The sequence below is a fragment of the Lepidochelys kempii genome, chromosome 2, assembly GCF_965140285.1.
Source record: "Lepidochelys kempii isolate rLepKem1 chromosome 2, rLepKem1.hap1, whole genome shotgun sequence".
Taxonomy (NCBI): Eukaryota; Metazoa; Chordata; order Testudines; family Cheloniidae; genus Lepidochelys; species Lepidochelys kempii.
In genome coordinates this window covers 169,354,347-169,415,294 of record NC_136381.1, presented here as the reverse complement: position 1 = coordinate 169,415,294, position 60,948 = coordinate 169,354,347, and the positions used below count along the sequence as shown (strand labels likewise).

The 60,948-nt window shown below is 41.4% G+C and overlaps 1 non-coding gene across 1 annotated transcript; it reads right to left on the bottom strand.

Annotated features, from left to right (window-relative positions):
• Positions 1-22,886: 22,886 nt before the first annotated feature.
• LOC140905993 (uncharacterized) lies at positions 22,887-24,723 on the bottom strand. Its single transcript, XR_013635269.1, has 3 exons — positions 24,468-24,723; positions 23,766-23,995; positions 22,887-22,989 (listed from the first exon to the last, which is right to left on the bottom strand). It is a non-coding gene; the product is annotated as an uncharacterized LOC140905993 (transcript).
• Positions 24,724-60,948: the final 36,225 nt, after the last annotated feature.

Genomic DNA, 60,948 nt, shown 5'->3' with positions numbered 1-60,948 from the left:
CAGTTGTATTAACCTGAATTAAGCTGTGGGTCATTCTTCTAGGGACAAAAGCACAGGCAGAAAATTATTCACTAACCTATTTGGTGAATGTCTACTAACAACTGATACATTAAGAGAAATCAGGACCAATTCACAAAACAAAAGAAAAGGCGGCTGAGGGCCTGATCCAGAGTCCACTAAAGTCAGTGGGTGTCCGTTGATTTACATGAGTTTTAGATCAGACTCTTAATTCACAACAAATATTTGAAACAAACAGTTTGCTCTCCCATAAGCCCATCTTGTGTATGTGTCAAGCATGTAAGAAGTGGCATGCAGAAAAGTTTTTGACCACTCAGCTACAACTCTCATATTGCCCTATGGAAATGACATATGCATCATGCTATTTTGACATTGTGCTGCTGAAAGCAAAAGGAGGCGACATTAAAAAAAAAAAAGTTATTTCTCTGAAAATTTTCTGAGTAAGTGGTGTTTGTCAGCTTGGCAGTAACAGAAACCAGATGCAAAAGGACAGTACGGTCCTATAACTTTCCATCCAATTTATGCTGTTGAAATTACATTAAAAGAAATTGCTGGAATTGTTTGGAAATGATGTAATGGCCATTCAAAACCAGATTGTAACTCTTATTTTCATTCCTGCTAAGACAATCATTCTTGGGTGGTTGTGTGAATGTCTCAGACACCATAGTTGAAATCGCTATTTTCCTGAAATCTTTGAACAGCCGTGACAAATATTGTGCCTTTTAAATCAAAGGATTACTATGTGGCAAGAAATGAAGCTTACTTCCAGGCTTTAAAATATTTCATCTACATAAGCAATACATTTAAGATATTTGGAGAAACAGGATAATCTGAAGCTGGTTTGGTACTGTAAATACAGATATGTGCATATTGGGTTTGAATGGTAACCACATAGTAGTACTAAACATTACATCTTTATTGCTTAAAATATGTGAGAAGCCTACTCTAAAGTCTGTATCTTAATATAAGCATATATAATCATAATATAAAAGGCAGCAGCTATCAACCTTTCCAGACTACTGTACCCTTTTCAGGAGTCTGATTTCACCTCACGTAAGCAAGTCGTTTTTTGTATTTTTATGTCTGGTATTTTAAAAAGTGTCACAGCGCACTTACTGAAAAAGTGTTCACTTTCTCATTTTTATCATATTGTTATCAAATCAATTGGAATATAAATATTATACTTACATTTCAGTGTATAGTATATAAAGCAGCATAAAACCACTGTCTGTATGAAATGTTAGTTTGTACTGACTTCTCTAATGCTTTTTATGTAGCCTGTTGTAAAACGAGGCAAGTACATGTACCCTGGTTGGGAACCACTGCCCTAAAAGAAAGCAATGCAAACAACAGCCATAGCTTAGGAAGTGTTTCTCAGTGCAGTATCATCACCAATCTCCATGATTGTCTGAGCTGCCAAGGAAAAGGCAGAGATTTTATTGGTTCCTACTCTGCTGCCCCAAAGTCTGGCACTTTGAATGGGCAGCAGGTCTAAAGCCATCATGTGGTGGTCCAAGCAGGCTCCCAAAGATCTATTTTATCCCCTCCCCCTTTGGCAACCACCTATTTTCAAAAAGCTTGGTTCAGGATAACGTAGGACCGGTGGGTCCTTCAGATCAGAAGAGATGTCCCATGCAGTTTCCGTCTCTTTCTAGGGACCCCCTCTCACAAGAGATTTTTGAGGCAGGAGGTAGACTTCCTCTTATAACTGGAAGCTAGGGTCAGGGAGAAACTGCCCTTAGAGTTCTGAGGCAAGTGATTTTATTCCCATTATTTCTAAATCCTAAAGAAGAAAGGAGGCTGTAGACCCACCCTTTTTTAAATATTTTATTTTGTTACCAATTATATTTTAAAAAGTAACTGATTACCAAACCAATTATGTTATGGACACCTTGTTTGCTCACAGGCAATTGGTATTGTAATGGTATAGTAAATGTAATTTCATAAAGAAATATCAACATTCTGATAAGGTCGAAATGAAGCATTTCGTTTTTTCCCCTCAATGAATTTTAATCAAAACCAACATGTTCCCCCAGAATGTTTTGCTGTGAACAAATCCACATTTTCCTACAGAAAAATGTTCCATTGAAAAATTCAGTCCTCTCTACTTTCCATGCTACTGCAGTGAAAACAGTACCAAAAGAACAGAACAGATTGTTTTGCAAAATAGACTCATGGGCAGGATGGTATTCTGAAAGGGTTTGCTACCCTCATCTGTGAGTTGTAAAGTTTACAATAATTTGCCTATGCCTAATGAAGAACAGAGTCTTCTACTGCAAGGAGAGAGTTAAACATATCACGGATGACAGAAATGTTGATGACAGAAGACAATAGCTGAGTGCAAGATAAAGTGATGAAGACACATAAGAGGTTATGATCGCATCTCATGGTGGCTTAAAATGTGCAAAGTCACCAACAGATACTGATTCCTTCTAGCTGAAGAGCTCCCTATGAAGCAAACAATAGCTGTAGTGCAATACACTTGGGTCACATCCTCTAACTCACCCCCTATACCATGGGTTTGGAGCAGGGTCAGTGCAGAATCATTATATCAGGTTTGCTCTGACCAGCAAAGCCCTCTGCACAAGGGGGCCAGTTACATTGACTTTAAAGGTACCATCACACTGCCAGATCTACCTAAAAAGCCTTTAGTGTAACCAACAACCAGCTGCAGCCAGTCTGTAGCAGTCTACAAACGCAGGGACAAAACCATCTTAGTAAAAAACCAACATCAATGTGCTGAGTTTTCAGGGAAATGGTCACTATTCTTTCTTTGCTTGGAGAGAATACAGGACTATTACTGCTGAACATTATGGATTGCATATTTGTTATAATTGCCCTTAATAGACCAAGTATCTCTTGATTAGCCCTGTACAATGTTTGTTAAAATGTGTAAGTGTGTGAGTGATCAGTAGATAGAGGTTTCTGACTACTTGTTCCTGGTATAGGGCACTGGAAAACTATATAGGCAAGGAAAACAGACTAGCAATAAAGAAGATCCTAAACAAAGACACAACCAGGAAAGCATTGTGCATATGTTAACATTCCCATTGGAATTGCCACTTGCTTCAGAAACCGCATACTTTTCAAGAAAAGACACACCCATCTGGATGAACAAAACAGCAGCATAAACTAGTGCCCAAACCTTGAACTGGACATACAAGCCATTTCTGCTTCACTAGGTAATTTGCTAACACTGTTCAAAACAAAACAACCCACCCCCCAGTAATTAATTTTTATATAATGAAAATTAATGAATTAGGATATTTAATTTCTCTATGGAAGCAGGAAATATTTAAATGGAAGAAAAAGGACAAGTAACTTAATTTCAGAAGCAGAAATGTTCCAATCTGGTTAGGTTCATAGGTAGAGCAGCTAATGAAAGAATAAGAACAGCACATTATACTGAAACCCAATTATCAACATACCATGGATTATGAGCCAGCTTCTGACCTCCATTACCCTGAATTCACATGGATGTAACTTCAATGGCTTCAATGGCATTACCTTTGATTTACATCAGTGTAAGTTTCAGAGTAGCAGCCATGTTAGTCTGTATTCGCAAAAAGAAAACATGTTAGTCTGTATTCGCAAAAAGAAAAGGAGTACTTGTGGCACCTTAGAGACTCACAAAGTTATTTGAGCATAAGCTTTCGTGAGCTGCAGCTCACTTCATCGGATGCATTCAGTGAAAAATACAGTGGGGAGATTTATATACACAGAGAACATGAAACAATGGGTGTTACCATTCACACTGTAACCAGAGTGATCACTTAAGGTGAGCTATTACCAGCAGGAGAGCCGGGGGGTGGGGGTGGGGGAGGGGGAACCTTTTGTAGTGATAATCAAGGTGGGCCATTTCCAGCAGTTGACAAGAATGTCTGAGGAACAGTGTGGGGTGGGGGTCTCAGGAACAGTGGGAGGGTGGGATAAACATGGGGAAATAGTTTTACTTTGTGTAATAACCCATCCACTCCCAGTCTCTATTCAAGCCTAAGTTAATTGTATCCAGTTTGCAAATTAATTCCAATTCAGCAGCCTCTCATTGGAGTCTCGTTGGGAGACAGGCCAGTCCTTGCTTACAGACAGCCCCCCAACCTGAAGCAAATACTCACCAGCAACCACACACCACACAACAGAACCACTAACCCAGGAACCTATCCTTGCAACAAAGCCTGTTGCCAACTGTGTCCACATATCTATTCAGGGGACATCATCATAGGGCCTAATCACATCAGCCACACTATCAGAGGCTCGTTCACCTGCACATCTACCAATCTGATATATGCCATCATGTGCCAGCAATGCCCCTCTGCCATGTACATTGGCCAAACCGGACAGTTTCTACATAAAAGAATAAATGGACACAAATCAGACGTCAAGAATTATAACATTCAAAAACCAGTCGGAGAAAACTTCAACCTCTCTGGTCACTCAATTACAGACCTAAAAGTCGCAATACTTCAACAAAAAACTTCAAAAACAGACTCCAACGAGACACTGCTGAATTGGAATTAATTTGCAAACTGGATACAATTAACTTACGCTTGAATAGAGACTGGGAGTGGATCGGTCATTACACAAAGTGAAACTATTTCCCCATGTTTATCTCCCCCCCTCTCCCCCCACCGCTCCTCAGACGTTCTTGTCAACTGCTGGAAATGGCCCACCTTGATTATCATTACAAAAGGTTCCCCTCCCCCTCAGCTCTCCTGCTGGTAATAGCTCACCTTAAATGATCACTCTGGTTACAGTGTGTATGGTAACACCCATTGTTTCATGTTCTCTATGTATATAAATCTCCCCACTGTATTTTCCACTGTATGCATCCGTTGAAGTGAGCTGTAGCTCACGAAAGCTTATGCTCAAATAACTTTGTTAGTCTCTAAGGTGCCACAAGTACTCCTTTTCTTTTTATCAGTGTAAGTTAGACAGCAAATTTCCCCCATACAGAATATATTTACTTCAATTGTGACACAAACTAACTTTTCCATATTTTCTCTGTTTGCCATGTCATAGGTTGTTCGGTAAATATGGAGTCTTATTTCTGCTTTAGCCTACTCATGTGTTGGGGGGACAGGGGGTAGGTAGTTTTCAAGGAATGCAGTTCAAGACTGGATCTTTCTCAAACAGATGCTATAACTTGAGCAGAAATTATGGGCTAGATGCTGGAATCCCTCAGTGTGTTTCAATGGTCTACGTTAAGCAGCAGGCCAAACTAGGTGGTCTTGCCTTAAAAAGTATATATATGAATTTATACTACCGAGAATGGGATTTGTTGTGACCTCTGTTTTGTTTTAGCGATCTCTGAAAGAAGATCCATTCCCTTTTCCTTTCCAAGATCTTGCAGGTTTTCCATTGACATTGAAGTTTTTTGTGTTACTACTTCTGCTGTAAGGAGCCCTTTCTAGTACATGCATGTTTGAGTGATACAAACAAGGAACGAATGGTGCTTATCTCTTCTCTCCTCACAAGGACTATAGCACTTTGTGGTCCTAAAACTCCTCCAAAATCAGAGAAGAAACCACCCCCCTTCATTTTTTATTATTACCATAGCATGTACGAGCTCTAGCCATGATCCAGGACACCATTTTATTTGTACAGCACTTACTACCTTTCTAAACTAAATAGTTAGTTGACTGATGCTGGGAGGTTGCAGCTCAACTCAAGTTGTTCCTAGAAGCTAGAGTCCCCACTTAAAGAGAACAGCCTTAGTGTAGTTCATTCGCCCTAGATGTACACGTTGCTTTACCCAATGGAGAATCAGAAGTATATTCCGGTGCCCAGCCTGAACCAGAGACAAGCTACTTAAAGCCGATGCCAGCAGATACCATCCAGCCCAGCAGGGTGCTGTTGTAAGCAGTCAATAGACACTAAGGTAGAGAGAGTAATTCTATTGTATACAAAAACTGAAGCTGCAGCCGCTGTTCACTTTGACTTGGTGCTCCAGGGTAGGGAGACTGTCCAACTTAATTATAGACCCAGGAGCTGAAATCATAGGGCCAAATACAAGGAGATATGTAAGTGAGATATTGATAAATGGGACTAAGGGATCTAAATCTCTGTGACATTACTGAGAGGAGCATAGCAGGAAAATCAACTTCCAGGAGGTCATAAGATAAGTACTCTCTAACCCCACTTATTTTTACTTTCACTTTTTCTAAGTTCTGGGCACAACTAGCGTTGATGGCTCAGAGTCAGAGGTGATGTATAAAGGGCTGTACATTAGCGATGTATAACGGAGTCTGAGTCTAACGTGGTATAACTGACATGATCAGGAGCCAGAAGAAAGTAACATATTACACCTTCCCGATCTTATTTTATGCACATTCATGAAACAATTGATTCACCTTCCAGAAAACCTACCCCAACCCAGGCATTTGGCCAGTGACCCACCTCTACAAACAGAACAATTGCTCATCTAACTTATTGTATCTATCTAGAAGCCACTCCCTTCCGTAGCAAATAGACAGGAAGGCTGGTCCAATTTTGAGGTTTGTAGCCTAGGGCTGGGGAGACCTGGATTCAATTCCTTGCTTCTTTATAGATGTCCTGAGGAGTTTGGGCAAGTAACTTAGGGTGCGATCCACTTAGGTACTTAGTCCCATTTTTAGGCACCACTAGGGTGACCAGATGTCCCAATTTTATAGGGACAGTCCCAATTTTTGGGTCTTTCTTATATAGGCTCCTATTACCCCCTCGCCCAGTCCCGATTTTTCATATTTGCTGTCTGGTCACTCTAAGCACCACTATGATCCATAAACTCTTGCTCAGCTGCTGTCCAACTCTGTAGGCACCTAAACTCACTCAGTGAGAGTGTTTGCAGTAAAAGTTCCCGAGGCACCTATGTTCCTGCCTCTGGGCATGTGCACTGTTGCCTCCCTCTACTCTCTCTCATGCGCATGTGTGCTGTGCTCCTAAGCCCCAGAGCACTTCACAACCTGGGGAAGACAGGCATTCAGCTGCCTACCTGACATGCAGAGCCCAATCTAGTAGGCATGCTCAGAACTGGGCCCCTCAGGCAAGTTGACATGAAATAGGCAGGGAGGGTGGGGAGGACATCCCTTATAGCCTTTAGCCTATTGGATAAGGAAGTCACCCAGGGCATGGGAGACCTCTGGTTCAAGTCTCTCTTCCTTGAGAGAAAGGATTTCAACAGCTGAGTGTCCTAATTCTGGACCTATAGATTGCTTAATATTAAGCAGAGCAGAAGGACAGTATTGAAGTGGAACAATTTCAACAGGAGAGATTAAGGGAGACCTACCTCAGACTCTCTCATGGCCTAGTGGTTAGAACACTTACCTGAGAGGTGGCATATCACTGTTCAAATCCCCTCTCATCAGGTGGAGGGGAGACTTGAACGGGGGGGGCAGGGTCTCCCACATCCACAGCTCTAAAGGTTAAAGGGAGTTCCCCCTCCAACCCAGCTGTATTGTTTTGGGCCCCACCCACTTAGGTAGAGTACCACCTATCTTCCACCAATTTGTGGATAATCAGCATACCTCCCTGCAGCCTGAACTTAGGCACCTCGCTCCAAGAGAGAGGTCAGGCTTTAGACATATGCGTCATCCACATCTCCTCACACTGTTTAACGTAGGCAGTTCCCAACCCAGCATGCTGACTTTGTGGATCACATGCTAAGGCTCCATCTCTCCCAATTCATGGCATCGGAACCTCGGCACCTAATTCAGGCTTTGTGGATCCTGTGATTTTCCAGGGGTCTAGAAGTAGGCACTGTAATGCTCAAGTCCCTTTATGGATCCCATCATTAGTCCCTTTGTGCCTCAATCCTCATCTGTTAAATGGGGATAATTATACTGTCTTACCTGATGGGTACCATGAGAATATATTAAAGATTGTGTGGTGCTCACATAATATGGTAATGCAGTATCAGATAGTACCATAGATAGCAGCTGATGATAAAATGCAAAGCAAGTCAACTTCCTGAAATATTCACATTCTGAAAGCATCTGTGCTTGGGACCTGCCTGAGGATGGATGTTTCACGTTTTAGAGTTGTCCCAAAGCAGGAGGTAATTGTATTTTTTGGAAATGCCAAACAAATTTTCAGCAACAAGTTAAATCAAAAAGAAATTCAAACTTTAAATTAGAGATGGATCTTAATGTATTCCCATGCTTTAAGGTAGTTTGGACCCTTCTCCGATAGCCCAGTGAAATGTAAGTCAAAAGCCTTGGTTCTAACACCTGTTCTGCCACTCACTCACCTTGTAAACTTAGGCAAAACGCTTCGTGTTTTTTCTGTGATTTATTCCCCGTACCACCCATCTTAAAATGGTGACCATGCTCACGCCCCTAAACAAAGCATTATAAATCTATTGCTGGAACTATGAAAATGCTAAATGTAATACCTGATTTTTTTTTTATGGAAAATTGAGATTAAAAATATAGGAATTTATTTTCACCACAAAGAAAGAAAAGGCAACTCAAGGAAGGTCTATGCTGAAGTACAGAGAGCAGGGTAGGGAATTTAAATATTTTACATGATAGCCAAATTGAAAGACAGACACAAAGCTTCAGGGAGTAATACCTCCCATGAATTGGAGAACACACAGAGAATTTGGTTCTACTTTTCTCCCTGGATTTCTGAGTGCTGATGTTATTCAGTCATGAGACTGCTATGCTTTCAGGTTTCCCATAATTACACAGAGGACATGTTACGTATCTGGGAGAAGCTAACAATTCTTCATTCTTGGGAATCAGTGACAAGACTAACCACTGTGAAAAGTCACTATAAAGTGTACATTAAGTGAAGCCGCTGCAGGGGAGGGCGGTGTGGGAGGGGGGGAGGGGGCACACAAAAGCACCACTGACACAGGCAATTCTGGAAAAATAGGAGAATTGTTTGGTTCTTTAAATCTGTTTACAAACACAATCAAGCCTCCTTTTAACTTCTTTAATGCTGAAGAACACAACATGTACCACAGATAAATGTGCTCAGCATCCAACACCATTCACAGGAGTGGGGGCACTATTTAGCTCCAAAGATTTGCTTGCGGGGGAAAAGAGCTGACGTGAAGCTCTTTTCTGATTTTAACTGAAAAAGTTTACCTCTCTTGATTACTGTTGAAATAAAACCAAGGAGCTGGCAGGGCCGATGAGCCAGCCATCACTCTGGTTTTGTTATTGCTAGTGTCTGCAAATTCATCATTTTCCTCTGAGGTAGTCAAGAAATCTATCATTTTTCTGGTTACTCCCCCTTTCCCTCAAAACTCCCAGCATCTCACCATGGGAACCCCTGTCCTGCTCCTCTACAAGCTGAACATGCTCCTTCTACTGCACTTGCTGACCTAGGAGACTGAAAACCAAACTCTGATTCCTGCACTGTAGAAGACGACCTTTTTACCATTACAGCAGTGATAAGCTCCTTAGGGAGTAGCCAGCCTCACGGTGGGTCACTATGATGCCCAGTCTGTGAAGATAAGTAGAGAAAGAAGAAGGAGGGATGCTCAGGATTCTACGAAGAGCTGAGAAAGTCTTGCAAGTGTCTTAGGTTGCTTTACTTACCACTTGGTCATGCCCCCTTCTGGAAACTAACTCCAGACAGTTCAGCACCCCCTTTCTTCTTCTCTACCATTGCAGCTCTCCCCCCATCCCACAGTACAGCTGTTTCGTGACTCAGCCCTCTGGACAGCTCACTTTGATTTCCCTTTTGGAGGAGTTCTTCCAAGGCCCTTTGAACAAGCAACATCAGGCAGTCCTGCCCTGGCTATATCACTCCCGCAATGACTTAGGCAGTCTTCCAATTCACTGCCTCTAGCAATACCACTCTGCAATGGATAGCAGGGGAACCCAGGCCTGCTCTCTACTTGGGGCTCCAGTCCGGGGCCTAACAGTGAACAGTTAAGTTCTGGGACTTCATCACCCTTTCTGCTCTCTTCCCTGAACTATTTCCTACCATGCTTTCTTAAGCTTCTTTTTCTCCAGTCTTCCTAGTCAGACCCTTCTCTCTTTGGCCTACTAGGAAAATCCTCTTGAGGTATTTCTATCACCCCTTTCTTCTCTCTTACCTCAGGGAGAGAGGCTACAGATGACCTCTCACCCTCTTGCCAGCCTTCTAGCTTTATAGAAGCTCTGCCTGTTCCCTCACAGGTGAGCTTCCTCCTAATTAGCACCTCCACTCAGCCTACATCTTCCCATTTGCAGCTTAATTGGCTGATTGGGCCCATCTGGACTAATTCAGGGCCAGTGTGGGGAGCACCCTCACAGCAAGATTAATAAACAAACAAAAGCCAATGCCTAAAAGTGACCTTCAGATATCTGGACCTTAAATATTGACCATCAGCCTTTCAGGAACCTGTAATTACTGTACAACAATCTGAATATAAATAAAGCCTTAAAATATACCTAATTTCACCAAAACTCTGAGTAAGCTGACATACATTTATGTCCCACTGCTCATCATAAAGAGTGCATGCTGTTATTTTGCTACTGTGGTTTAGCATATGATCACACTGTCACATAGTATACAGTATATAATTTGATACCAATGTACAGCATTTTGGTGAATGCTTGAAAAGTGCCCAAACTACTCTTTGTACATATATACAAATTAAGGCCACATTTAGAATATTTGGCTCTGTCTGATTACATACTAACTTTCTCCATAAAAAAGGCTTTATGTGCTGGAAAGAGTTTGAAATGGATTGGGCCCATGGCAAAGCAAATCCACTTGCCATCTATATAGTGGAGGTGTTTCTATGCCAGTGATACCCAAACTGTGGGGCATGCCCCCCTACGGGGTACAGAAGAATGTAGGGGGGTGGCAGGGCCTGGGGAGGGGGCGGCAGGGCCTGGGGAGGGGGCACCACCCAGACCTGCTTTGTCCCTATCTCCAGCTCGGCACCTATCCCTGGCTCCACTCCTGGCCCCAGCCCCAACTCCAGCCCCAGTCACAGCTCCGTTCCCTGGTCCGCCCCCAGGCCAGCTCTGCCTTCATTCCCTCTCAGCCTGGCAGCTCCAGTTCTGTCCCCAGCTCCCCTGCTGAGCCAACTGTCCAGTAATGGAGAAGGGGTGCAGACGTTACTGGTAAGGGGGAGCATGACCAGAAAAATTTGGGCAACACTGTTCTATGCAGAGTGCCTGCTGTAGTGTGACACATAATAATAAGGAGCACTTATACAGTGCTTTTTGCACCTGCAGACAAAGTGCTTTACAATAATGGGTAAGTACAATTATGCCCATTATACAGATAGAGAACCAGCAAATGAGGAGTATAAGTTACTTACCCAAGGTCACCAAGCAGACTGAGGGACAGAACCCTGGTGTCTTCTGGCACCCAGTCTTGTGCTCAGTCTTCTTGACTACAATATCATGTTCCCAATTAAACTTATTTTTATTAGATTTTCATAAATACAGAGAAGTCACTGATTATTTTAAACAGAATATCTTTCAATTCATTTTTAAAAAATTCACAATACTTAGAAACTCCATAAAAACCTCACATCAAAGCAGAGCAACCCAGAATCTTATAGAATGTCTCATCCTATAAGTCTTGAGAGAAAAAGACCAACTATGCTAGACTTACGAACTGTAAGTATAACTTGCAATAAAACACTCTATCTGTAGGAGTATCTTTCAAGACTCCAATATCATATAGCAACTCAGTATTTTGTGACCTTTTGCTTTTTAAGCAAACACACACTCAAAGTAAACTCCTTTTGATTTGTTATTTTAAACTAAGGATACTGGTATTCTCCAGACTGAATGAGAATTTAGGAAGCAGTCTCCAAAGGGTTAACAAATCCCTGTTCAGGAAGCATAATAGAAGTGAATGCTAATGAAAACAACTGAAGGTTATTCACTGAACAAAACAGAATCACTGTGGTTGGGAGTCTTTCTTTAAAAACACAAATTCAATAAAATACAGGTCTCCTAAGGCCCAGATTATTGCATTTAGTTGATTTCTATCATACTAACCAAGAGTAATTATTTAAAAAGGAGAGTTAATTTAATTTGCTTATTTTAGATTATTTAATTTTGCTAGACAAGAAGCACAATGAGATTGTAACAATGAAGTCAAGAAAGATAAATAACGATTTAAAGAAATGGACTAAACCTTAGCCCCCATGCAACATCAAACTTTTTACATCAGCGTGAGCTGTCCTAATTGAAATAAGGTTGGTAGAAAATGACAGTTATAATCTAGTGGTTATTCAGTTGCCATTGTGAATGGGGCTCATGATCTCAGTCGAGTTCCCAGTGAAAAGGCATCCAGAACATAGAAACTTTTAGCACAACAGACACTAATTGGCACCCTTGCCAGAAAAAAAAAAATTCAGTAGGTAAAAAGACTGGAGTAGGTGATAACTGAGATACACTGATGGGGGAGTGCTGGGAGGACTGTCTGTTCCATGAATCGATAGAGAATTATTGTCTGTCAAGGCTATTAAATTCAGCATCATTCACCAGCTATGAATATGTGTTTATTTTTATTTATCATGACTATATGGTAGGGGGTCAAAAAAAAAATCAGAGCACCCAGCTACTCCCATTGTTTTCAATTACTTTGACTGACATGGCACACTTTCCTCATTGGGCAGCATGAAAATTTCTGATCCATTTTTTTTTCTTTTCTGTCCCTCCATTTTCACTGGTTTCTCCTCCAACATACTTGTCTTCCCTTTGCTTTCTCTTGACCTTATTTGAATGTGTAGAATTTGATACTTGATTTACACTTTTGACTCGCTGAGATGCTGGTCCCTTAACTGTTTTCAGGCTCTCAAGCACAGAGTTACAGAAGTCGTCTTTAGTGCACTGCATTAGTGGTCTCCAAAGGCTCAATGACTGTGGTTTAGGAATGTCTGAGCAGCTTGCAACTTTTAGCAGATGCACTAGTTGGTGCACAAGAGGGCTGGCTGTTCATTCCGCTCTTCTTGTGCCACACCCATGAAGATTGCTTTTTTGGATATCGAGTCCCAGATAACACAAGAGGCAAAGCATCTCCCATTTTTGTTAGGTGATAGCAATCTGGATTCATGTCTCCTTGATTCCATGAGTTCTGTTGTGACACACTAATGGCATCTGACATGGAGGTCACTGACACTTTTGCTTGAGTTGCTCTACAGAAAAGCTCCACTCGAAATCCTCTCTCTCTGAAGTTGGATGCTTCATGGTTATGGTCTGATGGGCAGACATTGCTGGTTGACTGTTACCAATTTGAACTGTATTCCTCGGAAACCCTGAATGAATCCGCTTGTGAGCTACCTTTACGTTGTAGCTGACGTTGTTGGACTGTTTCAAGTCCAAGGCAAGATCTAGATAAAGTCCTATTAAATTAGAAATGACCAAGCAATTGTCATGCTACTAATAATGAAAATGGCTGGGCAGCTAATAAACTGATTCACATGCCATTCCGGAAACAAAGAATTTTTTCCCCTTTTTGCTAAATTTCTATGTTGCAAGTTTACTCTGCACTCTCATACCTAATTGTTTTCATTCAAGCTTAACCTGATATTGCGGCTATCAAAATAGTACGTGCTAGACATACTATTAAATTAACTAGCAAAAACTCAAAAGTTCTTGGACTGTTTGAAAGGGAACTGCAAAAAACAGATATATTTACACAAACAGATGGATTTACACTGGAGTACCTGAGACCACTATCAGGACCAGAGGATGCAACAGATTTACTGGTTCACCTAAATCTATGAAATGGTATTTAGTGCAATAGCCTGTACCTAACATTGGCCAATGCTGGATTCTTCAGTAGAAGGAGTACACACTGCATAATGAAAAAAATGTGCAATAATATGTGGTACCAGGGTGGAAAATTCCCTCAGACCCTAGCTGCTTGTCATTTTATGTCCTGAAGCATGACAGTTATTGATTAGGACAGCTGTGTTATGTAATAAGGCTACTCCCTGTCTACAGCCATTGTATGTTTTTTGCATGAATTCCAGGAAACACAACCCTGGAAGTTGGTATTCCTGTGAGTGAACCTACAGACAGTGCTGGAAATGGTGACTGACTCATGCTCTGGAGTCATTTAATCTTGTTATTGGTCAATATTAATGACCTGGAGGATGGCATGAATTACACTCTCAGCAAGTTTGCAGATGACACTAAACTGGGAGGAAAGGTAGATACGCTGGAGGGTAGGGACAGGATATGGAGGGACCTAGACAAATTAGAGGATTGGGCCAAAAGAAATCTGATGAGGTTCAACAAGGACAAGTGCAGAGTTCTGCACTTAGGAAGGAAGAATCCCATGCACTGCTACAGACTAGGGACCGAATGGCTAGGCCGCAGTTCTGCAGAAAAGGACCTAGGGGTTATGGTGGATGAGAAGCTGAATATGAGTCAACAGTGTGCTCTTGTTGCCAAGAAGGCTAACGGCATTTTGGGCTGTATAAGTATGAGCATTGCCAGCAGATAGAGGGACATGATTGTTCCCCTCTATTCGGCATTGGTGAGGCCTCATCTGGTGTACTGTGTCCAGTTTTGGGCCCCACACTACAAGAAGGATGTGGAAAAATTGGAAAGAGTCCAGCGGAGGGCAACAAAAATGCTTATGGGGCTGGAACACATGACTTATGAGGACAGGCTGAGGGAACTGGGATTATTTAGTCTGCAGAAGAAAAGAATGAATGAGGAATTGATAGCTTCTTTCAACTACCTGAAAGGGGGTTCCAAAGAGGATGGATCTAGACCAGTGGTTCCCAAACTTGTTCAGCCGCTTGTGCAGCGAACCGCGGCCACTGGGAGCCATGATCGCCCGAACCTGTGGACGCAGCAGGTAAACAAACTGGCCCGGCCCACCAGGTGCTTTCCCTGCACAAGAGGCAGAACGAGTTTGGGAACCATTGGTCTAGATCCATCCTCTTTGGAACCCCCTTGATTATCACTACAAAAGGTTTTTGTTTTTTTTTCTCTCCTGCTGGTAATAGCTCGCTTTACCTGATCACTCTCATTGCAGTGTGTATGGTAACACCCATTGTTTCATGTTCTCTGTGTATATAAAATCTCCCCACTGTATTTTCCACTGCATGCGTCCAATGAAGTGAGCTGTAGCTCACGAAAGCTTATGCTCAAATAAATTGGTTAGTCTCTAAGGTGCCACAAGTACTCCTGTTCTTTTTGCGGATACAGACTAACACAGCTGCTACTCTGAAACCTGAACAGTTCCTGTCAACCTTAGCAGCTTTCTGTAATCTTCATCAAGTGGCAAATTCTTTAAAATGTAGACATAAGGAAAAAATTGCTAATTAGCAGTTCAGTTATGGGCCAGGAACCTCACTCTTCTGAATAAACCTCTACCCCTGGCCTGTAAGCTCATGCACTAATTGGAGCCTAGAGACCAAACCCTTCACGCACTTTTATGGTGGAGGTCGTCAGCTGCAACATTACACATACTAACCCCTGGACAAGGGGAGATGCGTGGCTGCACTGCAGCCACTTGGCATCAGTTTTCTGTGGCAAAGCAGCTGTAAGCCTGATGAATCTGGACAATGGAGGATTCCTCTTGTGTAGTTGCTCCTGGCCCTGGCAGAGAGGACGTAGCTAGGGGAGAGGAAACACACTCAGGATGATGCTGCATCTTGTTGATTTGCAGTTGCTGAAATATCTGCTACGGGCCATAACCAGCCAGGCCTAAATTTAGTGCAGCTTTGAGTTGCTCCAAATTGATTCCAGGGGCGAAGCCATCCCTAGCAGCTCCAGGTCTGGGGGAATGCAAAGCTGGTTTAAATCACCTTTGCCAACTCAGGGGTCCTGCATCAGAGAATCTGGCCCACTGTTTTCACAATAACTAGCCTTTCTAATCATCCTACTAGGAACCTGATATCCTGCTCTACCTCATTCACCCTCTTAGTACAGGGCCAGACCCTCAGCTGATGGTAAATCCAGGTAGTTCCATTGATGTCTATGGAACTATGCCAATTTATAACAGCTGAGAATGGGCCCATTATGTGTGAGGCATGTGAATTAAAGTAGTTCTGAAAACCAAATTTTGAATTGTTGACTTCTATGTGATTAAATTTTACGTGATTAATTTTTAGCCACAGTATTACATTAAAAATAGCTCTTTGCAAATAAGGGTGCACACACTTGACAGCTGGACTGTGAACATTAAGGATTTCACTTCCCAGAGTACTTTCCTTGGGGAGAATTATCTAATACGTTAAGTGATTTCAATGTGTTCAGCTGAGTAACCTAAATTCAGACTGCCTTTGGCCTTTCCGATGCCTGACTGTCGGAATAATCAGAGTGAGCCATTAAAGGGTTTTCATCCTCTTCATCCCCACTCCTCTTTGTAAGTGTGTATGTGGGGATGGGGGATGGTGGGGGGCTTGGCAGGGAAGGAGCAGTGAAGCCTGTTGGAGAAATGCATTGATTCTGAACAGCAGCTCATCGGTCAGATTTTCAAACTCATCCAGATAGAAATTCTGAAGGGAAAAACAAAGAAACAGTGGTCACCATTTAGAATTCCATATCTACCAACATTTGCTGCACTGTGGCAACTGAGACATCTAGCCGAGTGACACTGCACCCCATATTCTTCACAGTAATATTATGATATGATTTTGACATAGTTATGATGTATTTTATGCAAGAAGAGTCATGTGAGATGTCATTGGAAAGGTTATGATTTGCTGAATATGATTATCCTATTTGTACACGTGTATCATTTTTGTATCCAAAGGGATGAATATTGACTATGCATCTATTTCACATGTAGCTATTCGTAGGCAATGCCCATGAGGCAAAACGCTCTCGGTCTAGATGGCCGGCTGGGATGGGCCCATTCAGGTTAATGAGCCATTAGGAAGAAACAATAGGCCTTAGGAGAAGCTTATCTCCCACCTAGGGAGCCTTCCTGAGGATGCTACAGACATCCTCAGAAAAATGGCTGCTGTGACATTACAGGGACATGTGACTAGATCACCTGGTGCTGGACTCCATCTTGGGATGTCTATTTTTCCACTGAGAGGCTTGAGAACAAAGCTTTGAAACAAAGGGTTCACGCCATATGCAAAGGCTATATAAGGCAGGGGAGTTACATCATCCGGGATTCTTCACGGACTCCCCACCCAAGAAGACTCCTGGGAAACACCTGAGGAACAAAGACTGAACTGGGGGAAGTGTTGGACTCAGGCTTTGAATAGAACACCTGGGGATTCCAAGCTGTAAGCAAGGCAGCTTTTGCACCCTAAAAATATGCAGCCTGCTTGTATCTTCACTTAGGGTCAGAATTTGCTATTCATATCCATATCTATGTAGCATATTAAGCTTAGTTTGCGCTTTTTGTTTATTTGCTACGTAATCTGCTTTGATCTGTTTGCTATCCCTTAAAGGCACTTAAAATCTATCTTTTGTAGTTAATAAACTTGGTTTTGGTTTTATCTAAAACCAGTGTGGGGGAGTCATAACTCAGGGCAGAAAGCTGTGGTATATTCCTCTCCACACTGAGGGAGGTGGTGAATTTCATGACCTTACACTGTGTAGTTCCCTGTGCAGCACAAGATAGTATAATTTGGGGGTTACACACCAGAGGGGGTGTGTGCCTGAGTAGCTGGGAAATACCCATGCAGTAGCTGGTCAGAGCATCTGCATGTAACTGCAGCTGGGTGTGTCCCTACCTGTATGTGTGCTGGTGAAAGTGTAGGCTGGAGCCTGGAGAGAGCTTCGCAGCTTGTCACAGCAGTACAGTAAAAGAGAGAGCTCAGACTAGTGAGTCAGGGGGTCTCAGTTGTACCCCAGTTCCAGGTGGCATCCAAGGGGGAAACTGTCACACTGAGCTTCACTTTTTATTACAGTCAAGCATCAAATTTTACATACATGCTATATGGTATGTACTGGAAAATGCAGCTGATATGCCATAACTGAGTTTTTACCTAATAAATTCAGTAGCATCCTATTAAACTCGATCCATTAACACTGGTGTTGATGTCTATCACAGCATACTGCTATCACGTAGTATTTTTGTGTTTCTGCTGCATAAACACAGATGGAGGATGAAGAAATGGTAAGGAGAAAGATCTTGGGCCAAATTCTCTGCTAGTGTAACTCTCCTAACTTATATTTGCAAAGAATTTGGCCTCTTTATAATTAATATGGAGCTTTGGAGATACCTGGAGTTTTGGAATGAGAAATTCACAGCATTAGATTTACTTACACTGCCAGGCTGCACAGAGTTGCCATCAGCTGATTTTTGCTTCTGTTGACCAATGAAGGACATCTTCCCACAAGTGCAGAGAGTGACTTCCCTCAATGTCACCAAGAGCTAATTTTGAAAGGATTTCTTTGCATCTTGTGCAAAAGTGATGAGTACCCCCTTCAGCTGGTAAAGAGAAACAAAGGATCAATAAATGCTCAATGTACTAATGGGTTGAGATTCTTCTTAGGCCTTTGTACCAACCCAGCCAAACTGGAAGCTAGAACTTCTTAATCAAAATATGAATAGATTTTAAAAGAGTATTTCCACAACAAAATATCAATTTTAAATCTTCTACTTCAAACATGTTTTCTTGCAACCACATTCTAAATTCTAATATTCAAAAAATGACAATGTAAAGATATATTTCCTCTTCCTAACCTTTCAATAGTTATCTTAACACTGAAAGGTTGATATATTTCTAACTGGAAGATTCAAAAAAAGCAGCACTCAACTGAAGAGAAGGGATTTATGAAACTGCTTTCCAGAGGAAGATAGATTTGACTAAATAATTAAGAGATCATTTTTATTTATTAAGCTACAGAAATGTAATACTTATACAAATTTGTCCATCATATATATACCATAACATTTCAGGGTTTTAAGAAAGTGGACAGTGGCTTTTCTTGGTTTGGTTGTTTGGTCTGATAGAGTCTGGACCCCAATCCTGCCTCTTCAGCCCACCTCTAGTGAATTATTTTTGGATAGTTTAAATGATACTGTAAAAAAAAATAGCATACTGCAACTACTACTGAGTACAAAACTAGAGTGAAAATCAGAGAAAAGTTTGACCCTAAATTGCTGTCTAGTACGTTTCACAAAAGTTCACTTTTAAAACATAAAATACTTACCATTCCAGTCCACAATTTTGCCATGATTATGAAAAAAGTTCCATAACAACAAACTGCAAAGAACTGGTTGGACTTGCACAGAGAGGACATGGTTTTCATCTCAACAGTTCCCAGGAAATGCTAGAGCAATGTCTGAAAGGAACATGTTATGCTGCTAAATGGGCAGCAGCAACCTTACAAGATATGAGCGGGCCACCATAAACACAGTATCTGCCAGCTGCCAGAAACCAATGGGGAATTTCTCATTAAGAAAAACACAAAAAAGGGCCACATTCTTCTTTTCAGACTGAAAATTAAAGACAGATGAAGAGTACAGTAACTGATTTAGTTATGCTGGTTTGAATGAGGTTGGCTGGATTGAAAAATAGGCACCGCAAAACACAGGGTTATATTTCAGAGGCTGGAGCATAGGTTGTAATTTTTTCTGTGGCCTACCCATTTCACACATTTCCAAAAGTATCACTTCCATCAGTATTTCGTCCAGGAAGACACGGTTGCTGGTTTAAAGGGCCTACAGCAGCGATACTCAGACTGCGACTCCCAAGTGGCTCTTTAATGTGTCTCCTGCAGCTCTTTGCAGCACATGATATTAAACCAGTGTGTGATTTCATTATTAAGCACTCGAAGTTATTAACCAATCAGGATGCTTTTACTATGTTATTACCCAATGAAGTTATCAATGTGCACTAAGTTGTTAACTTATTTGCTGTGGGAATAGTACACACATGTACAAAGACACACAAAATATTTCCCGTCATACTGTTTAAATATGAATAGTACTGTAGTAAATGAAACAATGAATTCACACTACTGTGGCTCTTTTGGGTAATGTTGATCACTAGTTTGGCTCCTGAACCACTGACGTCCGAGTATCACTGATCTATAGGTAACTATGGTATATTAAGGTGGACCCTGCTGGGTTTTGGGAAATTCGCATTTCTGTTTCCAACCCTCTCATTCCTGATTCACATAAAGCATTTTAATCCTTAATTAAAAAAAAAACAAAATCAAAATGAAGATATCAAGGAAAAGTAAGCAAGGGCCCAATGCAGACAACATTCATTGTGTTTCCCACCGCTGTAGGGCTCTATTATACCTAAGAGACACAGTGAGCAAAGGAAAAGATGGACACCACCTAAGCGGCAGACAGTACTCCTGGTAGCGAGAAACAGATAGAGACTTGTGTGGGGATGTGTTCATGGGCAGTTGCAGCTACATCCACTGTAGCCTTTCAGCTCAGATGTGCCTCCTCTCAGTGGGGGGTGAGCACAGGCAAGCACTCCCTGCCCTGTATTTGTGGAGTGCAGGTAGTCACTTCACAGCTGCTTTCTATATGGGGGGTGCTGCCTGCTAGCTCATTAGCTGAAGAGAAAACCCTAAGCTGACCCATACTAATAGAACAGAACATAGATATCAAATTGGAACCGCTCTGCTGAACAGAAATTCTACCAGAGAAAACATATTTATGATGAGAGCTCCTCACCCATGTTCTGTTTACACTGGAGCAGCAAAGTCGTAACATCATCACGCAAGGGACCAGTGCTTTTTGAACCCGGAGAAGACATATGCACTTTATCAACAAGAGGAATAAAATTATCCCACTCAGAACAGTGATCCCTCTCTGACATAAAAATGATGAGTTTGCTTTAGTCTGCTGTATTTCACATTGATTAACACAAACCATTGTTCCATTCACATGGTACACAGTCTTTGTATTGCACTGAAAATAGTTTTCACTAAAACTGTTCAGAAAATGTTTTTTTCTCCCTGTCATGTTTTCAGGGGGAAAAAAAAAGAAAACTGAAATATTTCTATTCCAAATTATGGCGGCAGTGCCTCACACACCCATTCTCCTTTGCAGATCAGGCTGCCTAGCTGGATTACATTTCCAAATGAGGAAGTTTTTGTGAAAAATTTAATTTAGTCAAAAATCCAATTTTCTGTCAAAAAGCAGTTTCAACAGAAAAATTTGACCACTCCTACTTTTAACTACAAAAACCACTGGCTATTTTTTAGGTTTTTATATTTCCTGATATCTACTTCAAAACAATAAAACACATTATTTGAACTGAAATCAAAGGAGAGACTTGCCCTCCAAACAAGGAAAAAAGGCAACCCAACCGTTTAAGATGTTACAGGGAGTTTTTAAGAGGGAGCTCATTCAGACTGAATTTCAAGCAGAAGGATATTTTATTTATTTAAGAGAGACTCTGAGTTTAGTTTATCTGAGAATCATCTCTTACATTTTAGGGGTCTTATTCTCAGGATGCACAGGGGATTTACATAGTTACCATAACACAAGTACCTCAGATATTACAGTGATGAGCACATCACAAAGAGATGCATCAGTGCAGACCATACCATATTACACAGCTACTTGTCTTGTAGTTTTGCACTGCATTTTTTATCAGATCCTTATGGGAGATAAAACTGGGTCTACAAATACAATTACAAGAAAAAATCCTTATGAAACTGAGCAATCATACTCATAACAAGAACAAAATGATAAACGTAGAATATGTAGTAGGAAAAAAAACGAAGTCCAACGAGAGAACTGTAAAATTTAAAAAAAAACAAACGTTTATTTATTTATTTATTTATTTTTAAATAAAGGACTCTGCTAGGTGCAATTTTAAAACATATTTGAAACAAAAGGTTGATTGATTAAAGGGAGCTTCTCCTGGGAGCTGGATAGAACACTGAAATTTTCATTCTGTAAAAAATTCTGAAACTTGTATTTTTTCATTCAGAATTGGAATGAAAAAATCTGAAATTTTGTTTAGGGAAAAGTGAACATGAAATTTCACTTCAACCTTTCCAAAGTATTTCATATTATTATATTACATGGTTGCAGAAAAATTTTCACTTTTAGAATATTTTCATATGTTTAATTTTATTTTTATGTTGATATTATGTTTTTAAATTTAATTTTTTATTGTAATGGAACATTTCAATAATTTTTCATTGGAAATAGTCCACAAAATCAATACTTTTCAGCAGAACATTTCCATTTTGCCAAATCAGCATTTTCTGATGAAAAAAAGTTCTGTCAGAAAAATTTCGACCAGCTCTACTAAGCCCAGTCACTCCCCATTGCCTTCAAAAGGATTTAAAATTGTTCAGCAGCTACCAGGAGAACCTCAGCACTGTTAACGATCCCATGGAACTTTTATAAGAAGGGGTAGCATGGTGTCCTTAGACAAATTTCCTACCTCTTGACTGTTGTTGAGTATGGTATACCAGAAGTGGTTGCATTTCAGTGGTATTATCAATGCATAGTTCCTGGAACACTTTGTATCCATCTTAGCTACTTCTGTGGCCCCATCACCATAGTAACTAAGCACCTCCATCTTGAATGTATTTATCCTCACCCCACACCCATGAGGCAGGGAAGTATTTTACAGGTGGAGAACTGAGGCACAAAGAGGCTAAGTGAATTGCCCATGGTCCTACAGGAACCCTCTGGTGGAGCAGGCAGTTGAACTAGAGTCCTAGGCTATTGTCCCAACCACTGCACCATACTTCGCTTTCACTTTGTGATTCTGAAGAATGAAAACAACAAAAGGAAGAAACAAGTATTCTCCTGTTTTCAGGTTACCCCACTACAGAACTTTCTAAAGAGAAATCCACACTGAGCTGGTGATTGCAGAGAGAGTATTTATTTATTTTTACAAGAGAGAGTATTGTCCACCTTGTTAACTACATTGCTTCTCTGAATGTGGGTGCTTATCTGACATTGAAGTCAATGGGCATTTGAGGCAGAATGTGGCAATATGATTTGAAATGCAGTTGGAAGGTCGTTCTTACCTGTATTTTACAGCTTTACAATGAAACAAGAACTCACCTCTAGCCAGTTCCATGGTTCCTGCCAGTACTCTAGGAAACTCTTTTGAATCATTCTGAACAGTTGAAAATAAAGATTAATGAGGATGAGCCCCAGGAAAACAAGCTGGTAAAAAAAAAAAAAAAAAGCAATATATAACTTCCCAGGTGGACTGAAAAGCCGACAAATCATGCAAGAGCCACATCAGTCGTAACATTCTTCTGTTTGCACATACCAGAGAGAATTGCTAGTTGTTTCCTCAGAGAGCTGCTCTACCAAAATTGAATCAGATACTCAACATGCCAACTGAGAATAGCCATCTCTTCATCACCCTCCTATCACCTGTCTGCACCATGTCATATCCTCTTTCTCTCAGAACCAGTTTGTGATCCTGCCTTCTGCAGCAGTGAATGGACGGAAGGGGAATAAGACACACACCCACACTTGTGTGGCTTCCTCAAACCACTACTCTGGGTGAGGGGAGAGAGCAGGTTTTGCTAGGCCACTACTTTCCCCATGCAGATGTGTGTTGACTCCACTCACCCATCCAAACACGGTCAGTGCAGCTGAATAAGCATGGGGGAAGGAGAGATGAGGTAATCTGCATCTGGTATGGGGAAGCAGATTGCTTATCCCTTACTCCGGGGGAAACAATCAGAAGAATGGGGAGGGAGGCATGGCTGATGACCTGGTCACATCATCAAGTGAAAATGAGATTTTAAAGAAATTCTAAATCCAGCATGTACTCATCAAAAGATGCACTACACATAGTATGTTAAAAGATATTATTTTTACTCAATTTTAGAAATCTTTGAAGCAGATTAGCCTCTATAAATCAAAAGACAACAAACAAAAGCTTTTAAGGGAGTAAGAAGGTCTAAATCAAGAACAAAAATACTAACCCCTGAAGCCATGATGCAATAATCCAGAAGTGAGCTGTCTTGGTTGATACTGATGGACTCTATAAATGAGGATAGAATGATGCCCCCTGATGGTGGTATTTCAGCCAGCAGAGACACCATAGCGAAGAGGTTGGAGGCGGGGGGAGGGAAGAGAGGGCAAACTGTACTACTATTGCCCCAGTGCTTCTTTCTATCCAATAGTTTCTCTGTAAATTCAGTAGGCTTCACTCCTAAAGAGCAAAAATAATTATTACTCAAGGAAAATTATGATTGAGAAACCTTAAGACATTCAGAAAAAACACCTAACACTTTAGGCACTGCAGACTGCTTGTATGTTTCACTTCCCCTCTTCAATAGGAAAAGCCCTAATTTCAAATCCTGCAGGGCATATGGTATTGGACTTTGAAGTTTAGATATGTGAATATGTAGAAAAAATGTTACTGGTGCAGGACTGAATCTTCCCCATCCTGGTCCTAAACAGGGCTCATTTTATTTCATTTATTTTTTTCAGGGGAGAAGCTTGTAAAGGGGAATCCTGCACTTGGGAGGCAGACAAGTTTTTTAAATGGTAGATGTTTGAGGCGGCTCAGGTGGTTGGAATGTCACAGTAAGTCCCAAGGAGACTTATTAGTGCTTCTCTTATCAACCTGTCTGCTGCTGTTAGCAAAATGTTACTCAAAGGAGCAGAGAAAGGGCTAGTACCAAAGAAGCTGTTCAGTGAAACTGACAGCGTATCTTGTCTTTTCAAAGCTGACATCGATCCCCCGCCTTCATAACACTTCCTGACCATACTGATGGTACCTTCCAGCCTGCATCGCTCTCTTTGTCTCCACGTCCAATGTATTATAGTCTTCAGAAGCTTGAACAGTTGGGCTGTATTGAGGTTTACAGTCCTCAATGAACACTGAAAACTGGTGGGAACTTGCATGGACAATAGGGTAGAAAATATTAAAATGAATCCTCTTAAATTAGAAAAGGAAAAGTCCAGTTACATCATCTAGATCATTAACCTATCAATAAAGAACACACAGACCAAACAGAGGGTGTATTAGAGATTAGAATTAAACAAGTTCATTAAGTACCTGTCCTCACGTGTACTCAAAAATCCAGTCTCTCTTGCTTTATTGAAACTCTCAAAGGGAGTGTTGATTTAGAAAGTACAATGTGAATATGCAAGAAGGCTGGATATATGTCAGATGTCCTACAGTGAGCCAGCTAGGCACCTGCCAATGCCCTCATCCATAGGGAAGGATTTAATGGAGACATTGATCACGATCGGGCATTACAATCCCATGATACAAGTGCTGCACATTCTGGGACTACTTTAAGGTGTAGGGCTCAGCTCTGCTGACCCATTAATCTGCTCCTGCCCAATAAATATGCAAAATTACCTCTAACCTCACTGCAAATTTTGCCATTACCAACTCCATAGGAAGCAAGTGAACCTACCAAGAACTGAAGTTTATAGATGTTGTACGAATGTGGGCAAAGTATAGGAAGAATCCACAATTTAGCAACAGACTACTAAAGTAAAACTTACTTTCTGCAGCCCAGATCTGCCTGGACTTAGACTTCATTTACTCATGTGGCCAGAGCATAGTTGGTTAAGTCTGAACAACCCCACTTATTATTATATCAAAAGATAGCACTTTCTTACCACACATGCAGGATTGCTGGGAAATCTTAGTTATCTGAGGACAGAAGCACCAAATGGATAGCATTTTCATCCAGTTATATCAAACTAAGAATGAAGAAGCAATCTAAGCAACCAAAGAAAAGCTATTAATCAACTACAGAATCAGTAACAGTTCAGCATTTAACAGGTGGCAAGGTAAGTCACCCAAAGAGAGAAATGATGGTGGATTTAATTCACAGACTTCACCCAAGTTATTTTATCACTTTCTGCTGCACTTTCTTTTCTTCTCTTTTTGGTCTTGTCTATTTACAGTGTAAACTCTTCAAGGCAAGGACGGTTCATGTAGCACAATGGTGTCCCAATCTCAGTTGTGTCTAGCTGGTGCTAAAGTAATCCAAATAAACAACAATTAAAATAAAAAATGAATAAAGGATTTCATTCCACTGACACATGGAAAGCCAAGCTAAAAATCTTACTGTGTTCAAATTGTATTTTAATGTGAAAACCAGATATTTTTGCACAAACGCTGAGATATCTTGGAAAGGGGCCACGTTACAGCAGGTTACATTATGATCTATTGCAAAGTGTCAAAATTGGAAAATATTATTTTACTTTTCTGGTAACTGTTCATCATCATTGCATATACCAGAAGGGGAATAGCTTACTCATCAAGCATCAGATCTGACAAATCTAGACTCTCTGCAACCACAGATTCAAATCCCAGCTTTGTCAACTGAGCTCTTTGTTTTTCTAAGGTAGCTAAATTGACCAAGCGTACGTTTACACAGCAATCAGGACAGGATTTTTAAGCATATCTGAACTAGCTTTGATTGAGCCATGGCAACACAGGTTAGAGTACCTACCTAAGGTCTGTTGTGAAAAATCGGGCCAACAAGTTTACTGCCATTGTGAGCTTAATTGTAAAACATTTGTAAAAGTTCATAAGATGTAATGATAACCTATGACAACTCTTGATTGGAAAAGTGGTAACAAGGAGACCTAAAAGGTGAATTAGTCAACACAAAAAGTCCTACTGATATAACTCAAGGACTGTATTAAACTTATCCTTGGTAAAAACAGAAGATGTGGAACCAGAACTTAATGAACCAAAACTGGTATGTCAGATATTGGGTCTAATTGGTGGACAAAATAATGAGGGGATAGTTATTCCACCCACCACTCCCTTTTTGGGTCTAAAAAAATAAAGACAGACTTTGAGGGGAGATGGAAATAAGCAAGAAAAGACATAAGCTACTGAAACAAACTTCATCACCATGGCTGCAACCCCCATTAGCTCCTAGGACCTCAGACCTTCTACATCCTAATCCTGAGGGATGTCCTGGCCTGATAGGGCCAGAGAGAAAGATCCAGATAACATCACCTGGCTCCAACTGAAACTCAACCACCACCTGGTATGAAATGGGATTGTGTTTTAACAACAGCACTAGCTCACCTCAGCTAACTTCTTCTCTTTTCCCCAAAAGGACAGTTATCAGCACCTTTGATACATCTAAGCCTATCAAATAAGGAGGGAGGATTTCCTTCTAAAACTCTTTCCAGAAAAAGGGAAAAGGAAATGTTGTTAAAATGAAAGATTTACTTACAGAGATTTACAACATTCCAAATGCTTTAACTGTTTTCCCTTCTTTTCTGTATCTTTAACAAAAGGTTAAAAGAACTTTTAACGTGTTTGCCATGGTACTAAGCAGGCTGAGATCTCTATATACCAAACCCCAGACCTTGTTTAACACTGTTTAATGTTATACAGTGACTGCATTATGTTAACACCTTTGGCACATTTATTCCGTCTAATTTAATAGAACAGGTTCCAGGTGGGACTGTACTCAGGCAGCTAATCTGGGCTGCCACAGCTACACAGCTAGTTTTAACAAACTGACTCAATCAAAGCTACATATGCTGCAATCATGCCTCCTGATTGCTGTGCAAACATACCCTACCATGCTGTTTACCGTATAGAGTACTGGTTCTCAAACTAGGGGCGCTGCTTGTTCAGGGAAAGCCCCTAGTGGGCTGGGCCGGTTTGTTTACCTGCTGCATCTGCAGGTTTGGCCGATTGCAGCTCCCACTGGCCACAGTTCGCCGCTCAAGGCCAATGGGGGCTGCAGAAAGCGGTGTGGGCCAAGGGATGTGCTGGCCGCCCTTCCTGCAGCCCTTATTGGCCCGGAGCAGTGAACCGTGGCCAGTGGGAGCCGCGATCGGCCAAACCTGTGGACGCAGTAGGGAAACAAACTGGCCTGGCCCGCCAGGGCCTTTCCCTGAACAAGCAGTGCCCCTACTTTGAGAACCACTGGTGAAAAGGGCTTTCAGATGAGTTTTTTAAAAACTGAGGTCCTATGTGTTTGATATGGGCACTGAGGCTCAGTTTTTCCAAAGTCCTCAGTGTTGGCTTAACTCTGCTGCCACTGAAATCAGTGGAAGTTTGATCACTGGCTTCACCCCAAGCAGAATTAGATCAAAGCTGAGCACATTTTGATTTCCCAATCGTAAACATCCATGGCACTCTTCACCCTGTGCCTTTGGACTACATTTCTCCTGCTACTGTTGGCTGCACAACGTGTAGGTGACATGTTCTGCATCCAAGTTGCCTACATTCCAGGGGCACTGTCCTTTTGCACATAACTTTGCAGAGAATTCTGAGATGTGAGGAGCTTCCTAACTGGAAACTATCACTATCCCGGTCCTGCTTTGACCTATTTCACAGAATATTTCTTGTCTCCATACCGAGTACACTATATCAACTTACAACTAGTGGGCAGAGCAGGCATTCAGGTTGGGGAACAAAGCTGAGGGTCAGACCAGAGTCATTTATTTATTACAAGAGTCAGAGTCAGGAGTCTAAACTGAGAGTCAGATACCAAATGCCAGAGCCAAGGGTCAAGCCAGTGTCAGAAGCCAGGATTGGAGACAGGACTGGTAACTGATGGTAGAAGTGAGGTAAGGGAAGGAACTGGAGGAGAGGCGAGAATCAAGCATGGAGCAGGAGCACAGTTGCAGCAGGAGTGAAGGCAGGGATGAAGCAGGCTCTAATGCAGCCACAACAGAAAACCACCTTGTTGCTCAGACAACTTCCTGTACCTCCTTCTGTCTTAAATAGCATGGTTGGACCAATCGGTGAAGCCCAGGCAATCATCCAATCAGGGCTCCTATGGATGGTGCCTTGGCTGAGGCTGTAGTCCTACTAACTTCTACTACTAGCAGTCCCACTAGCTTCTCAGCTCACCAGATTTCAGCCAACATGGGGTGAGGCCAGGATGCAGTGGCTGTCTGGGAACTCTCAGGCCTGGGTTTAAGACCTGAGATATCACATCAGCAAGCAAAGCTGTGAGTATAATTACCACCATTTCTCTGACAAGTTTGTTGTTCATGGTAGCACCCACAACATGTAGGCACTTTCCAGATATTCAGGAAACCACAGCTCCCACCGTGAAGAACTCAGACTCTAAGGACAGACAGACTAGTTGCCAGAGGCATGGGGAGGGGAATGACAAACAAAGGCATATTTATTCAAAACAACAAGATTCACTCCATAGGAATTATTGCAACATTCTGGCGGTATGAAAGCAAATTAAATAGTCATTAAATTATTCTCTGGCATTTTACTGTATACTATGGATCTATTTATAAATGGTATTAGTATTTCTTGTAAATAAATCTTTTGGGTCCTTGTTATAACTCTATAGAAGTCAATAGAATTGTGTCAAGAATGACTGTAGCCTCTTATGTTACAATCTTATAGGAGCTGCTGATTTATGTAATATCTCTGGCCCTTATTCAGCCAACCATCCCTATTCAGCACCACTCTTAAGCTCATGCTTAACTTTAAGTATGTTCTGAACTCTAATTAAAGTCAATGGATTCAGCATGTGCTTTGCTGCTGTGATGAACAGGGATAGACTTCAGCATGTTTTTAAGAGCATTGCTCAAATGGAGCCTGGATGGAGAAACTAATGGCTAGTTGCAAATTAAAACTGGATGAGTGTAAGCAGATGGAGTAGACCTTTATGGTTTGAGATACTGCATGTCCTCAGGGACTGCCTTTTTGTGTTGCAACCCTGCAGTTAAGATCAGTATGGACCCTCAAGCTGAATGTCTCTGGGTTTACCCATTCCCAGTCAAGTGCCACTGAATATAAGTTTGTTTGAAAAGTGTTGTTACTTCCCTGTCTATGAGAAAGTGGTTTTGTTTCAATGGGAAAGCAAATGAATATGTTCCCCAGAGCCTCCTCCCTCCCCTCTCTGCAAGCACTCCCCCTCCCGCTGGGATGCAGAGTTTATCACAGGCTAAATGAGGAAATTTTTGTGGTCTCCCCTTGTTAACATATTGGCAGCACATCACTGAATAAGCAACATACACCATACTTGGAAAGTTAAACACACATTCCACTGCTGAGGCCTCTCTCATGGGAGCCGTCATCTCCTCTACTGCTGCAGAATGTAAAGGTACAGATTCCCAGCTGATGTAAATCAGAACTGCTCCACTGAAATCAATGGGCCTATACTGATTTATACCAGTTGAGGCTCCAGTCTAAAAAGTCTGATCATAAATTCACAAAACTTGGGGGATATGTTGAGTGATTTAGAGAGTAATTCACTTATAGTACGGTGACCAAAATCACCCTTGTCGTCACACCCTACGCACTATTTTAATAATCTTTGTACAAAATATGCCTTGTGAAGTATTATTTGAACACTAATAACTTCATGGTCAATACTATCATGGAGAAGTACACATAGCAATAAGTTATGAAATTCCCCTGCCTGATATTATTAGCATATGTTCAAAACCACACAGCCCTGCCTAGGCAAAAGTTGTTAAACAGGCCTGTCCTAAACAAAGGAATGTGTTTATACCTTAAATTTACATATAAATTGTAAACAGGGTCAGCCAGAAAGCGGGGAGTGAGGGGAGATGAGAGGAGACAGCAAATTTGCATTTCAGCAAACGCAGAATGGGGGGGAGAGACCATGGAGCCTCCTTCATCACCAGACTCCATGTAATCTTCCCCTGAATAAACCTTACTTTGAGGGGAAGTCTTTAGAAGAATCCACTTCAAAGGTTCACTGGGCTGTAAAAGAAAGGGGCAGAAACCCCAAGTTCTCTCTTTCACCTAAGATGACAAAGGCACCGGCAACTTTCAGCATCTGGGAGAGATCCTGACAGAGGAGAGGGTCAGTGACCATCTTGCTAGAAGACGATGGGTAAGAGAGGCCATCTTAAACAAAGCCTTGAGCCAAAATTTGCTAGGTTAAATTTTAGACATTTAGATGGATGTTTTCACTTCTATTTGCTAGTAACCATTTCTAACTTTCTCTCTTATACTTGAATTCACTTTAAAATCCTATCTTCCTTGGTTACTAAACTTGCTTTATTTTTCAATCTAATCCCACCCAGTGCTGTGCTTAAACTGAACTGTTTGGTAACTCCAGCTGAAGTAGCAAACTATTGAATACTGACTCCTTACATAGGCAATAGACCTTTAATATCTGAACTGTCCAGCAGAGGAATGGACAGTGCAGAACCCACATTTTTGAGAAAATTCAGAACTGGGAGTGTGTTGGGGTCACCCTGCAAGTAGTAACAAAAGCTGGTGGAAGCCACAGTGTGGCTGGTGTGTTGCCGACAGGCTGCTGAGGTCAGAGTTGCTGGACCAGGGCAGCAGCTATACACAGACACTCAGGGTGTGACTTTCCATGCTGGGAGGCTGTTTCTGAGCAGCCCAGGCTGGGAGCTACAACAGCAAAGCATTGTGAGGCACCCAAGGTTGCGGGGCAGGTGGTGACAACCGCTCATTCCTCTGGCTTGCACCACAGAATGTGACGCTCACCCTTTGGACCTGAGGCATATAAAATGTGTTCCAGTTCTTTCCCCTCTACCACCTCAGACACAACGAAATAAGGCTGGGAAACTTTTAGTTAGGCTAGAAAAAAGGTCATTACAATGATTCTGGCATCACAGACTCTAGAAATGAAACACATTAATTGTACTAATTGTAGGTCTCGGATGTTGATCAAGCACTATATTCCCCTCAGTTTGTCACTAAGGCTGGAGCTTTCTCTGAATTTTTGGACACCACCATCCTTGCTTTGGGTCCTGAGTGTGTCTCTAGGGTAAATGAAGCAGTCTACCAACGCATTTAGGGGAAATACTGCTGCGACTTTGGACCAAAACAAATTTGAGGCAGAACTATATAAAACAGTAACATATCTTCTTATCTTATTCTTTTCAAGGCATAAAACCAACCTTTTAATGTGTGCTACTTCCCTAAATTTTCAAATATGGTTTGCATCACCCTTAATTCTAGAAGGAGTCAAGGAGCCTAAGGCATTGTCCACATCTCTCCATTTCCTTATTAAACTTTTAAAATTAGCCCCAGGCTAACAATTTACCTGGCTTCTTGAATCTCTTACTGCCCCTCTCAGCCAACTCCAATCCAACAGGCTTTGTATGGGCTCTGGTTCAGTTCTGAATATCAAGTTCTTAACCTAACCTCTCAGCATCTGGGAGCTTGGCCTGGCTTGGTGGCCTTGAAATGCAAAGAAGGCCATTGATAAAGTGGAATGAGAGTCTGATCTCATTCAGCAGTATGGTCTAGGCTAGAGTTTCCTGTGATAGATACAAATTCCTTAAGGTTCCCCTGGGCTTTCTCAACTACTGATAAGATTGATTTTACTTTAGGGGAACTAGATGCCCTCCGTTACGTTACTTGACCTTGTGTTGAAACTACTAGGAATCAGATTCCTCAAATTAAATGACCAGGACTGACTGTATGGGAGCAAAGCCAAAAATGAGAACAAAAAAACCAGTACGTTGCTGTGTGTGATGGCGATTGTGTCTTCTCTAGAAGCTGTCATGCCTACTGGTAATTTAAATTTCCTTATTGAGAACCTTGATTTATTTTCAGCTTTTCAAATAAATATTGACCAAAGAGGGCAATAAACAGGGCTCCTGCACCATTGGACAAGCCAACCCTTCCCCCCATTTTGGATGCCTGAAAAACATTGGCACAATTCTGTTGATTTCAGTGGGGTTATGCTGATTCACACCATCTGAGGATCTGATCTATTTGTACGTTAAGCACAGAGGTGAAAGTAAGCCGGTACAGTATGGCACGGAATACCAGCAAGAGCCGGAACACAGCCGACCATACCGGGAGGGGTCAGCTTCCCCAGGCTGGCAATTTAAAGAGCCTGGGGCTCCCAGCAGCGTCCAGAGGCCCGGGCCCTTTAAATCACCACCTGACCCCGCTGCCGGAGCCCCAGGGTAGCAGCAGCGCGGGCCGGGAGCCCCAGGTTTTAAAGGCCTTGCCCCTTCTGGTTAAGGCCCTGCCCCCCTATTTAGGACTCCAGTGTACTGGTAAGTCCTTTAAGTTACTTTCAACCCTTTTTAAGCAGGGAATCTTGAGCCTCACTAAAGTTTCAGACCTATGTACAACTACTTGCAAATGGTTTCACAAAAGTAAAGATAATCTGAGGTGGTTATTGCTTCTGCATTCTCGATGTGTAGCATAAGCCTCATAAAAATTACAGTAGTACCTAAGGTTGCTGTAGCAATTACAAATTCTGCCAATTATTCTGAGGGAAACAAAGACACAGTTTGAAAAAACTGTTTTCACAGTTTGTTTAGAGAGGTGGAAGAGCCCATCTGTGGTTGAGTAACTTGAAATACAAAAGGTTTCAGAGTAGCAGCCGTGTTAGTCTGTATCCGCAAAAAGAAAAGGAGTACTTGTGGCACCTTAGAGACTAACCAATTTATTGGAGCATAAGCTTTCATGAGCTACAGCTTGTATCCAATGAAGTGAGCTGTAGCTCACAAAAGCTTATGCTCAAATAAACTTGTTAGTCTCTAAGGTGCCACAAGTACTCCTTTTCTTTTTGAAATACAAAAGGGTTGAATGTGCTCTGACATTCCCATGTATTCCTTTTATATACCTGTTGACTTCCCATTGTTAAATAACTCAACTCACTTTTCACTTGCTGATATTGTGGGTAGGATATTTCCTTCTATGCTTGCCATTTGTGCCAGATCATCAGATCTCTGAAAACATAACACATCCTTCATGCATTAATCTGGGCCCTTCTCATTGAGGAATGATTTTCCAGCCCAACTCTACCCCTCTGCTCCCCCCGGTATGACTTACATATATTATAAATGCAGTGTTAAAACCAAGCTTGCCCAGTATGATCTTTAAACCTAGGAGAGGTGTCAACCTAGGTGTCCAGTAAATTATTTGGTGCCAGAAAGTGGGGGGAGGCCTGTATGTATTTCTTTGACAAACTGCAATACACATGCAGCTTGCCATAATCTAATTTTGTAACCTACTTTTAATCATATATTTCACAGGATCAGAGGGGAGAGAGAGAGAGAGAGAGAATCTATATTCAATATTTTTTTTATTCCATAAACAAATCAGACCTCACCCCAAAAGAAATTTAAGTAAATAACTTATGATTCTATCCTACAAAGGACCATGTGACTAGATCCACTGACTATTCAATAGGACAGTCACGTAAGTAAAGCTATTCACATGGTCAGGTATTTGCAGAGTTTGGAGTCGGGAGTTCTTTTGTCTATCCATCCATTCATTTTAGGTACTTTTATTGACTACATCACCATAGTCTCCCAAAGCCTCATAATCTGTAATAGATTTATCCTCAAAACACCCTTGGGACGTAGGGAAGTCCTATTATTCCCATTTTACAGATGGGGAACTAAGGCACAGAGAGGTCAGATAACCTGCTCAAGCCCACATAGGAAGCCTATGTGAAGGCAATATTTCTTGTGTGCATCAGAAGGTTCCAGTACAAATTAAGTATCTGCCAGACTGCACATTTGAAAAGTCTCATTCATGAAAGAGGAGAGCAAAAATAAATTGACAAAAGGTATGAAAGGAGTTTTGTTCTTATTTGCTTTGATTTCCTCAAACTAAGACAACTGAACTTTGTTATGAGAATTAATAGGAGAAGATTTCCTCTGCCCTCCAGCACCATCTACTGGTTCAGTTATGAACAGTTACATCAATTCTTTAAATACTGTACAGCTGCCATGGCATTTTTTCACTTAATTACCCCTAAGAGGAATCAAGTTACAGAATAAAACAAATATTTAAAATACAGTTATAAAACATACAGCACACACACATATGCATCAATTAAGAAACATGTATAGTTCAGGTTTGTTCTGATTATCAGTTCACTTTAAGTGAAATCATAGGCCTATTGCAGTCAATGAGAGTTTTGCCATTGACTTCAAGGGGGTCAGGATTTCACTCTGACTTCAGTGCAAGTTTTGTCTGAATATTAATGGAGTAGGACTGCAGGATTTGAGTCTATAAATGTAAACTGGGAGCCAAAAATATACAATGCCATGTCAAGAACGTTTATAAATAATGTGAACTTGATTTAACAATGTTTTAATACCAAACCCTATATTCAAGACAGACAGTCTTTTTAAGTTAGTCATAAAGTTCCAAATGAATTCAGCTTGCTAGACATGGTTATTTAGCCATTATATGGATACATCAGCCATTACTTCTTCCTATGAACTTCAGCCCAAACCACTAATCGTATGATTTAACTTAAGAGTTGGCCAAAATGTCTGCATGCAAAGCAAGATGCCGGATGCTAGGATTTCCAGAATAAACTTTTTATATGCTCTGAAACTACACTGAAGTCACTCATGAGCAGTCAAGACCATTCTAAAGATTTTATATTTAACTATACTGAATAATTGATTGTTTCTGTACTTCTGATTGCCAGGAGTGTTTGTCCTCTAAAGCTGCTTGAAAAGCAGGTCTTAGACTTGCAACTGGAACTTGATGTATTCCTAATGATATTTCATGAATATGGAACATGGGCAAGCATTTAAAGTGACAGGTAGCATTTTGGATAATTTGCAGAACTAATTTCTGAGGAAGATTCATGCCAGTGGGATGGACAACTAGAATAAAGAATTAAACCCAAGAAAGGTGAAGGAGTAAAGATAGCTTTCAGAACTAGAGAACTCTAGTGATCTGAGCTCATTACTGACCACAGGCCTGCCTAGTCCTCTGGAGGACACAGTTCAGAGAGTTAATAATGGAACATGAGATGGTCCAAAGATATAAAGACTGGCTGTGGGTCAGACATAAAGGGCCCAATTCAGAAATAAGTTTAAGCGTACCTAAGAGAAAACAACAACAACAAAAAAAGAATACGGTGTAAACTACATCAGTTTTACTTCTAACTTCTCCATGGCTTCTCACCATGGAGGCATGACAGTGGCACCTGTGTGCCAGGCTGATCCACAGCTGCTGGAATGTCTATTGTGGGCTGGACAGAACAAAGTGCTCTGTCTTGTGCTGCGCATCGTACAATGACTCCTGCCCCAGGAATTCAGAAAGGTAACTTAATGTAACTTTTACTCCATCCTCTCTCTGAACTTGCTCTGAACACAACTCAGAGCCGGACCAGAGGATGTGGGTCAACATCTTCCTAGATATAGATGGAGGATTTTAAGCATTTATAGTTTGACAGTTGAATTTTGCTTTCTCAAATAAGCAGCTAAATTCAATGAAATTTGAACATAGTCTTGTGCATTCTAAAGCATGGAGAAATTGATTAAATGGTAGTGCTTCTAAATGTCAGTCCAGGGCAGATACTGTAAAACCTGAATTTATACTCCTATTTCTGGTCTAACTTATACAACCAGAACTAATATGGCAGATTAGATTGTGGTGCCAATTTTTCTCAGTGTTAACCTTATGTCTTAATAGCATTACTCTAAGTCATTGTCTGTTACCATGCTTAGTCACTGTCTCACTGGGTTGTGGATGGTGAGGAGGTTTCTAGTGTGGGCCAGCCCTAGAAGTGTTCTTAAAATGTACTACTAAAGCTGATTGGAAAATGGGCTTATTTTCTGAGGAAAAATTCAACTTTCAAATTTCAACAGCGAAAAGTAAAAAACCAAAATATATCCATTTGGAAATGCTGCTCTAATGTTTCATGGAAGTTGTAATTCAGTTCTCATACTCCCATTCACAGCTATAGGCAAGGCTCCCTAGTTGGATTTAATCTCCCATGGAGCATCATGGTTAGGGTGACCATATTTCCTAATGCTGAATACCGGACACCTGGTAAGAGTTCAACTGTAATCAGTCAACTATGCAGTACAGATGTTCAAATTAATATCAAGTTGACTGAGCCCATTAAAAAGAAATACTGTGCAGTTGAATTTTTATTTACTTTCTTATCTTTAAGGCTTTAGGGTTCACAGGGGGAGGGGTGACACACACACAAACCTCTCTCACGCAGGGTAGATGACCAACCGACCTGACCCTCTCTGCCTAGTGCTCTCTGCTCTCCATGCCTGGCTGGGCCCCTGGGATGGATCTACCTCTTCTGGTACCTGGAGCCGTGTCTTCCTGAGGCAACACATGAGGGGCACATATCCCCTCCCCCAGATTTCTGCCAGGATTCATACCAGAATGAGGCCAGCAGCCGCCTTTTGGCACTGTGCGGGACAGAAGGGACGGGAGCTGCTTCCAGCTGCAGGGGAGGATGAGGGAGGGAGGGGGGAAGGAATGACCTGGCTCAAGTCTTTGCAGAGCTACTTTTCCTTCTTTCCCACTCCTCCCGGCCAGAGAGGTGGCTCAGAGAGCTGCACTCACCAACCACCGCACCGCGTAGCCAAGGCCAGTTGGAAACGGGACAGGGAGCCCTGCTGGCCAACAGCTGGCTCGCAGCAGGGGCTGGGCTGACAGACCAGCATGGGGAGCAGCTGGCCCCACACACTGCATCTTTGCTGCACCATCAGCCTTGCACACCTGCCCCACTGTTGGACACTAGGCCCCTCCCCCACTCAATGCTGGTGGGCAGGTGGCTGGCAAGCAGGGATCCGGCCAGCAGCAGGACCCACCAGTACTGATAGGGGTGGGGGAGAGACAAAAAAAGGGGACAATTTGCCCGTTTTAAAGAAAAAGTCAGGACACCTGTAGGAGGTCTTAAATATGGGACATCTGCTCGCCCTAATCATGGTCTACTCTCATGCTGTGGGGAGGTATTGCTTAAAGAATACCTGGTTGTAGTACATGAGTAATAGTTCAATTGGGAAGTCAACCCTATCCCATAGAGAAGAAAGGGGACATAAGCAACTGAATTACAACTCCCATGAGGCATCACAGTGGGATATCTGAAGAAAAATATTTCAGTTCTTTTTTCTAAATAAAAATCAACATTTTTTGCATTTAACTGAAAACCCACTTGTTCGAAAAAACAATTTTGACTGAAAATGTTCAGCCAATCCTACCAGATATTTCCTATGAACTATTCTCAAATAAAAGGCAGCATGCAGTGTTGTATTACATGGCATCTCCTGATGGCCTAGGAAGTTATTCAGATCTCCAGCCTTCAGAAGGCAGCTCCTTTAACAAGACAAGTTTTGTTTAAAAAACAAACATTTTCTTCAATGCATTATATACAAAACATCTTCAATAGGAGGATATGGCAGTCTTCTCTTTAATCCACAGATTATGGGAAGTGCAAGAAAATTCAACTCCCTACTTGTATGTGCATTGTGTCATGGAGAAATGTGTTGTAACTGTGGCCATCAGAATAATATCACCTTTTTTTTTCTTGCCACATTCTCTCCTGTGTAGGATTGAGTGCCATAAATCAACTGACAGTGTTTAAAGAACTGTCTTAGTACAATCACGTCTAGGTGGGGGACTTAGAGTAGGATTTCTCCTGAGCTGTAGCCATTAGAACTTGAAGTCCTTAGATAATCTGTTGCCTTTGCTGACAAAAATAATATAAAGCAGAGATTGATAAGAAATATTGAATATTGCTAAGTAGGATTAGGGCAAAAATAAGTCTTTGCTCAGTTACCAGGGTGGTCTACAGATACAGGAACTTCAGGCTGTCCTGAGGGCAGCTGCATGCTTAGTATAAAGTCAGGGTTCTGAGTCCACATTTAGATGTCTAATTACTCAGCATAATTATAAAAAGTGCTGCATATTCAACACTTCCCATTGACTGCAGTAGGATACTCTGCAGGCCACTTGTTCAGGTTTCTAAATAAGACTTAGAAAATTAGGCACATATTTTTAAAGATCTTGGCCTGAGTGTTTGCTTGGGCCTGATTCTTCACAACAAGTCAATAAGTTCTCAGCATAGAACTTTAGTAATCTTTTCAAAATAATAGTAAGTTTAACGTATTCAGAGAAGAGGAGGGTAATATTTGTCTTTATATAAAGACACTAGTCAGCATTACCCGGGATAGCGTATCTAGCACAGCAACAGATCATAGGGTAAGTACAAAGAATGTATTTTACTCTTACCTAAGTGTCTGATGTTGTTGGGAGAGTTTATTTTTTTAATTCTATCCTTAGCTTCTGTGCATATGAAGCAGGGCAAACCAGTTGTGAGTACCATGCTCTCTGATGGGCAGAGAGAATCTGGAAGAGAACGGCATCTGGTTAATTTTCAGCATGTGCCCAACAAGCAACACAGAGCTAATGAACATTTTAATGGCAAGCGAGTCACCAGCAACAATTCATACATTTCACATTGCAATGATTTTTTAAATGATTGGCTAAGACACATTGATAAGTCACATTTTATTGACCCTGTTAAAACACACATGCTTGTGCAGTACATTAATAAGTGTCTATTTCACAAGTTTTAAGACTTTAAAACAAGCCTTAAACTAGAGGCACGTTGAAAGATGTTTCTGTTTCCAGTGTGCATTAGTTTTGAGTTACAGTGGTTGTGGGAATTGTAACTTAGAATTTCGTGATTTTTATACCAAACCAAACCACTTAGCCATATCTTTGTATTAACCCTTATGGCACAGGCTTATCAACGTTATCTTGGGAAGTGGCCATTACTGAGGATTTCTGCTGGGGATCTTAAGGGTACTATGCTGGGGAGGAAGGAGGGATTCTGAAAGCTGGAAGGTGAGTCAGGTTGGAACCCTTGGAAGCGATCAGCTCAATCTGACTGGCCTACTCCGGCCTAACTTCCCAGAGTGACATGCCTACCTCTGCTGTTGTTTCCGGACCTGTCCCTCATACAAGGAAGGAGACTGAAAAGGAAGATAACTAGAATTTCCAGTGTGAAGGGCGTGGAAAAACTGCCACAGACCGGACCTCCGGATGCCGGAGTGGGGATGTGCGGCCATAGAGAGTGGGAGGACAACAAGAGGCAGTCAAGCTCACTGGTAGGGAGATGTGCATGTTTTGGTGGTTTCCAGAGTGTATAGAGGAGGACTAAGGAGATGGGAGGGTCTCATTGTGTTGAGAGGGAGAAGAATGTAACAGTGAAAGCAGAAAGCTCCTGCTGTAAGGTAGGGAGAACAGGCAAAAGAGCACTCAGTAAAGAGCACCAGAGATCTGTGGTGCTCTTACGGGTAGTGTAGCATGTAATCTGTATATTAGTATTTTTTGTGCTAGAGTTGGTCAGACAACCCCCATTTTGCCTATGAAAATTTGTATAGGAAAAAAAATCAATTTTAGGAGGTTTTTTGGGGTGTTTTCCAAAAAGAAGTTATTTATTGCATTTCAAAGTGACTTTTAAAAATGATCCTGTTTCAGCTCAAAATGTCATTATTTTTCAGTTTTGGAAACTGAAATATTTTTCCTCCTCCCACTTTCTCATTCTGGAACAAAGGTGGTGGAGATGGTACGAGGGCATGAAAGAAGGGAAAATTTATGCATTTCTAAACATAAATGTGGTAGCTTTATGTATGAGAATACTATATATATTTTATTTATAAATAAATAAAAACACTGTATAAATAAATACTGCAGGTAACCTTCAAAAGCCATTTCATTTACTAACTCCTACTCTGACTAAAATCTTTCCAGCAGCTAAAATGGGGGGATTGCAACTCTTACTTTTTTCAAATTCAATGGCAGGATCATGAAAGCAGAGATAGGAATGCGAAACATAGTTCTTGGGAACATGACCTGTTTCTGAGACAAGATGCTTAGTGGCATCATGTAATGCCTCTGCAAAAAAGTTACTGTGGCCTCTATTTCTCCATGCCACTACCAATGCAATGATAAATATCTAGAAGAGAAAAGAAAATGTACCTTACAAGAGATGGAGTTTATTTTAGAGTTTTAATATAGATTTTTTAAAATACATTTCTTCTACCTAAGAGAGGCATGGATTGTCTAGACAACCCAGGCAAAAATCACCTCCAAAACTAAGGTGATTATCCTGATCACATTTTCCAAATTAAGTTTGCTTTTCTCTGCTTCCCTTCCCACTTTGAAGGGCCTCTCTGGCTTTCCACATGCCTTTGGCATTTCCCTTCCCAGGGTGGATTAAAGGAGAATACAAAAATCTGTGCCCTGAAGGGAATGGGTCCATAGCCCCATGAAGTTTACATCCAAGGACCCATGGAAATGGGAACTACTGTTTTAGAGTGGTGGGTTTTGCCATAGCAGGAGACAGCACTGGCAGTGAAGGGAGACAGGAGTGCTGTGATCTCTTGTGCTAGAAAAGTCTTTGGTTTGCTAGGAGCATTTGGGATTAATTGGATATAGAATCTAATCTCAATCCCTCATTTCCCCTGAATCTCTTGCCCAGAACAGGGGCCCTGTCCACTTCCTTCACGGAATTCCACCTTTCTCCTCCGAGGCCTCCCTCCCTTCCCTGATGTTTTGGGACTCTACCGCCTCAGTTTTCTTCCCATCACTGTAATGCCCTCCCTGCTTTTTCTATAGCTTCCTTATATTCCACAAGGATTTACTAAAACATCCCAGAACCTTTCCTACTCAGATGGCCTTTTCTTTTCTGATATATCAAGTCCATCTCAATGGACCGACCTTTTATTACTGAGTTTACATGCCAAGTTTTATACAATGATTCTTCTATGTATATGTAATTGCTATTTCAAGAAAAATGGAATGCAAATGCTATATTTAGATCCTATATTTAGTGGTATATGTGGAACCCTGATCCCAAATTGTGGCCAGTGGACATTACCACAATAGAAATATTAAGTAATAATGTTACAGTCCAACTACAAGACAGACTCCTGGTATTAATCATCTCTTATTATCCAATAATCAATACAGTATTTTACTGCAAGTGGACAGATAATGAAAACGCAGCACACAGTACAGAAGAAAAATGAATGGAGCCACAGAATGCATTTTGAAGAACCAAATCTGCAAAGTGAGAAAAAGTTCTAACGTTTATAGCTTTCACAAGTACAGTCTTCAACTTTAATTTGTGATTATACTAAATGTTTCAGCTGGTAGCACATATGCCTCTGGCACTGTAGGCCACTGGTTCCAATTACATACTTGGACTTGGGATCTTAGACCACGGTGACAGTGCAGTACTAGGTGGGGCTATGCTAGCCTGTTGATAGAACACTGAACTGAAATCTTTTCAGCTGATTCCAAGTAGGGCTAGATGACACAGCCTAACTTTAGCATCTCCTCTACTACTACCACCAGTAGACCAACAGTGGGAAGAGTGCTTAAAATTTCCAGCATAGATGCAGTCCTAAGAAGGCTGTAGTAAGAGTAACACTAGAGTACGTTAGCAGAAGTAAACAGAATGCCTGATTCTTACTTCACACTAGCTGAGACTCTGAATAACTCCAGTGAAGCCAATGGATTTACAACAATGTAAAACCCGTCTCCATGAGATCAGTCTCACACCCTTAGAACTGAGATGTGAAGGCAAATGAAGCCAAGCAGGAAAAAAAAAAATCCCCAGGAGCTGCTTTGCCTGTCCATTTATTGACTGATTCAGAAACTATCAAAAGGTTTAAAATACTTTGCTTCTTTAGTCAGCCCCAACAGTCCTGTTACTGACACACAAGCCAAAATAATTAGAACACAGGTGATGTGAGCCACATAACTCCACAAGAGTGGTAATACTTTGCGTCCATGGAAGACTGGTAGCTCAAACAGGTTGGTGTGCTCGAAATAGCAGAACAATGAGAGATACCTGCTTAGACTACATGTACTAAGTATTTACTAGCAACTGGAAAAAATCCATTTGATTAACAAAACTTTTTTGAAGGTTTTATACCACGAGTTTAGTTCTAGGCTGGTTTTCTACCTTGTAATTATTGAAAAAAAAAGTTTATTCTAATCAACTAATGAGAGAATGTGCATATAAAAGCTGATGAGTAGTCAGAGCAGAGATCATGGCTTTCTTTTGGAGCAGGTTTGTTATCACAGGAACTACCATCTTCAAACCCACTAGGGCTCCTGTCAGAGAAACAAAGGCTTTCTTTCTTATTCCTCTCACTGTAGTTTCCAGAGTTGCTGCTTTGACTAAAGGGGTCCAGCATACAAGGCTGTAAAAATGCACAGTTACATGCAGGACGATGGATTTCAGTACCTTGGCTATGCATTCGTATTTTGGGACAGACTCACTTCTGGAGTAAGGCCAATGAAGATACACCTTAGGATATATTGGCCCATTGTATCTTTGCTAATCTTTCAAAGGCTGTGATTCGCACACTTTGTATGCATTTCAGTGCGGGTTTTTTTGTGCCACACAATGATACACAACACTGAAAAAAATTCAATAGTCTTACTGCACTTTTCATTTTCCATATTTAAGAGCACAAAGGTACCAGTTCAAAGCACGTAAAGTCATTGCATCTGCATAAAGTGTTTTGCCGAACTAGGGCCTTAGTATTTATTAAAGATCCTAGAACAAAAGCACTAGAGACCAAAATCATCTTTGCATATGCAGCACAATTACAATAGGGGTAGTTAATAGGCAGTCACAGGTTAAATACAGACTGCCAGACACTTTTGAACAAATCCCAAAATCTTTTTATTCACTTATATTTTCTCTGGAGTCTGGACCTTGACTATTTCTTGACCAATAACTTTGGACCTTGACAAAAAATAATTGACTACTCTTGAATTACAGCCTAGGGTAGCAGAAATGTAAGCTTTCCTGTATTGCCCTGTGTGACGGGGTTGGGTCTCACCACTGCAGCGCCTCCCATTGGTACCTCTGGGAATTAGCTCAGTCCATGTGGAGCGCTCTCCGCTGGTGGTGTCCCATCCATCTCTCGCCCTTCATTGGCGTCTGGACCCACGTTGCTCCCTTCTCACAGGGTCCTTTTTAGGACACTGTCCTCCAGCAGTGCCCCCTAGTCCACACTCACCCCCTTCCAGGGTGGGGGGGGGGAGAAAGGTTAAAAGTAGTCTTTCCACTTTGTCCCAGCTGCAGTGGCCAGCCACACCCCCAAAGTCTAACCCCTTTTGGCAGGTGTCTGGTGGAGTCCATGATGGCCACTCTTAACGGCCAGGGTAAGTGCAAGGGGGGGAACCCAGGCCCGCTCTCTACTCTGCCTTCCTTCTCTTCCTTTGTCCGTCTCTCTCCCCCTCGGCCATTTCCCCTTGGGCCCCTTTGCACCACCTAGGCACTTTCCTCAGGGCCTGCAGCCTGGCAGGTACCAGGTTGGAGTTCCCTTCTGCTCCCCATGCCTGCCCAGTACTGCGCTGTCCCTGGTGCTAGTCTCCTCAAGCAGAAGACAGACCTTCACCCTCTGAAGGCCTGGGAGAGACTGCCTGCCTCTTGCCTGAGCAGCCTTTATATAGGGCCTAGCCCTGATTGGCTGCCTGTCTGTGCAGCCGCTCTGGCCTGCTGTAGCCCAATTTGGCCTGAGGGTGGGGCACCACACCTGTCAATGTACCTCAGCCATGACCTGGAGGGAGCATCTCTGAGGACAAGAAGGGAATTCATTTTCCATGTCCATTCAGTAATTGTGTCTCATCTGAGACTGAGATCAAGGATGCTTGTTAGTGTCAAATATGGTGGTGTCTGTTTTGTTCAATTGATGTGGACATTTGTCCCCAAGGAAATGGGCTGACAGCTCCAACTCATTTCTCTTCGGTGACTGTAAGAGCCATCAGATGGCAATCACTTTTGATTAGAACTAGATATCAACTGGCAACCTACAGATAAAAAGCAATTTTGGTGTCATTTTCAAAAGACCTAAGGGAAGTTAGGTGTCCAACTCCCATTGAAAGCCAATGGATTTTGGGCACACCAACTCCCCATAGACCCATTTGACAAGCTCAGCCTTTATGACATCTCCCATCGAGGCCTATTGCAACATGTTTAATTTTTAGTAGTTTCCTGAACAACTGTTAAACACTTTGCTCATATGGAAAACAAAATATTTAAGATAATGGGTATGAACCCTTCATATGTTCTACCAATGACATAATACAGTTAGCTTTATTAGCAATGCATTTTGTCTGTATGCATGTGAATATCCTTAGAAGCTGACATATGTTTTCTCTTCCAAGTCACTGACATGACCACTCTGGGCAGGAAAGATAAGATCTATTGGTGCAGAGACTATACAGACCAAAAATACTATACACTGAAAACAGACTGATTTAATAAAAAAAAAAAAAGTTACTTTATATAGGAAAAAGAGGACTAATGTATATATTAGCTCAGTAACATTAACCAGAGCAAACATTATACCATTTAGAACTACTATTCCAAAGAACAAAAACTAGAGAAGAAATCCATGCAAGACTAAACATTTAAAGATCCAACAGAGGAAGGAGGTCAATAAAAACAGAAAAGAAACCAGATAATTAACTGCATGTGGTTTTGGCTATCCCTACATACCTCATATTTCTTCTTGCATGTTTCTTTTCCCTGTGGTCGAAATTTTGCCATGGTAAGGAAGATTCAGAAATAGGTTCCTCAGCTAATAAAACATTTTGATGAGCTGCATTGCACATTTAAACATAAAAGCTAAATAAGATGGAATTCTCACTGTGGAGACAGGGGCCATTTCAGGAAATGCAATGAGCAAAATATATTGTTCTTTGCATTTGAAAGTTAACAAAATCACCACTGAAACTGGTGAAAAAGCAATTGGATCTAGATTTTTTCCCAGTAAAATAACAACAACTTCTACAACTTTAATTTCTCCTGCTGGTTGTTCCTCGCTGAAATGGTGTTTTGATGTTGCTGTCATGGTTTGTGTTCTGCCATTTGATTGTAGCAAAAATTCAAGGTTCAGTACAGAACCTGATTCAGCAGCTCTCCAAACCAGAAAGTCAGCAGATTTCCCCAAATGATGATTTCCCTGAGGTGGGGGAAATCTGTATTTTCCCCAGGATTTGAAATTAGGGAGGGTTCAAATTTATTAGGGGGAGGGGTGAGACCAGGCAGGCAAAGGTGGGTTGTATGGCACCACAATAAAAAATGAAAAAATGTTTCATCACCACTATTTTGTTAGATTTAACTCCTGTTTTAAAATCATCATCACACAAATTAAAGTTAGCTACACAAGCCTCCTACATCTACAGTCTTCTTGGTTTCTCGTTGTAATTTTGAACAACTCTGTTAATGAACTTCTCGAATGCAGCACATTCATCTTTGAAGGCTTTTCATGTGTCCGGTACTTCCAGTCCTTTATGATATGTTCATGATCCAGCAAAAAGAGAAACAAAATTCTATTCAATGAGGAAAAAAAAAAACGCTCAACTGTAGCTGTTGTGACTGGGAGTAACACGAGATGAATTCCTACTCCTTTCCTACCACAGGAAACATAGCACAAAGATTGGGTCAAACCACTAGTGATGATAAAAGGGTTGTTTTCAAATCTTCATTCATTCACCATATGACATTCAACTCGGTGTTCAAATTCTCTAGTCTGTCCTGATCACGTGCCAGCCCCATTGCTGGTAGTGCCTAACTCCATTTAGTGGTCGGTGTTTTCTAAGATAGACATCTGTAAAAGCTATGTAGAGGTTGAGTAAAATCCAGAAGTAGCCATTGTAGGTTTGTAAGATCTATGTACTTTCAGCTAGCTTAACAAACACTTCTTGTACTTTTCACTTAAGGATTCAATGCAAGTGCCTTCATTAGCCAGCTCCTGGACTGAAGCCTTTGCTTCTTCAGTATGTTTTCAATGGATCTCCCTCTAATTGATCCAAGTGTAGCTTCTATTGCTGGTCCAAGATCTGCTACAACAGTAGGAGATGCCTGGATGGCACTGTTTAATGACCCAAGTAGTTTTATCAGTAGACTTGCAAGAGAGAAAGAATGGCGATAGTATTCTCTGAACTTAGTAGCAAAAGTAGTCCACCAGCTTCACTACTTAGATCCACCCCATCGAGGTAGGTACTTTCCAAAGCCAAACACCACTTGCAGTAATTTTAAGACAATAGCCAAGGATCACTCATGAGAAAGCCAGCAGGTTTTCCAGGCGCGTATAGGAGAGATTAGGGTTACACTTATCTCTGAGCAAAGCTTGTACTCCACTATATCTTCCAGAGGCGTTTGCAGCTCCATCAAATGCACAAGTAGCCATCTGTTTGGGGTTCAATTTACAAACATTTAAAACTCTAAGATGTGGGTTGTCACAGATGCAGTCAATCTGTCTTCTATAACCTGAAGGTCTAGAAATGCATCTATTGGCCTACTACTAACATGAAGATAGCTACAATGACCTAATACTTGAATGCACCGATGCAAATGAGCATCAGCTGGCATGTATGCACATTTTTTGAATATGGCGAGAGAGTTCTTCACTTTTTCAACTGCTGAGTCTTTCACTGTTGTACTTCATGCTGCTAACCAGTCAGCAGAGTGTCTTGCAGAAAGATATTCAGCATTTGCTGGTCTTGTTCGGAACCAGTGTCCAGCTTCAGCATTAACAAGTGACAATGGACTTAACATTGGATTCCAGTCAGTGGTGGATTAATGATTTTGCTGTCCCTAGGCCCTGAAATAATTGCCACCCCGCCCCCCCCACCCCAGCTCACCTCCACTCTGACTCCGCCTCCTCCCCTGAGCACACTGCCACATCCTGCTTCTCCCTGCCAGTGCTTGTGTGCAAAACAGCTTCGCGAAGGGGGGGGAGAAAACGTGGCGTGCTCAGGAGAGATGGTGGGGCCAGGGTGGGGAATGGGTGGAGTTAGAGCAGGGCCAGTGGCAGAGGGTGCGAACCGGTACAGGGGGAAGCAGTCGCCTCTGGCTGCTATTATAAATTTGCCGCCCTAGGCCTAGTCGGCCTAGGCATTAATATGCCACTGCCTCCAGTTTGTAGTGTGTGGTGTCTTTTGCTTAAATAGAAAGTAGGATACTACAGCCATGTTTGTTTGTGTAAACTGTGTTTGTGTCTCCAGCATTCTCAACAGCCTCATTAAGTACTTCTAAACTTGGCTTTTACAGTAACTGGCAATCTTTTCATGTAGGTTGTTAGCATTGGCTTTGCTGCTAGATCTGGCAAACCAAGTGCTTCCATTTTTACTGGATAAATCCATGGTATGCCCACATCTTGAACACTGCGTGCAGTTCTGGTCGCTCCATCTTAAAAAGGATATACTGAAATTGGAAAAGGTACAGCGAAGAGGAACTGAAATGATTAAGGGTATGGAACAGATACCATATGAGGAGAGATTAAAAAGACTGGGACTTCTTAGCTTGGAAAAGAGATGACTAAGAGGATAGGATAGAGGTTTACAAAATCTTGACTGGTGTGGAGAAAGTGAATAAAGTAGTGTTATTTACTCCTTCATATATCACAAAAGCCAGGGGTCACCCAATGACATGAACTGGCAGCAGATTTAAAACAAATAAAAGGACATACTTCTTCACACAACGCACAGTCAACTGTGGACCTTTTTGGCAGGGAATATTATGAAGGCCAAAAATATAACAGGGTTCAAAACAGAACTAGGTAAATTAATGGAGGATTGGTCCATCAATGACCATTAGCCAGGATGGGCAGGGATACAACCCCATGCTTTAAGCGTCCTGAGCCTTTGGTTGCCAGACACTGGGAGTAGAGGACAGGAAATGGATCAATTCATTACCTCTTCTGTTTGTTCCCTTTGAAGCACCTGTCATTGGCCAGTGTTGGAAGACAGGATACTGGGCTTAATGAACCATTGGACTGACCCAGTATGGCCGTTCTTATGTAAAAATTAATTATAATATAAAAATATTTAATATAGAAACTCCCCAGGATGGCCACAATGTGAGATAACAACCTTGGCAAATAGTGCCTTTTAAAAATCTTGACCTACTAGGAAATGTATATTTATATAATTTTTCCAAACACAAATCTAGCATTCTGGAGCAAAGTCACTAAAATATAGTCCAAAAAAAAAAAGTTCCTTTAATGTGCCCCTCCTTTATCCCTCCACCTCATCCCACTCATATTTGTGGTCCTTGGTCAGTGAAGACCCAGAGTTCAGAGGCACTTTTCTGTGAGTTCACCTCGGACCCTCGGGGGTGGGAGGGCAGAAGGCACTTTCCTTGTTCTTTCAGCCACTTGCTCCAGCTGCTCACTCTGGCTGCTGTTGTTCGTTGTGCCACTGTCCACTTAACTGCTCCATTGCAGATGGCCCTGTGCCATTAACTACTGCTGCCACTGTGACCTCTGTGAGCTGGTCTCTTGAGGTTCCACCCAGCTCTCAGCGATTTCAGCTCTCAGTGAGGAAACCTGACTGCTAGTACAAGCTGAGCTGTCTCTTCCACACAGACTCGGTCCCACAGCAGGTCTAAGCACTTAGACCTGATTATCAGTGATTTCAGGTCTAGTGGTCACTTAAAACAAGAGTCTCTATGGAGCCTAATCAGTGCTCTCTCTAAACAGGAGAGAGGGGTAGGTCAAATGGTGCCTGTGACTTAGGCAGAGCCCACACCATGAAGCAAAACACCTGTCTTTTCACCCCCACCCCCGCTGGGATCTGGCATCCAAACCCCTTACTTAGGGAGTGTAGTTCAGCTGAGGGTGACCAGTGCTTAGTTTGTAATGAAAGGTGCCACAGCTCAAGCTAGTTTTTTATATGCATCACTAGTGTGGCAAGCCCAAAGGTCCTGGGGCTATGAACTGCCAAGCCTAGAGGTATCAGGGCTCAGCCCTGGCACAAATTAAGCCCTGAGTGTCACCCCCTCAATCAGGACAGGCTAAGCACAAGTCTGCTGCCCTTTACTCATATGTAAGGATAACATTTCATTACCCCCACATTCAATATCAAAGTGATTTGTGACCTAACACCAGCCAAACTTGATCACTTGGGCAACACAACTCTGTCTGCTGGATACCTAGGCATAGTAGGTATGTTCATGTGCATACAGTCTGGTCCTGAAGCTTTTCCTCCCCATGCCCTGGCTCATCACTAGCTCTCAAGGGAGAGCTCATTCAGACCTTACTTACAAATCATAATTTGAAATTATAAGGTTGACCACATCACCAAAATGAATGTAGCAACATTGTCATAAAAAACAACTGTGAGGAAGCTAGTCTTTGTTCATACTTTTCAAACCTATTCTGCTTTTTCAGGTACAAGTATTTTATCATATATTGTATGTGCTTTTAAAGTGTGTATTAATGTTTCAATTTCAATTCAAATTTCCAAACAATGACTAAACTGGCAACACGGCATGTAACTAGTTGACTGATGGGGGGTGTAGGGAAATCTCTGGGGGAAATCCCTCAGAGACTGAGTCATGATACCTGACTCATATGCCAACCCTTCCTGGAGTAGGAGGCATATCAAGGACATTCCCAAGGGAAGGAGAAATATAGCCAGTGCATGCCTGTGCTCTGGCAATTCCCAGCAGATGGATGGCCACTGTGCAGGTCAGAGCTGTGGGTGCTTCTCTTACCACATTTTTTGCTGTTGAATCATGCCAGTTTTGAGCATTATCCATACCCTCTATTGAATGTATCTGAGATTCTCTCGTAGCTTTACATTGTTCTCCAATGTTGACCTTGTTGATCCTCTAAGAATAAAAAAAGATATTAAATAGGATCACAATAAGATAGCTATGGAAAATGAAAATGAAAAGATTAGCTGCACACAGAATAGGAGCTATTACCTCACTGAAGCCGAAAATCGCCAACAGCAATAATGCCACTGAGTGTTCTGAGCATTCCACTTGTCATGAAGGCATCTATGAGACCAAGTTCAGCTATATACGCTAAACACACAAAAAGACTAGATACAAATGTTTGAATTGATTTCATTGTTAACATTTCGAGCATAACTAAGACACTGATGTGAATGATATACAATCTAAACTATTTAGCCATGAGTTTCAATACAAATTCATCCACCTTTACCTTATAGTTTAGCCAGAATATGTGGCTGGAAAAAGAATTTGAAGTTTTACTCATTTATATTTATTGAGCACCTATCCAAAGCTCTGATAAATTGACCTATTATATAAAAAACGCACAGAAGTTTGAATAGATTCATATGCATACAAACCCCTCAGTTCACCCTAAAGAAAGTCGCGTCTTTCAGTACACACAATATCCACAAAATTCATCATCCATTGTAAATAAAGGTTCTCTCTACAATCCCCTGCTAGATCAACCCACCCACTCCTGGAAGGTCTCAAAAGCAAAGAAATAGGTCTTGTACCAGGCTTTATAGCTTGATGAATCAAAGCTCTGGTTAGCCCAAGGAGAAGGGAAGTAGTGCCAGGGTTGACAGCCCTTAACCTTATGTTGTGCCATCAACCCCCTACTGTTTGATCTGAGATATAGCAGTATCCCAAAGCATTCAAAAATCCTGAGTCAAGTACTAAAAATGAGATTTTTTTAAAAGTAACACATTTGGGGTTCATTTTGATTTCTGAGCCATTAGACTGCATGGGGATCAGGTTTTTAACCTGTTCCTCCACAACCATGAGGATGAGATTTTGTAAAATTAAAAGCAGAGAGTCTCAGAAACTAATATGACTGCAGGAACTGGGGCTTTTAGAAAACCACCACATATCATGAGACTCGCAATAAAATCATGAGAGTTGGCAATATGCATGCAGTCAATTCAAGAATTTCAGCTGATCACAGCAGGAATGGCTTCACATCGAGGTGATCACTAATGTAGCCAGGACACACACCAGGACTTATGAATGATTAGTTCATTTTTTTCATAAAATAAAATGTTAATAAATAATTTTGGAAAGACAATGGTCTGCAAAGCAGGCTAAATATTTAAAAATAGCATCTTATTAGGGCACTTCAAGTTTAACCCAATCTCTGTGCATCAGTTTCCCCATCTTTTGTAAAGCACTTTGAGATCTACTGATGAAAACCACTGTATAAAAACTAGATATTATGGGCAACTATGGCTTGATTTTCGGAGCTGTTCAGCACCCACAACTCCCATTTCAGCAACCATTCCTACCTCTTCTTGTTTCAAGTGAGCCAGCACAGTATTGAGACACGTGTATGATAACAGCAAGACCAGACAAATGGTGAGTCTCTGCGTGTGAGTGAAGCAGCTACAGAAAGGGTGGCAGCACACTGAACTCCACATGTGAAAATCCTCCAGGTACTCTGAAGTTGGAATAAAAAAAACTAACACAGAAAACAAATATTCTAGTAGTTAATAAACTAAAGGATTCATGGCAGTATATACATTTGCTTTCATAAAGCATATTTAAGAATCAGTGTCACCTAGTAGAAAAAGCACTAGACTGGGACTCAGGAGACCTGAGTTCGAATTCTATTCCCATTTCTGCCAGTAGCATGCTGAGTGACTTCGAGCATTTTACTTGAGTCTTAGTTTCCCCTTCTGTAAAGCTGGGATAAACCTCTTTGTAAAATGCTTTGAGATCAAGAACTTTGTTCTGAACAAATCATCCTGATTTATAGTATGCCTTGAAATTCACGGATTGACATTTCAAATACCCCTCAAATTAGAGGTGTGCTATTTGGGCCTGAAGCTGCGATGGAGCGTTGAGTGCCCTCAAATCTCACTGCAATGAAAGGCCCTTGCTGGAAATAACATGGGTCTTTGCAGGCTATGACTCAGGTGCTCAGGCAGAGCTCTGTAGAGAAATGTTTACAGTATTTGTTCATTCTTGTGATGCTCCAGCTTATTATTTAGTTGGTCCCTTTCACTGACCATTGAGTTTAGCAAAACAAAGGAACAATATGATGCTGACATTCTTGCTGTAAATTACTGAAATAAAGAAATGAAACATCAACTGGTAGATTTCACATAACTCAAAAACTGGGAAACAGCATCATTTTCAAAGTTACTTTTTAGGTTTCTGCTTTCTTTGGTGACTGTTGAACATTTACAATAAGATAAATACTAATTAGCATTTTATAGGTAAAATAGCTATATTGTTATGGCAATGTTTATATGATAAAAAATTAAAGCAATGAAATACAATAGAGAAATAATCCAAAATTACTTTAACATTATATACAATGTTTAAACTTTTCTGATCAATGTCTTTAGTAAGTTTAAAAGTTTGGAACAAAGTTTTAAAAATTACCATATTTTTATGCTTCAGCTGTGTTCAGTATTAGCCCTGTTGGACTCTGACTTTTTAACAGTCTATTTAAAAGTTGGTTAAATATTTTTCAAATTTTAAATCAACAGTACACAAGAGCAGCCATTCTGAATCAGACCAATGGTCCATCTAGCCCTGTTAGGTACAGCTCTGCCAAATTCTTGGGGGAAGGCACACACCCAGTTGGATTTTTAGGGCATTGTTTGTTAGGTAGCCATCTTGGTCTGGATAAGAACAAGGTGACCTCCATGTTGTGACAATTTCTTGTTCTCCTATTCTGGGCAAAAGGCGGGAAAGTGAAAAGAGTGGGAATCAGTTGTTGCTAAGTAACCGGTTTCTATATAGAGAAATGAAGGGAGGGGCCAGGGGCTCTTGAGCTCTGGAGTCTTTGGGGCTCAGGTGTTTAAAAGCTCTCTCTCTGATGTGGTACACTTTCCACATTGGCTACTGGCCTGCAGTAGCCACTCACTGAACGAAGTAGTCATCTTGGGGTTTATAAGTTATTTTCTTTTGGGAAGCAGATGTGCACTCTCGCACTAGATCTGGTTAGTTAGATCTGACCCTAACCCATAGACGCAGCGAGGGATAGGGTGGGTCTGATAGGGTTACTTACCTGTCTTAGACACCTGTGATCCATCGCTGGTGTCTATTGCTGATCTCACCAGTCTGCAGCCTCACCACCGGCAGTACCTGAAGGAGATAGAAAAACCATCTTTGCTTTATTGAGTGTGTCTGTGTGCATGTGTATGCTTATATTTCAAGGTCCAGTGTCCTTAATCCATCCCCCTCCCCTTCCTTCCCCTTTAGTAAATAAAGGGTTGTGAGTTCATATCTGTCTGGTAGTTTCTTTTATTCCAGCTCTGATAGATGGGCTTAAGGGGGGACCTAGTGGGAGGTATTCTGTAAGGCTCCCCAAAGTCTTCTAGTCAAATAGGCTCCCTAAAAATCCTTACAGCCCAGTGTCTTGTCTGCCAACAGTAACCGGTGCCAGGTGCTGCAGAGGGAGTGAACAGAACAGAGCTATATTTAATATATCTCAACCAAAGCTCACTGTAAAAACAGTTATGTATATTCCATTAAGATACATTATCTGAGGAGGTTTCAATAAAATAAATTAATGTTTAAATTTAAAATGCTTTAAAGTTAGAAATAACATGAAAAATTTGAAATGAAAATACTGATAACATATTGGTTATCATAAAGGAATGGGAAATTTATAAAGGAGGCATGCACACGCTACTATACAGTTACATAGGGTAATCCAAGTCATTGTCTAAACTTTAGTTTTTTGTGCATTGTAATTTAAATAGACTGATAGTTAATTCATGTCAATTACCAAATATGATTGTAAATGCTAAATTTAGATATTCCATAGACACTTGTTCCCTCACAAGGGGTATGAAATATAACCCAAGAATAGCTGGGCAAATAAGTTACAGCCAGCAATTTCTTCTGTGATGTTAGTAGTCCTTTTTCCTATTCATAAATTGTCTGAACAGACTGCAATTTTTAAACAAGTTGTTCACTATTCAAAATATGTCACCATGTTTTGTACAAAATGTTTCATCCAACATTTCAGCCTACAGTTCCCCCCGCCTCAAGTTATTCACCATTTGATATTTTAATTGAGACTGGTCACTTAAGTCATATGATATTGTTTGTTTCCTGACTAGATGACCTGACCTTTATGAACTATTACTTCTGCCCAAAACAAATTTCATTTCATTTTGTTTAAAGTTATTAACAAATCCAGGTTACAGGCCCACCATTTACTTTTCATGAACATTCATTAGAAAATTTCAGTCATATTAATAGTTGCAGAAAGGGAATAAACAGGAAGTAAAATTAAATCTGAAAGTTTCTGAAAGGTTTGCAATTTGTGTGTCTCCATTCATTGAGCCCTAAACCCCAGAAGCACAGGACCAAGACCAATAAATATTTTCACTCTATGTGAATCAAGCAAAAAAAGATTCCAAGTAAATATTCATGGGTCAAATACAGCCTAGACAGACAAAAAACGAACATTTTAATTTAATCTAAGTACCTGCAGGCAACTTTTGCATTGGTACATATACAAAAAACCTTTCAACCTTTCCAGGTAGGGAGAGAGTAAAAGAGCACTGGTAAGTTTTTAAACCCTCCTCCTCCACACACACCCACACACACACCTTTTCATCCTTTCCTCCTCATTTTCCAGCAGGGAAAAATGAGGAAGGTGGAAAAAAAAAAAAAAAAACCCTGAACACAAAATTCTTCCATTTTCAAAAAGGAAAGAAAATGTTGATTGCTTTTGTTTTGCAATTTTCTCATGAAAACTGAACAATTTAAAAATGTTGAATTAAAATTCTGTTTGAAAATTTTTCATGGGGGGAAAAAAACACACACAAAAAAACCAAACCATGTTTTTTGACCAGCTCTAGCGTGGAAATAGATCATGTTGACTCTGGATCACTGAAGAATTCTGTGCACAAAGATCCTCAGCTGTCCACTTAAAATAGTTTTAAGTCTGTCCTGGGCTCGGGAACAACAAAGCAGGTTTAACAGAGCCAAGAATCTGTCCTTTCACAGGAAAACAATTCCAAGAAAGAGGTTTTGAAATGGAAAAAAAAAAAAGTCCTCCAGCCCCACCCCACCCCCAACCTTTATAGTCAGATGGATCACCAATAGGCAAGTTAATGCAATACTGGATCTCTCTCCATTTGTAGAGAGGCCTTTTGGAGGACTTTCCTATGTGGTAACTAAATTCATAATGGAGATCCTAGCCAATGTAGTAGCAAACTCCGAAGAAAAAATAATCATCTTCCAAAGGCCATGTGCTGTGTGAATTCTAACCAGCTATTACAGCTTGCCTTTACATTAACATGTCATTATGTCGTTTAAAAAAACCAAACCCAATTTTCTCAAAAGATTCTCTATACATGCTCATGAACTAATAAAGATCTATTGTCATACTCAAACATAATTAAAATATTAATGTGAGTTAATACTAGACACTTGTCTAGCACAGGAACAATAAGCTTCCTAGATAAAAGACTGACTTGTGTTTTAACCACCCAATCCACAACACAGGAGGAAAAAATTACATTAAGAAGATTCTCTTATTAAGAACACATCATATCAATGATAAAAGTATCTGCTGTTTCTCCCCAAGGAGTGCTGCATTTTTCAGCTGAAGGCACTATAAACAAGGTTGTCAACTATAAAACGTCAACATATGATAACTCCTGTGATGACACTGGAGTCAGTTCAAGGACAATATCATCTTTGTATTTTGTAAATACACCTCTTAAATTTTGATAAGAGATAAGACAGGCACCATTACTTAAGGCCTGAAAGTTCTGTAATACCATCATGTTAAACTATGAATAAAAACCAACAAACATTCAATACTTTGCCCGAAATGCAAAAGATGCTGAAAACTGTATACATTTTGTAGCCATGCTTTGGCTACACTGGCATGCCATTTCTTCTGGCACCTCATTGACATTGAAATATAGCTGAGCTTTATCTATGAGCTCCTGATTCAAGGCTACAGAGACAGTAAAAGGAAAGCAGAGATAGAAACAAGCAAAATCCATATCTATTATTTAGAAGGAAGCTGAGATTCTAACAATTACTGCAGTACAGAATAAGTTAACTAAGCCCCACACTGGGCTCTAAGAGATTAATAGTGTCCTTGGGAGGCTGCACAGGAGGCAACCAATGAGAAAGGCGCTGTGAGGCGCAGCCAATCAGGGCCCAGCTGGCCCATATAAGAAGGGCTGCACAGCAGAGCAGCTTCAGTCACTTCTTGGAGGTTGAGGAGGGAGGTAGACTGGCTTCTTTACAAGCTGAAGGTAGCAAGCACCCTGGACAGAGCAGTGCTGCAGGCAGAGACCCAGGGAGCTAAAGGCAGCTCCTGGCAGGCTACAAGGATCTGCACAATGATGCCCTGAGGCAAGGGCAAAGGGGAAGTGGCCCAGGGAAAGGTACTGGGAGGTTGGAGGGGATGCAGCATATGGCTACCATCTACAGGTTCCCTGGGGTGGGACCTGGAGTAGTGGGTGGGCCTGGGTTCTGCCCCTTCCCTGCTTTGCCACTGAGGAAGTGGCCAGACAACTGGCAGCAGAAGCCACTGAGGGAAGTAGCTGGACAGCAGACTGTGATGCTGTCCCCTGGAAGGGGGGAGCACAGAGTGTGGCACAGCTGGAGGGCTGTGTCACAAAGAGGATGCTGGGAGTGATGTGGGTCCCTGGAGCAGAAGTGCACCGGCTAGGAGAGCTGATCCCCTGGGACATCCAGTGGGGTTGCTGCAGTGGTGAGCCATACCCCATCACAGCATACCTCTATAACAGGCATCTTTATATACTGTTTGTATTCACAGAAAATGAACTATTGACCATGGACTTCTTTTCATGTCATCTGGCTTACATAATTGATGAGCTAAAGACATAAATTACAAAATATATTGATAAGTCATTATGACAAATCTGAGTAATTCCTAATAGACTAAAAGCATTGTCCAATAGATTTTATTGGAGAAGAAACACCTGTCCCGTATTGGCTACAAGTGGTTCCTTTTGGATATTTTCTTAAGGATCAAGAGCTTAGAGTAAAAAGGACACAATGAATCCATTATTTAATAATGCATTAAGTTCTAACTAAAAAAACAGCTTAATAGTAATGCACTAGGGTCAGCTAATGTTTAGAGTGAAACTAGAGTGAATAATGAAGTTCAGGCCTTCTAGGACAAATATATTCATTTATCCAAAACAAGACCCTCCAACAGTGTTTAGCCAACACCTTTGGCTAACACAGAAAAGATTCTGGGATGTCTGGTCAAGAGAGTTTAATATAAAAGACTTACTAAACACCCCAAAACCCCAGTTCGAGTTTGCTGATGTGGGCCAACTGTGAATATTATTGTACTGTAGACTTAAGATATTTCTATATTATAAACTAAGATAGAGGTTGTGCAGATATTTTCTATCTGGAAGTCACCTGGACTTGCTAAATCACTTAATGCCTTTTAGATAACTTTATCCTAGTAAACCTGTTAAAGGGTCTGGTTAATGAACAGTCAAAACATGACTGCTTTGGCCTACTGGCTGGGACATGTTTCTAGTAAAACCTGCTGAGAACAGCTAACTGGAAAAGATGCTGGAGTTTGAGTTATAATATGGACAAGTATAAGGAAGGGTAAACAGTGAGCAGAAGTTACAATGTTGAAACAGTGCAAGTTTGTGATTTGAGCAGCAGTTGGATTAAAGGGTAAAACTCAATTAGCCAGTTAGTGGGGTAACTGGTTTTGTGAATGAATGTTTCATAACTTGCTTATGAAGTTATATTAATAAAGTGAACAATTTAAAACTATTTCATTGATCAGTTCTACAATGGGAGAGACTTAAGGAGATCAGCACTCATCAGGTCCCTTCCCTCTGCCAAGGCTAGCCAGAACCTGCTGTCTCCTGGGTTCCATCCTATCAGCTGGGTGGGAGCTATTTACCCACATGAAGTGCTTTGAGTGCCCCTCTGGTCCCAGGGCTGCTAGCACTGCTGCTGGCTGTGGGGGCTGGCAGGGAGATTTCTAGTGGCACAGTCTCTCAGCCACCTAGCCTGAGGGGTCATTTGAGAGACTCATTAAAGACTCCCTGGGTGTGTGAAGGGGTTGGGGTGGACAGAATACAGACAGCTCTCTGGCTCCCCACCATGGAGCAGCAGCAGCCTGCACAATGGGGAATTTACGTTTCCCACCGCCCAAATCCGAGGGGGAGGGAGGACCTGCTGTTCCAGCTCCTCCAGCACAGTCCTGTCAACTTCTTGCTCAGCTCGCAGCTATGGGCTTTGGGTTCCTCCGCTGACAGTGCAGAGCAGCAGTTCATTTCTGTTTGCTCTCCATAGTAGGAAACTCAGGGAGAAGCAGAAGCCCCCTCTGCCTTCCCTAAATGGCATCCTGCTCCCTCTGCCCTGGAAAGGGACCACTTTTACCTGCAGTGGGAGCTGAGCTAGGAATTACAGCTACACCCTGCAAAAGAGCTCATCTCCTGCCTCCCTGTCAAACAGATGATAGGCGGCTGCATGGTATAGCTGATTGGCTGGAAATGGCTTATCCAGCTGCACTCCAAAGGATGATGAGGCTCCGGCTAATTTGCCATGGAGCACCCACTGAGTCAGTGCCTATGGGTGTGACAGCACATGTTTGTTTCTTGACAGCAGGGCCTGAGGCAGCAGCCTCCTCCCCCTCCTGAACAGCTCTGTGTCTACTAGTGCCACAAGGTGCTTGCACCTCCATTTGTAACATGTCAACATGTGAAGGTGAGGGGCAGATCATGACGAAACCTGCAGCAAGCATCTTCTGCCTAAATACAGAGTTTCTTCCCCCCACACCATCCCTGAGCTGGGTTGTTTCTTTCAAATTCATTTTCCTGAAAGTGCTGCAGAAGCCCAGCCCTGCTATTGGCTCTGCCAAATACACCTCTGCATTCCTATTGGTTGAGCAAAGAATAGCCAGCCCAGGGAAGAGGGGGGAGAAGAGTGAGCCTAATTGCTTCTGGCTGGGGAGAGGAGTAAGGGAGGCAAGCCACTTGCCTTGCTTTCACTCTAATGGCTGGTGAGGGAAGGAGGCAGAGAAGGAAGCAGTATTGCTCCCAGCTAGGGTATGAAACTGGGGGTTGCAGCCCCCCTCCCCCCAAATGGAGCCCTTGACTGCAAAATGACTCAGTTTCCTGGAGGTCTTTGTGCCTTGAACATTGTTGATAGGAACACTCTCGCTTGACTTGACCAGATTGCATAAGCCAAATAAATAACTGTATCCATCTATTGCTTTCCAATGCCACAGGGGACAACATACATTTCTTAGTACCAGTGAATGACAAATTAGGTCTCTAATGCTCAAGATTTTGTAAGGTATACATCAGATTACCCAGTATCAAATGGGGAAGTACTCCAGTACTTGGAATTGTCTCTTTGTTGTGTGTTTGTACAGTGCCTAGCACAATGAGGTCATGATGCATGACTGGGGCTCCTAGAAACTACCATGTAGAAAAACACTAAAACTAGAGAGAGACTTCTATTTAGTGCAGGTAGTCTCAGCTTCACGTGACTTATGGCACGGATATATAATGAAGCAAACATATCTGTCTTTGCATTCTCTAGCTGTTGGGGTTGAATTATTGTCCCACTTGCTATAAAATATATCTGCACTACCACTATCTGCTTTGGTAGCCCTGTTTAGAGATACATTGAGGCCTCTGGCAAAAAGCAGTCAGTTTCATTCCATACAGCAGTCATCCCATAGCTGACAATTAAACAATAAGCAAAGAAAATCTTAAGATTTTGGCAGCATCTCACAGCAAACAACCTATTGAAGCCCTGCCTGGTTTGTTGCTGTGAAGGCAGCCCAGAATACAGTCTTGGTCTTTATACCTTCTCTTTTGGCCCTGTTTTGGTGAACAGGCAAGTTAGTCAGTGAAAGTCAGAAAAAAATAAGGCTCACTTCAATACCCAATACTTTAGTGTTTTTTAAATTTAACAAATACACAACTAAAAAGGATTATTTGGGTTTCAGTTATTTGCATGAATATATTGCATGCAAACCTTGAAAAAATATCTTGCATCTTCAATTTAATAGCAGATTTCTGGTTACACTAACTAGAGGCTAATCCCAGATTATGAAAAGAAATTTGATATGATTAATTAGTTACTAGAACTAAGTATTTGGAGCTGCAACACCTGACCACCCAGGCATTTTCATTAGATGAGAATACTTTTTCAAAGGCTCATTAACTTTGAAGAAATTGGTTAAATGTCAGGTAGGCAAGTAGAAACATGCTTGCTGAACTTTTGATAGATGAGATATAATTAGGCATACACTGGCCTTAACAATTAAAGCTCATAATATTTATAAGTGAATCAACATTCATCTTCAAAGCCTTGACAAAGCTGGCAAAGCAAAACTAGCGATTAATTTAAAATCTAAAGGACCACAATTAACTTAAAATTAACACTTCTTTATGAAAGTTTTACCAACTTATGTAACACCTAAAATGACTAAATGAAAAATTAGAAAAATATTCCTTTGATAATTTGTTTACTTTGATAGAATGCAGTAGCTTTCACATTTCACCTGTATAGTCACCTACTTAGCCATTTTTCCCCCATTTATTTGTTTGGATCTTTCCCACAGTATTAAAGAGAAAAAAATCTTTAAAAATAGGAAAATCTGACTAAATTTAACAGGCAGGAGATCCCAGGGACAGGTGGTATAGGACCTGAAAGTATT